The sequence below is a fragment of the Musca vetustissima genome, unplaced genomic scaffold (assembly GCF_032173495.1).
Source record: "Musca vetustissima isolate MV318-11 ecotype Yass unplaced genomic scaffold, APGP_CSIRO_Mvet_v1 utg21612, whole genome shotgun sequence".
Taxonomy (NCBI): domain Eukaryota; kingdom Metazoa; phylum Arthropoda; class Insecta; order Diptera; family Muscidae; genus Musca; species Musca vetustissima.
The window spans coordinates 42,970-115,058 of NW_026880991.1; the positions used below are offsets into that span (position 1 = coordinate 42,970).

General features: G+C 34.3%; 11 non-coding genes across 11 annotated transcripts; 1 reads left to right on the top strand and 10 right to left on the bottom strand.

Moving 5' to 3' along the window:
• Positions 1–28,390: 28,390 nt before the first annotated feature.
• Positions 28,391–28,473, bottom strand: Trnal-cag (transfer RNA leucine (anticodon CAG)). Its single transcript has one exon. It is a non-coding gene; the product is annotated as a tRNA-Leu (tRNA).
• A 257-nt stretch (positions 28,474–28,730) lies between these two features.
• Positions 28,731–28,802, top strand: Trnae-cuc (transfer RNA glutamic acid (anticodon CUC)). The gene has a single exon. It is a non-coding gene; the product is annotated as a tRNA-Glu (tRNA).
• Positions 28,803–32,015: 3,213 nt separating this feature from the next.
• On the bottom strand, positions 32,016–32,087 carry Trnae-cuc (transfer RNA glutamic acid (anticodon CUC)). The gene has a single exon. It is a non-coding gene; the product is annotated as a tRNA-Glu (tRNA).
• Positions 32,088–32,340: 253 nt separating this feature from the next.
• Positions 32,341–32,412, bottom strand: Trnae-cuc (transfer RNA glutamic acid (anticodon CUC)). The gene has a single exon. It is a non-coding gene; the product is annotated as a tRNA-Glu (tRNA).
• A 567-nt stretch (positions 32,413–32,979) lies between these two features.
• Trnae-cuc (transfer RNA glutamic acid (anticodon CUC)) lies at positions 32,980–33,051 on the bottom strand. The gene has a single exon. It is a non-coding gene; the product is annotated as a tRNA-Glu (tRNA).
• Positions 33,052–34,287: 1,236 nt separating this feature from the next.
• Trnae-cuc (transfer RNA glutamic acid (anticodon CUC)) lies at positions 34,288–34,359 on the bottom strand. The gene has a single exon. It is a non-coding gene; the product is annotated as a tRNA-Glu (tRNA).
• Positions 34,360–34,718: 359 nt separating this feature from the next.
• Positions 34,719–34,790, bottom strand: Trnae-cuc (transfer RNA glutamic acid (anticodon CUC)). Its single transcript has one exon. It is a non-coding gene; the product is annotated as a tRNA-Glu (tRNA).
• Positions 34,791–35,129: 339 nt separating this feature from the next.
• Trnae-cuc (transfer RNA glutamic acid (anticodon CUC)) lies at positions 35,130–35,201 on the bottom strand. The gene has a single exon. It is a non-coding gene; the product is annotated as a tRNA-Glu (tRNA).
• A 428-nt stretch (positions 35,202–35,629) lies between these two features.
• On the bottom strand, positions 35,630–35,701 carry Trnae-cuc (transfer RNA glutamic acid (anticodon CUC)). The gene has a single exon. It is a non-coding gene; the product is annotated as a tRNA-Glu (tRNA).
• A 397-nt stretch (positions 35,702–36,098) lies between these two features.
• Positions 36,099–36,170, bottom strand: Trnae-cuc (transfer RNA glutamic acid (anticodon CUC)). The gene has a single exon. It is a non-coding gene; the product is annotated as a tRNA-Glu (tRNA).
• A 1,834-nt stretch (positions 36,171–38,004) lies between these two features.
• On the bottom strand, positions 38,005–38,076 carry Trnae-cuc (transfer RNA glutamic acid (anticodon CUC)). The gene has a single exon. It is a non-coding gene; the product is annotated as a tRNA-Glu (tRNA).
• Positions 38,077–72,089: the final 34,013 nt, after the last annotated feature.

Sequence of the window (72,089 nt, forward strand, 5' to 3'; positions counted from 1 at the left end):
TGTAATCAGGCCTGGCCTGCAAATGTAACAAAAATTAGTAGTAGTGGAAGAAGAAGCATCGAGACATAGATGCCGCGTAGAACGGTTTCACTGAAGCGGAAAATATTTCAGTTTGTATTTTTTTCGGTGGACTTTGTTGTGTCGTTGTGGTGTTTTCTTGTTTCAAAATCTTGTCTCGTCAAACAAGCAGGCCGCTGACAATCGGGGGGTGTTCAAGTGTGACAAAAATAAATAAAAAAATCAACAACAACAACAAAACAAAAATAATAAACAAAAATGAAATCTCAGTTGAAAGTTGTTTAAAAAATTTATAGATATTTATCTGTCGTCTCTCTTTCTGGTTGTCAGAGTAAGAGATTTTTGTGTTGTTGTCATCGTTGGCGGTACACCAACAACAACAATGTTGTAATTATTACGTCTTCTTTTTGTTTCAAAGTTTGTGTGTTTTTTTTCGTTTAAGCCGTAGTAAAGCGTTTTATCCATTTCACAATCGTAAAACAAAACGTTGAAACAAAAAACAACAAAGCAATAATTTAAAGCCAAACGTGAAAAAATTCAAAATATTCCAAAATAAAAAAAATATATATATAGTGCTCACACAAGAAGAATTGTGTGTTTTTGAAGAAGAAGTGTTCAAATAAGAAATAAAAAATAAAATCATTTTTGTCTAATTTGTTATTCAAATTGAATCCAAAAATAAGTGTATAATTAAATGTGTGAATTTTGTATGTGAGTCTGTTTATTCAAGAATCTTGTCCAGAGCCGCCAACAACAGAGTCAAAAAATAAGGTAATTAAAATTCGATAACCTTTTTTCTAGATAAAACAGCTACTGTTGGAATATTAAATTTGTATAATAAAACATTAGTCGGGTTTGAACATAACACGGGGCAGCTATAAATATTTCTGGTGTAATAATAATTCAAAAATATCAACCAGTGAGCGGAGCAGTATATTGGGACGGGGCCGACCATACGATACCCTACACAACTACCACGGAACTCTAACTTTCTGCGGATTTTTATTCCGAGACTGAGCAATATTTCGTGATATTTGCACCCTCCTGCTCGATTAGAGGTCAATAGTACATATTTCTTACGTTGGCGAATATTACGTTTTCCGAATATTACTAATATTCAGTACAGCTCTTATAAGCACTTGATCAGATTCCCTTCACTACACTTAAGTCTGTTTTTACACGGTAGATTGGTTCCAGAAGAGGCCGTGTAAAAAAGGGGATTCCCCTAAATTAGTGCTATTCAGATTTGATTTGACCAGTAAAAATTGTTTGTACGCGCTAAAAGGGAATTCACTTAAATCTTTAAGCTAGTGTTCACAAACTATCGATACTATCGATGGTTTCAGACTTTTTTCTTCCATAAATATTTTTTTTTTGTGATATGAACATACATCGCAAAAATTAAATTTGACAAAAAAATTAAGTACATATAATTTCAAATCGTGCTAAATGGAATAAAATCGTGTAAAAATACTTAATTTTTTCAAATTTTCAAACCGTGTTTTATAAATTTTCAAACCGTATACAAAAAGACCGTGTAAAAACAGACTTAGGTGTATTTTAGTCGCTTTTAGATCGACCACAAAAAAACACAAAAAATTAAGTTTTCGGACCACTTCATTCCAAAATTATAATCTGTTCATGAGCGAAAATTATAGGCATTGTCCTTGACAAAACCTGGATCCTCATGGAAAATTTCAAAGCGATCAGCGCCATTTCCCGCCCTCTAGTGCGGCAATGGGTAACTAAATAATATCTGAATACATAAGCACCTGGAGGTGTATTGTTTGACATATATGCAGGATTTATTTGACATATATGCAAAGGAATTGACAATTGAAACCAACTGGGTTAAAGAAATCCGGTTAAATGTAAACGTACTATAAGAGTAATTTTCATATCCAATTACATTCGAAAATATAATTGGTAACAATTGAATACTATCAACTTCTCGGGTCTATGTCTAAACAAAAGTAAAATTTCGCGACATTAGGGTCATAATCGATCTTTAGTCTATGCACAGAACTTCATAAGTAACAATCGTGGTTTTTAAGAACAATCGTTGATTTTTAAAAAATGTTTTTAAGAAGCAATGGAGCAATAAGCGTAGATTTTTTCCAGAATATTTTGAAGGTCTATCAGAGCAATTTTAAATAATTTCTTTAAAGACTATTGTATAAATAATCGTGGATTTTTAGAAAATATGTTTAAGGACCCACAGAATAAAGATTATTTTTTACGGAATAGTACATCAATAAGCGTGGATTTTTTAAGAATATTTTTAACGACTAGTACGCGTAGATTCTAAAGCATATTTTTAAGGACTAGCGGATTACTAATAGTAGATTTTTTTTGAGTACTAGTGGATCAATAAGCGTGGTTTAAGGACCATCAGAGCAATCGATGTTTAAAGAAAATGTTTAAGAGTTAATAAGTTAATAATAATTGTGGATTTTTAAAATATATTTGTAGTGATTAATAATTTTGGATTTTTATACCCTACACAACTATGTTGTCAGGGTATTATAGCTTTGTGCAGCCCCAAGAGTTGGTAACGCCGACTAGCTGAGTCGATCTAGACATGTGTATCCGTCCGTCCGTCTGTCCATTTTAATTTGTAAACACGATATAGGCCACAGTTATGAACCAATCTTCACAACATTTTGTATGTAGGATGGGTTCTGGCCAATGAAGACCCCTATTTTTTTTGGTAAAGATCGGTTAATATTTAGGGGATGAAATGGACCAAATACTTAATTTTTGTCGGTTTTTTTAGTCGCTCCAGAGCATGCGTGTTTTCATAAAGATCGCTCAATATTTAGCGGGTCAAATGGACCCTGACTTTTGTGTGAAAAATTACAAATTTGTATTCCATATCGTATATATTTACTCCTGAAGGTCATAGACCCTAGAAGTTGATGGTATATCCAAGAGGATTGGTTGACCTTTAAATTGATACCAATTTTATTGTCGTATGTACTCGGATGTGGGAGTTACAAGTAAATATTTTCAGGTGCTTACGTATTCAAATATTATTTAATAAACCATTACCACCCTAGAGGTCGGAAATATTACGCTAAATACTTTGAAATTTTCCATGAGGATCCTGGTATGGTCAATGACAACACCTAAAATTTTCGTTGATGATTGAATTGAAGTGGACCGAAAACTTAATTTTTGTGTCGAGTCGATCTATAGGTCACAATTATAAGCCGAATATCGCAACAAAACCCACGTATATGGAAAAGTAATTAGAAGGGCTGTACTGAATATTAGTAATATTCGGAAAATATGTCAGTGTAAGGAAGAGGTGTTGTTGACCTCTAATCGGGTAAGAGGGGAATAAAAATCCGAGGATTAAAAATCCGCAGAGTAATAAAAATCCCCAGAAAATTAGAGTCCCGTGGTATTTGTGTAGGGTATCGTATGGTCGGTCCCGTCTGACGATACTGCTCCGCTCACTGGTTAATGCATATTTTTAGTTGATAATAACTGTTAATTTTTAGATTTTTTTAATTACTATAAGCGTTGATGTGTATACCCTCAGCCTTATGGCTAATGAGCTTTGGAGAACCTATTATCTTTACAAAAAATACCTTATATAAATCGAATAATAAAACCTGTGTGTAATTCTGAAGACATCCGCATTATACATCTGTCGGCAACAACGACTGGCATTTTCTTACTTGTTACGAATATTTTTGGAGATCCATAATCGTGGATTTTTAAAGACTATTTTAAGCGTGGATGTTTTAAAAATATGTTTGTGGACTTTTATATTTTTAAGGACTAGTGGCTGTAATCATTAATTTTATTTTTTTGATGAGAGTGAATTTTCATTTTTTGTTGTTGATGTTTTGAGTTTTCATTAGGTAGTAAATCTTCCTACGAAAATGTATTAATATCAATCAACAATTTAGTAGCTCCCATATAAATATTCAGAATTTTTATTTTTTGGATTATTATTAGGTGGAAAATCTTCCTACCAAGTTATATCAAGATCAGTTATATTCCCCATATAATAGTATCCCCAATTTTCGGTTTAATTTGATATTTTGAGTTCTTATTGGGTAGCAATTTTTTCTAACAAAAGTTATAAATATCGATCGATGGACTACACTCAACAATTTGCCATGGCATAATCCCCATTTAAAAGTCTCGATTAATTTTAATTACTATTTTGATCGTCCTCTTCATGGTATAGGGTATAAAATGTTCGGCCCGCCTGAGTTTAAAGTCTTTTAATTTGTTTTTAATACAGATCGTGTCAAACATAGTATACCCTCTAATATGCTGATAAATATCGATCGATGGGCTACACTCAATAATGTGCCATGACATAACCCCCATTTAAGAGTCCCGATAAATTTTAATTTCTATTTCGTCCTGTTCATGGTGTAGGATATAAAAAGTTCAGCCCGCCTGAGCTTAAAGACTTTTAACTTGTTTTTAATACAGATCGTGTCAAACATATTATACCCTCTAATATGCGGATATCGTAACCTTGGATATATGGAACAAAAATATATTATGCTGTAACAATTCTTCGTAAAATATGTTTTAAATCCACCACTATCTTTTTTTAATTAAAAAATTTTATTGATAATAGTCTTTTGCAATATTCTCTAAAAATCGACAATTATAGCTGTGATGGTCATTGAAGAAATATTCTTCAAAAATCCCCGCTCATAGCTGTGATACTTATTGGAAAAAATCAACGAATGAAGTTTATTCTATCTTTGAAAAAATATTCTTTAAAAAATCCACACTTATAGCTGTGACAGTCTTCCAAAAATTTGCTTTACTTTTGTTGATATTTTTAATTATCCACATTTATGGTTGAGATTTTACCTGGGAAAAATATTTTTCAAAGTCAACTCTTATAGCTGTGATAATTTTTGAATACATTTTTTTTAATTATTATAGCCTACCCACCAAAATATTTCCATAACAGTGAGTAAATTTGTGGTTACTCACAAAAAAAAAGCTTCGGCATCTACAAAACAGAAATAAAGAAGAAGACAACAAATTAAATGGAGGCAGTATTATCGCTGCTATAAAACAGACTGTTAAAGAAAAAAACAAAAAACAAAACTCAATATAAACAATCTCACAGATGCTGGCGGTCATTCAACAATTCTTTTTGAGAAGAAGCGAAAAAATAGTAAAATATTCATTTCTTGATCGTCGTATTTCACTATCTGTCTGTCTATTTCTTCTAATTTTGAAATCGAAAAAAAGGCTTGGCCCCAGACGCAAAAAAGACTATGCGTATTTGGCCATATGTTATGCCGGCATTCTATTTTGTACTGGTGTTTAATTATTGTTGTTGTTATAGTTGACTGCGGCCGCTGCCAACGAGCGAGCGACTTTTATTTTTTTTCTATTTTAAAATTCAATGCAAAGTCAAAGTTATTGTTGTTGTTTTTTTATTATTATTAATAGACCAATGAAGTGGCGGAGGAGGAGGAAGTGCGGAGTAGAAATAGTTCAAATACACTTAAAAACCTCTCAGACACTCAATTGTGTGTTTTTATGATACCCTACATTCAATGAATTTTGTTAATACTTAAAAAACCATAAAAATTATCCCAAAGTAATTGCCAATGAGAATTGTTTGAAATAATGTTTCAGAAGCAACGAAAAATTCAAAATACATAACCGTGGATGGAATCGCATTGGAAAACATATTCTCAACATAACGGATGCTGCGATTTGCGTTGCATATAAATTTCGTATTTAAACATTGCATTTAAAATGTTTATTTGAATATTTTATTAGGTTATCAAAAATTATATATGTTTGTTTATATCAATTACTGGCAAGTGGCTAGCCAATATTTTTGCCAATAGCCAAACAAAATTTGAAAACAATAAACTTGGAATGTAAACACATTCCCACAGACGAAGTTATACGGACGTCAATCCATGTAAAAATACTTTTGGAATTATGGGTCTTTCGATCAGTTAGTAAACTGTGAACGTTCCAAATTTATATACAAAAAAAAATGGGAAATATTTTCATTGTAGGACCTCTGGATTGTAATTTTTAGAAGCTCGCAGCTTGACACCAATCCCTGCACAATAATCTATTGTAGGTCTTATTAAAACGGATTTGAAGGGAAATGAAAGGGGTTGATAACATATAAACTTCTAAAAGTATTCGTTTTGTACAGCAACGTACACAGTATTTCATTTCGGGGGGGTCGGTAGTACAAAATTAAAAAAATCGCTTTTGCAAACATAAATTTACTGTGATTAAACCTCCTTTTGGGGGGGGGGTGTCCCCGGGCCGCCCCCCTGCGTACGTCCCTAGTTTTGTATGATTATCTCCTAAGATGTTAAACATTCGGTAGGGCTTATTGTTCGTATCACCACATGTTTTATATATTATATTTGACATTTATATCGAAATAATTTGGAAAATACATATGCGAATTTTGTGACACGAATGCAAAGAACAGTAACAAACACCAAGTACGTCCCTGGTTTTGTATGATTATCTCCTAAGATGTTAAACATTCGGTAGGGCTTATTGTTCGTATCACCACATGTTTTATGTATTATATTGACATTTATATCGAAATAATTTGGAAAATACATATGCGAATTTTGTGACACGAATGCAAAGAACAGTAACACACAGCAAGTCTTGTCTTGAGCCAACTTGTTCATCTCTCAGAATGTTTTCTACTTGCCTTTACATGTTTTGTTTTAGACCCATATACAGGTCCCGCCCTATTTTAGGTATTTTGAAGTAGCTGTAATGTTGAATTCAGTTTTCATGGAGAGTGAGAAACATCTTTGAAGAATATTTTGTTATATAGATCCATATTTTACATGATGAAGTTCCCAGCCCAGTTTTCCGACGTGTGTGTGTAATTTCCTCGATCACTGCTAGGTGATCATTAACAAGGACATAAAAATATTTTAGAAGTACAATTCATCGAAATATTCATTTCCGACCCTATAAAGTATATATATTCTTGATCAGGGTAAAATTCTAAGACGATCTAGCCATATTGTAATCATGCTATCTTCTGAAGGAATTGAGATAGGGTACATATGGTTGTCTTTTGTCTGCAGGCAGGCAGTTCGAAGATGGGATTGACATAGCTCCCATATAAGGATATCCCCAATTTTCGGTACTTTGGGGTTCTTAAGCGCTGAAATTTGGTACATTAGGTTCTTATTGGGTATTTAATTTCTCCAGTATTTTGGGGTTTTTTTCCACCGAGTTGGCTGTAAATTTAGTATTTTGTAGGCAAAATTTGAGATTTTCTTACTTTGACATGGTAGTTGATTTTGAGAAAACGGCTTGAGTTACAACTAAACTGCAAACGCATATAGCATTACGCAGTCGTACTAATAAGAAATGCGACATTGATTCTTTGATTGCATGCACCAAAAAGTTTTTTCAGTATGTAGGCAAATTTCACATTTTGTAGGCAAAATTTGAGATTTTCTTACTTTGACATGGTAGTTGATTTTGAGAAAACGGGATGAGTTACAACTAAACTGAGTTCCTAATCTCTCCACAAAAAACTATGAATATAGTTCAATTTTTCGCGTTTAGCCCTTATATAAGGCTACCCCCAATTTTCGGTTTTTTTTTTGGGTTCTTGAGCACATTTTTTATTCGAATTTTGGTATTTTGAAGTCGTATACGCTAAAAAATCCTCCTAATTATTAATATTAGCGCCCATTTTGGGGTAGTTATGTGATTTGTTTCGCGTTTTGGGTTTGATTCTAAGACTTTGTTGTAATCATTTCACCTGCTGAGGATATCGATATAACAAACTGGAACGTAAGATTCGATAATTAACTATATATGAACTATAGCCCGCCTTTAGGTCTAGCACTAGTCCCTGGGAGGTAACAGAAGCAGTGGACCGATATTCCTCATATTCGAACTTGTACTAATTTGGATGAAATAATATGATGTGCAAAATTTTTGATGAAATCCAATTTTTCTGAAACGGATTTGGTTCAAAGAAACATGGGGTCTAGAACCAATATTTCGATAGGCACATTTTCACAGTATCAAAGTGTAAACACCCTCATTAGCCATAAGGCTGAGTGTATAAATATCCATTAAAAATTACTGAAATTTGTATTTGGTGTAGATTATGCATTACATAATCGATTTGTAGAAATGTCGGTATAGGTCCACTTTTTGGTATGTTACCTATATTTTCATTCCAAGTACCTGTCAGAATACCTATGGTGGAGGGTATCCAAAGTTCGGCCCGGCCGAACATAATGCTTTTTCACTTGTTTTTTATTTCTTTAATAATATCTACGAACTAATTTTCTTAAATATGCAAAATTCTCTATTTCTTTTTCAAACCATCCGACTAAAAATCACATTACGAAGTTTCTCAAAATGAAATACAGATTTTTGCATATTTAAGAAAATTAGTTCGTATATATCATGGTGTGCAAAAATTCGCTCGCGAATGATTCAAAATATATTCTTTTCGTTTTGTGCTCATTTTACGAATGAATTTATGTCGATAAATTCTTTACCAAACGAGCATTCGCAAAAGAAGGTTCGCACACACACATAACAGACGAGTGAGAGCACACAACAACGTTCGTTCGTTTCATTTGGTGGTTGAAATTCTTTCTGACATTCTCCCACGAATGAAAACAAGCATTCCCGAATTCTCGCGAATACTCAAAACGGCAACACAAATAACAACAAACATTCGTGAACTCAATAGTTGTTGATTATTCCACACACTTTCTGCTACACACACACATTCATTCGTTGTTTCTGTGTGTGTTTATGATATTTTTGTTTGTTGTTGTTTTTAACAGTGCTCGCGAGCATTCGCGAACATTTATTCTTTGAGTTCTTCAAAAGAATGTTCTTTAGCATAGAAAGAGCGTATTATATTATCATTCTTCGCACCCTGGTCTATATCTATTCGTACTCCACTAAAATAATATCCATTATTTATGTAACATCTTTGATTTAATTTGAATATCCTCCATTGCGCCGTCGAAGTAATGACTCAGATGGCTGCTTCGATAGGAATGTTTGATCATTTAATTCCAAGCCGTTATGATAATCTGGAACTAAACTGAATAGCAGCGGGATGGGTCTAGCATGTAAGCATACTCTTGTTATTTGGCACAAAATTCGAAAATGACTAAATACGGCCTAAGAATATTGTAGAATTTAATATAGTCCGCTCTTCCTTTATTGGAGGAAATTTAAATGTTTTTTCTTTTAATTTTATTCTTAAAATTTTGTAGGAGTTAATATTTTCCAAATACATCGCAAATAGTTTGTTTATTTTCATATTAAGTGATAACGGCAGATTATATATTGAAAAAATAAATCCGTCTAACGGAAACTTTCAATCAAATAGATTACCTTGTTAATGTGATTAAATGGAATTCCGATGCCTTGCAATTTGTTGAAATTGCAATTAATTTTATTTCACTTTCAATTCTAAATATTTTCATAAGCATTGAATAATTTCCCACAAGAAGAAGAAAATTCATTGGAACGATAATTAAATTAGTAAAATTAAAATTAATTGTTTTGTTTTTCGCATTAACTTTTTTTTCTAAATATAATTAATGAAAATCACCCACCACTCCTTGTTAACGTCACATGATCAGATTTCCCCAAACACCATGAAAATTCACAATCACACAGATGTGATATGAGGTTTTGAAAACAATTTCAGAAAATTCAAGCAAAAACCATTGAACAAATCCTCCACGTTTTTTTGTGCATTTTATTATAAACAATTTGATATTGAAAACATATTCACTGGATTTGTTCCAAAACAAGTTGTGGAATTAATTGTGGCATTTTGAAATGAAATGATTGGCATGCCATCTATCCACTACAAGCAGCAACATCAGTAAAATATTCATTTATTTGGGCTGGCTAGCTGGCAGACATTTAATGATTTGTAGACTACAAAATTCTCGAATAGTTTCTCACGATACTGAGAGACATAAAAAATTAATTTATTCTTCACAAAAAAATTATTTAAATTCAATAAAAAAAATCCGTTTAATAATTAAAGCGAATTTAATGAAATTAACATATCATTTGTGTGGAAAAGAAACTATTGAAAGAGTCCATCAAATGCCAAAAATGTTTATAGAAATTGCCGTTTAAAAATTCCTATGTCTGGATGATAGAATGGTATGGAATTTTCCAGGGTGCGGAGAATGATAAAAATACACTCTTTCTCACGAATCCTCACTACGAGAATTCGAAGGTTTTTCAATTTATCGCAAATGATAGAGTTACAATGAATGAACAATCATTTGCAATCTCTCGTGAATGTTCGCATTGTACAAAAAAAACACGAACGATTTTTCGATTTCGCAGCAAGCGTCGTCGATTTGTTCGTTCGCGAATATTTGTTCTTGAAGAAAATTCTTTTGAAAAACTCAAAAAACAAATGTTCTTGAATGCTCGCGAGCACTGTTAAAAACTATCACAGACAAAAATATCATAAAAAGTAAACACACACACAACAAATGAATGTGTGAGTAGCAGAAATTGTGGTGGAATAACAAAACACATGTCCAACAACTATTGAGTTCACGAACGTTTTTTGTTATATTGTTGCTGTTTTGAGCATTCGCGAGAATTCGGGAATGTCTGTTTTCATTCGTGATAGAATGTTAGAAAGAATTTTAACCACCAAACGAAACGAACGAACGTAGTTGTGTGATCTCACTCGTTTGTTATGTGTGTGCGAACATTGTTTGGCGAATGCTCGTTTGGTAAAGAATTTATTGCCATAAATTCATTCGTAAAATGAGCACAAAACGAAAAGAATGTATTTTGAATCATTCGCGAGCGAATTTTTGCGCACCCTGGAATTTTCTTACTACAGATGAACCAGAGGAAACCAGAATAATTTCATATTATAATTGAAATTCCTATTTTATCAGAAGAGTTAGAGGGGATAAAAAAACCAAAAACCATTTTAAAGGGATATTTCTTTAGGGTAAAATAGTGGATTTTATAAGAGTATTTTTCATAGTTACACATTCATATTTTTTAAGGATAATCACCGCTATAAGAGTGGATTTTTAAAGTATTTTTAGGCTATAGGCGTTAAGTTTTTTAACAAAGTTATTTATAATGCCTTTCAAGGACATCAAAAGACCTCAAGGCGTCAAATTTTAAATAAAATTTGTTCAAAAACTTTCAAGGACCTCGAAAATTAGAAAATTTTAAATAAAAAAATTAGAAAATTATAAATAAAAAAATTCAATATCTTTCCAGGCCTAAAACAAGGATTATAAAAGATTAATTAGTTCAGGGACTATCGATGTTATATGGAAGGTGTTTTAAAGAATACTTTTTCATAGGGAATAATTTTTAAAGGACATGCCAGATTGTAGGTATGTATTTTTGAATAATATTTTTTAAGGACTATCTAGACCATCAAAGTGGATATTTAAGGAGTGTGTTTTAAATATCCGTGCCATCAGCGGTGATTTTAATAAAATATTTTTTCATGTACTATATAGGCTATATGAGTGACTTTTAAGGAATATTTTTTTTCAAGAACAGTTTTTTAAAGGGTTTTTTTAAGAAAGTGATTACATGGCTATCAGGTTTTTAATCTCAACATTTAAAAAGCGTGCATGTTTAAGGATTAATTTTTAAATGACTTGCCAGATTATAAGAGTGAATGTTTTAAGAACTTCTGGGCTATAAGCGTGGATTTTCAAGGACATGTCAGGAATCCACGGTTATAGATTATAAAGAATATTTTTGCAAGAATCGCACGAGCTATAAACGTGGATTTTTAAAGATTATTTGCTCGAAGACTACTTTTTTCAAAGTCTGGTTATAAGCGTAAATTTTAATAAATATTTTCCAAGAATTATCCAGACTATAAACTTGAATTTTTAAGGAATGTCTTTTTAAATACTATCTGGGCTATAAGCGTGGATTTTTAATGAATATTTTTCAAGAAAAGTGCATTTTTTTGGAATGTTTTTCCTCGGACTATCTAGACTGTATATTGGATTTCTAAGGAATATTTTTTCACGGTTTATCGCCATATATAACGTCTTTACCCCTTTCGATATAACATTTCAGATGGTTAGCCTTCCCTAAATATCCAAAAAATTGGGATTTTTTCCTATTACTTCTCTTGATATTAATCTCAAGTACAAAATTGCGAGTCAGTCTCTACAAGACTTCTATTTTTATACCCTTCACCACACTGTGGTACAGGGTATTATGTCTTTGTGCATATGTTTGTAACAGGCAACAGGAAACGAGATAGACACATGGTTTCTTTTGAGTATATGCATAGAATCACTTTCTGAGTCGATTTATGCATGTCCGTCCGTCCGTCTGTAGATGTTAAATTGTAAACAAAGTACAGGTCGCATTTATGATCCGATTTGGATGAAATTTGGCACAAGTCACTTATTTGGCCCAAGGACGAACCCTATTGAAATTGGGAAAAATCGGTTCAGATTTAGATATAGCTCCCACATAAAGTGTTGTCCGATTTTATGTAAATGGTACACCAAAGTCCCTATATACCTTTCGATTTGCATGAAATTTGGCAAAGCGTACTAAATTAAGTCTAGAATGATGTGTGCTAAGTTTCGTGAAAATCGGTCCAGATTTAGATAAAGCTCCCATATATATTTTCGTCCGATTTAAGGTAAATGGGGCACCAAAGCCCCTATATATCTTTCGATTTGCACGAAATTTGGCATAAGGTACTGAATTAGGTCAAGAATGACGTGTGCCAAGTTTCGAGAAAATCGGGTCAGATTTATATATAGCCCCAATATATATTTTCGTCCGATTTTAGGTAAATGGGTCTCCAAAGTCTCTATATATCTTTCGATTTGTGCGAAATTTGGCATAGGGTACTGAATTGGGTCCAGAATGATGTGTGCTAAGTTTCGTGAAAATCGTTTCAGATTTAGATATAGCTCCAATATAGATTTTCGTCCGATTTAATGTGCACTAAAGAACCAAAGATTGGCCGACCCGCACACAATTTTGGACAAAGTACTGAAGTTACTATAACCCTTCGTGTGTCATGTTTTCTTGAAATTGGTTCAGATATACATATAGTTTCTATATGTACCTTCGCCCGATTTTATGTAAATGGTGTACTAAAGACCCATAGCTAGGCCGATTGGCAAAACGTACTGAAATTAATATAAATTAATCTCGAGTATGTTTCCTTGAAATCGGTTCAGATTTAGATATAGCATAGCTTCCATATATAATTTGGACCTATTCATGTTGATTGTAAACCAAATAATCAATGGGTGCTTGATTGATATTACTTTTTAAACAGTCAATAGATAAAGATCGCATGTTTATGTTCGTTCAATTTCATGTCAATGTTCCTTCGAAAAGACGACATCTGTAAAGATAGATATGTAGAATATCCCCAAAGTGGTGAAGGGTATCATATAGTCGGCCCAGTCCGACTTTACTACTTTCTTTACTGGTTTTGACTGCTAGTTGGATGTCTTGTGACTGAGAACACTGCATCCGCATAATCTAAGTTTTCGAGCACACACCTTCTATTTGGTCTGAAGCCAGTGTGTTCATCTCTCAGATTGTTTTCTTCATGCTTTCAATTATTTTCTTTAGGATGTCTTTCTTCCTTCCAAGGTCCCCATTAGAATCCACTAAATCTCTTTGGAGTTAAAAGCTAATTGATTTAAATATTAGTGTGTTTATATAAAAATGCGAAAAAAAATAATTGTTTTAAGATGGCTTAATATACTGGTGATTATAGGAAGCGGCGACTATGATTGTCGGGAGTCGTAGACGAGATCGGTAACGATGATTTAACGGTGATCGTGAATGGTGATTGTCGGAAGTGCGCAACGATGATTTAACAGTGGTCGGGAAAGGTGATTGTCAGGAGTTTGTAACAATCTGGTGATCGGAAATGGTTAATCGGCAATGAACATCCACAACACAAAATAACAAACCGGTATAATGGTAAGCTGTGGAACAGTAATCCGAAGTCTCTACATGGAACAGTGAGCCGAATTGCGAATTATCGTATGTGCAATGAACAACCACAACTCAGCCGGTATAATGGTTCTCCTCAGTGGATGAAACTGAAATACTTATGTTTGCGCTGTAACAATGTGAATGAGAATTATATGGTAGGGTAGAAGACGCGGGACGTCGTGCGAATTCGTTGCTATGGCGGATGGAGCGATCATAGGTGTTGCTGTCTGTATGTATAAGACTTTTGTCACGTGAGTTGGAAGTAACTTCGCTGCGGTTATGTCGTCGGTTTTTTAAACTTCAGCCGGAAACGAACTTTCCCTTCCTGATTCCATCGAAATATTCTCTCCATCTTTGAATTTGTTCATCATTCATTTGTAAGTAGCCTATCATTATGATATGTTATAGCTTGGCTTCTGGTACACCTTCTACGGGGTACACTTCCAGTAGGGTAACAAAAATGATCGCTCTTGATTTTGTTCCCATATAAGCTACATTATATTATTTACAATAGCGAATTGCATAATATAATACAGTTAAATATTTACTTAATTTTTTTTCAAAGACACCACTTTGTATCGAGTGGTTGACGCATTGGTTTCAGTTTTTATTATTATTTACATAGCAATGTGAAAACGATGCACTTAAATAAAATATAAATGATAACAAACGTTTTGGCTTTGTTCTGAGGAAGTGCAGTAACGACAAAGTCAAGTGTAATTTCCTCAATTAACTTATATTATAGAAATTATTCGAAATGGCGGGATAGCTGGAGTTTCGGTTAATTGATTTCAAATAATTACCGGTCCTACTTCTTTGTGCTCCGAAATAGATTTAATTTGGCACCTCGGTTTAAACGACATCCTGACAGAAAATTTGTCATACTGGTCACCGTTTTGACATAACCGCGTCGATTTGAGTCACTGAAACATGCATCGCTCAAATATATATATAACCTGCAAAATACATCGACTACCTATCAAACTACCCATCATGCTTTCGATGAAAATTCACTTTCTCATTTAAACATACCTCGTATCTTTAAAATAATTAACCTATTGAAATTAAATTCCTGGTAATGAGACTTCTAAGATAATCAATTTCATTGTTTGTTTCTTCGATGCTTTCATTTCCGTTTTGATTTTCCCTGTTATCTTGTTCTCGCCCACAAATTTATTCAGTGCGAAAAAGTAATCTATTGAACATCTAATGAACAGAGTAAACATGCTTTACCTGGGTACCATCAGCATGGGTAAATAATTACCATACCGAAATATCGATATGATCAGGTCTAAATGTTTTCCCTTTTTTCATTGTTTTTCCTATCTTTTGGTTCTTCTTCTTCTCTTCGGCTATCTTCTAATGGCGTTGCTATGCATTATGGGGCCATTGCCATTGTAATTGCTTTTCTGACTGCCTGCCTGCCGCCCGACTAGCGTTCTTTTTATGCTTATATGTGAGCTGCGACAATTGCTAAGGGGTAGGGTACCACCAAAAGAAAAAAAAAAAAACAAAAACTATTTTTGGGCAAAAGTTAATGAACGCATTTGACACAGAATGGAGATAAAAAACCAAAAACAGACAGAGGGAAGCAAAGTGACAATATTCTCACGCATGCCTCGGATGCACGAAGTGAATGAAATATATTTTGATGTTATTCTTGTCTATCAATATCTTTCCCCAAAAACAAAATAAACAATAAATAATATTGGTTATGTGATTAACAAAAAAAAAAAAAAAAAAACGATACAAAAACAACAACAATACGACAACAAATATAAACATCAAATAGTATTATTTATGATAATAAAAAAATATATATGTATATTCGGATGTTTTTTACATATGTTTGTGACATTGCCACTGCCGATCGAACTGGGGGGAATTGGAATATTGTTTTGGTTTAGCTGTGCGAAACAGTATCCGTTGAAATTATTATGTCTTCGGAAGAAAATATATATTTACAGGATTATATTGAGATTCTCAAATACCAAATAACTTAAAAAATTTTCAACCATGACAATACATCGGAATCAACAAACCCTTTAGAAAAAAGAAGTTCATTATAGCAGGGTATCAGTGTTGACTCAGTGTTGACCAATGTAAATTGATACCTATAAAAAATATCTACAATCTATTGTCCGTTTTAATATTCCTTCCTCCATAGTATGGAGGGTATATTAATTTTGTTTTCCCGTTTGTAACTCATCGAAATATTCACTTTCGGCTCTATAAACTATATATAAATAATGGTGGGTACATAGGTTCTTCTATTGGCTTTCATTTTCATTGCAAAACATAGGTCATTAAGCTCGACTCGAAAGAGTATAAATAACTCACTTAAATTTTGGATCAGAGTAAAATTCTATGAAGATTTTGTCATGTCCGTCTGTCTGTTGTAATCACTCTAGCCTCTAAACTAATTTGCATGAGCCTCAAAAATTTTGCATAGATAAGTCTTTCGTCTGCAGGCAGGTCAAGTTTGAAGATGGGCTATTTCTGTCCGCGTTTAGGTATGGGTCCTATATAAGGGTACCCCCAATTTTCGGTATTTTGGGGTTCTTGACCGCGTTTTTCAATCGAATTCGTTGAATTCTGCATTTTGGCATCTTATGGGATACCAAATTTCTCCACTAAAAATTATTAATATATGTCTACTTTATCTGGTGCCCCCACATAACGGTACCTTTAATTTTCAGTTTTTGGGGGATTTTGACCACATTCTTCGCCCGAATTGGCTGTTATTAATTACTTTGAATTCTTATTGGGTAAAAGTATCTTCACTGTCCACGTCCACGTTTAGGCATAGCTCCCATAAAAGGGTACACCCCAATTTTCGATATTTTGGCGTTCTTGACTGCGTTTTTCAATCGAATTCATTGAAATTCTCCACTAAAAATGATAAATATGGATCCACTTTTCTGGTAGCCTCAATATAACGGTACCCCCAATTTTCATTTATTGGGGGGTTTTGACCGCATTTTTGCCCGACTTGGCTGTTATTAAGTACTTTGAGCTATTGGTGGGTGGCAAATATCTACACTCAAAATTATAAATATAGGTCAATTTTTTCGGGTGGCCCCCATATAAAGGTAACCCCAATTTTAGGGTTCTTGAGAGCGTTTTTCAACCGAACTCGCTGTAATTTGGTATTTTGTTGTCGTATCTGGTAACAAATATACCTCCCAAGAATTATTAATATTCGCCCCCTTATAGGGTTATTCCCATGTAACCCCTTTTTATACCCGTCATGTCTTTGTGCATATGTTTGTAACAGGCAAAAGGAAACGAGATAGAAACATGATTCCTTTTGAGAATATGCATAGAATCACTTTCTGAGTCGATTTACGCATGTCCGTCCGTCTGTCCCTCCGTCCATGTATTTTTGTGAACAAAGTACAGCTCGCATTTATGATCCGAATAGAATGAAATATGGCATAGGTCACTTATTTGGCCCAAGGACAAACCCTATTGAAATTGGGAAAAATCGGTTCAGATTTAGATATAGCTCCCATATATATTTTCGTCCGATTTAATGTAAATGGTGTACCAAAGTCCCTATATATCTTTCTAGAATGATGTGTGTTAAGTTTAGTGAAAATCGGTTCAGATTTAGATATAGCTCCCATATATATTTTCGTCCGACTTTATGTAAATTGTCCACCAAAGTCCCTATATATCTATCGATTTGCACGAAATTTGGCAAAGCGTAATTAATAAGGTTTAGAATGATGCGTGTTAAGTTTCCTGAAATCGGTTCAGATTTAGATATTGCTTCTATATCTGACCAAATGAAAAATTTAGTATCGATTGCAGAATGACATATTTATGGATCCAATTTCATTTTACTGGTACTTTAAAAATGCGACGTCTGTTAGGATTCATCTTTTGAATATACCCAAAGTGGTGAAGGGTATCATATAGTCTGCCCCGTCCGACTATACTACTTTCCTTACTGGTTTATATTAAAATAGTTAGCTTTGTTCCGTTTGTTGGGGTTGTCCCATATTAAAGTATTCTACCATAGTATGGAAGGTAGTCGTTACTAAAAATAGTCAGTTTTTACTCTAAAAAGTGTGGAATTCTAAGGTGTTTTAGCCATTTGTTGTAATATTGGGTTCGAAATTTACATATATCGGTTATAAATTATTCATAGCCCACATATAATGATAATCTCAAATATTCGTTTATTCCTATACTTTGTAATCAATATTGGCCCACCTTTAGGCATAGCCACATATAACTTTGCAAACGAACGTAACGCTTTTTTCACTTGTTTCGAATTTCTCCGAAGACTTCAGACAAAGAAATTGTAGTATTCCACTCAGAATTTACCTCATACGTTTCATAACCAAAACAGTCGCCAAATACCGAAGAAACAGGGACCACTAACAGTATTGCATTTTTATTTCGGACTTATACCCATAGATCCATGATTTGTTGCCTGTTAGACTTTATTAAAGTCTTTTGAAGTATCCCTATCGTATTTTGCTCAGAACTTTCTTTATTAGTAAAAAATGTGTAAACAAATGTTCTGGAACACAACCATTGTTGATAACATTTCAATGAACTAAATACTACATTTTGTTAAACCCCTCGTTGAAATCTTACATTTGATTTGGATTTCCTTGTCGTGTTAAGTTTTACTTAATTTTAAGTCATAAATTATCAAATTAAAAAAAAAAAAAAAAACAGAAAAAAACAAACCAAATGACAAACGTAGAAGTGAGAACAAGTTTTCAATTTAATTCTGTTTTTTGGTTGTCTTTTAATTCATGTTTAGCTTTTGAAAAAAAACGCACAAAATTTAAGATCAACAATTTTAATCAAAACTCAAAGAAACCAGCGCTTATATCTCAGTCGCCATGTCGTTCATGCGAGTGATTCAATTAACTATTTTAATTAACTTAATTATTTACGACTACTTTACAATTTCAAGTGGTTATATCGATGTGTTCAAAATTGTTGGACATGTTCACTTCTTGCATGATAAGCGGTAGTTGAACAGTTGTTTGGTCGGTCGATATCGTTTTTTAAATACTAGTTTGGTTTTTGGCGCCAATTAAAGTGGGTTATAATTAAATTAAAAATACATATACGCTTTGCGGTTTGTAATTAAATTTTAAAGTAATTATTAATTAGACGTTTTAAATATTAGGGAAAATTGTGTCTATAAAAGGGTCATACTAGTCTATTAGTTATGAAAAATAAAGGAATATCTTTCCCTGAAGCAGGCCAATAAAATGTTTAGTTTCGTAGAATAATAAATGTTCCAAGGGTAGTTGTATGTATGCGCAAATTCGAAGTTCTATTAAAATTAATGCGATAAAATCGACAATATTTATGTGAATTCGATGTAAAAAATATCCAATATAAAGTTTATGTTTTAAACAGACAGATTTTTTTTTGGATGGTTAAAACTTAATGTGCATAGAAGTTATCCTTGTCGGGATGTCTGAAATTTTCCTCATTCTACAGTAATTCATTTTATAGAATTGGTATGCTTGAGATGTTATAATATTTTTCTCCCAAAAACCACATATCCTCTGTAAATGATTCAAATCCGGGGATTGAGGAGGTGTTTGAATCACTTTTGGACAATTATAAAACATCCATTGTCGAATGTCCCCAATCCCAATTTTTTTGCACTATATTTCAAATTATGTTTTAGAATGTTTAAATGATACATTGTATCTATAATTTCTTCAATAAAATTGAGATATCCTTCTCCGCAGCTTCACGGTTAGAATTATGTGCTTAGAGTACACGGATTTATTCGCCCTGCACCATACCTTACATGGTACATCCGACCCAAACAAGTTAAATTTGGTTTCATCAGCAAAAATAACAGATTTCCAAAATGCTTTTTTTCGTGTTCCTGAACGAATCGGATTTTCTGTTTTTTGTAGTTTATTAATGGCTTTTTTATTTATACAAAGGAGAATATACATTTTATAAGTTTGATACGTTGGCCTATAATATCCCCAACCCAGTCGATCACGGATGCTGATGGACAGTTCGGGTATTACCTCTGCACGTTCCCTCTGCGGACACCGCAGAGTGTATATAGGGGAGAGGGGGGCACCTTTGAACAGCGCTCATAAAATCTTAGTTTAATTTTTTTCCGACCCGCTACCACATTTTTGTATATGGCAATCTTGTTCTTTATCTGCGTAAACCACTTTGGCTAGCTTTTTCAGTTGTCGACAAATTGTACATGGGTGACCATGTTTTCGCAGTGTAATGGTAAACTTTTTTTCTTTTGGTTGTAAGGGCGCAGAAAGAATTCTTTGAAAGCATTCTTTCGTTAAACAAATTTTTTGCATTGTAATAATCATTTCGAACATAACTAATGTAATTTCTTTCATATATATTTATTACAAAAAAAGTTATTATACATCTCCGTAAAATGCCACGGGTGTGGCACCTTTGAACATGCCCATTAAATTCGAGTAAAAAGCGGAGTTTTTAACTTTTGGCTTCGATTTCTCAAAAATTCTAATGGGATAATAAGACTACGAAATTAACTGTATTTTTCACCATATTAATTTTTGTTTTTATGCCATTTTATGTTTTAATAAATTTTGATCTGAATTTTTTAATTTTCGAAAATTTGTGTATATATTGTTTAATAAATAAATGCATTTCTGATATGTTTAAATAAAATACATTTATAGTTTAACATAAACACTGTAAAAAACCAAGCCGATCAAAAATGTCAAGCACCTTTGAACACTTTGACTTCCTCCCTTAAAACAGCAATAAAATATTTATATCATGCTTAAAGTATGTCATATGTACACTCATTGTAAAGGTTACATATGTACCTATTAGTTAAAATTTATAAGAAAACAAAAATTATAAAATAAAAAATTTTATGAGGCTTGAAAGAGGCCAAAGGTGCCCCCCTCTCCCCTACTAACGGGCAACATATGTTGCTCTTACTGGAATATTTGTATGTAAATGTAGCTGTACATAAAGAAGATCAATAAGTTCCCAACGATCCTTTGCGATCACTAAGAACCTCTGCTTTCACTTTTTAAAAACGTTATATTGTCAGAGAGAGAGAGAGAGTGAAAGAAAACTTTGGATTTTTTGGTCGTAGGCGGTTTTCTATGCCAGAGAAACTCTTTGTCGTTCTAATTTGTTGTATTTTATGTTTTATCTTTTTCTTTTCTTTTTATATACCATACATGTTTTTGTCCTGTGCCATTGATCTATCATATACAATGTTAAACATTCGGTTGGGTTTGTTGCGTGTATCAACACTTCTTTTTTGATATATTGCATTTGACGTTTATATCGAAATTGTTTGGAAAATACATATGCGAATTTTATAACGCAATGCAGAGGTTAGTAATAGTGCCTAAAATAATGAAATAATGGAATGAAGAACATGTCATAATCGAGTGAGGGGATAGTTGGCGGTAGTTAGCGACAGATACATCAACCGCCAAGAAAGGGGAAAGACGGATGATAACAAACATAGGCGAACAATTAGTGGAGGTTGCGATGGTGGTGGAGAAAGGAATAAAAGAGAGAGATAGAGAAAGGAATAATGAGCGCAAATAGTGGTCAAGTTGACCAAGATAGGAAAATAGTTGTGGTATCAATGAAATGTTTACATTTTTTGAAAAAAAAAAATAGTACAATTAACAATATGGAAAATTTATGAAAATATCCATTAACATTTTTTTCTTTGTGTACTGTGTACTATCTTAAATGTTGATATCCCTTGCAAATATATCTGAATGACATATTTAAAATACATTTCCCCTTCTAGTGAGGGTATGAAAACAGTTCCGTATCTCAATCCTAAACACAAACTATATATAATATAATATATCGCTGGCTTAACTCGTAAAGGCAATAAGTCCGTTTTTAACAATTTTTCAGGGGAGACAAAAAACAATCAATCTTTTTTTTTTGAATAAAATTGTTTTAAATCTGTAAATGCAATTTGCTTTTATATTGTATTTGTAATTTATTTGCGTAAAGGCAAAATGAAAAAAATAAGTATTTGCGGAGATACACGCCTTTTTGGGACTTAGAGCCTTTTCTGTTGCTAAGTTTTTCTGTTCTCATGGACTTAGGTCTTTTTCTTACAACTTGTCTCTTATTATATCCCATAATTACTGCAATAAATGTGCACTTTTATGATTTGTACATACTAATTTTATTTAAAAGCATATCGGAATCATAATTTATTGAAAATTTGAATAAAAACGAGTCGTTAAATTTGGCTGGGCCGAACTTTTTATACTCTCCACCATGAGGTGCGCAGTCGAAAACTTAAAATCGATCGGGACTTTTATATTGGTGTTATGCCATGGTAAATTAAAATGAAATATAAAACTACAGGCTATTGGAAATTTGGGCTAGGACCTTGTACATTCCGAAATCCTCAAATTGGCAGTACAGTTATATGGGGGCTATACTAAATCGCGGACAGATATCGATAATTTTTTGTAGGAAGATTCGGCACCCAATGAGAACCCAAAATATCAAATTAGAACCAATTCGACTGCAAAACGTACAAAAAAATCCCAAAATATAGAATAATGGGGGTAACGTAATATGAGGGCTGCTACGAAAATTGGTCCAATATTGGTAATTTTTGGTGGGAAGATTTTGTACCAAATGAGAGTTTCAAATATAAAATGGCAGCCAATTCGTTTGAAAAAAAACTGCCCAAACCTTCCAAAATTTCGAATAATGGGGATAAAGTTATATGAAGGGTACCTTAAAAAGTGGACCAATAGATTTGTAGCTGTTTGTTTACCTATTACAATACGTTGCACATTTAGCACCATTTCGTACACTTTTTACGAATTTTTCAAAACATTTCAGAAGCTGCATATCTACCAAATTTTAATTGCAATACAATATTCTTTTTCTTTTCTTTATAATATTTGGCCATGAACTACATTCGCATTGCAACGATTTGATTACTTTTTCTGTTTCTTGTTTTCATTCTTTTCGTAAATATTAAATAACACAAAAAATAATCAAAGTTTTGTTTACATAACTTTAAGAATGAATAACACCTTATACGGCATTTCGAAGAAAACACAAAAAAGTAATGATTATTCCGCATTTTTCAATATTTTACAAATATGGCTAAACCTAGAAACCTGCATTTACGATGACATTGAACCAATGTCCTAAATTGTAACCCACATTCATTCTTGTTATTGGCATATCGCACGTACCCAATCATGTAAATACACATACATGCTCATGTAAGTATATCATCTGTCATATGGTGACACATATCCGACATGGTGCTGGTGCTGTTGCTCGATAAACAAAAAACCCACTCCAAACATATGCACCAGTTCTCAGGCAATGGAAATCAGTTATTTTTGTTCGCAAAAGTAAATATCAGAATATATAAAAATAAGTGTTGTATTTATTTTGATATTTTTGACCTACGTTTTGTCGCCTACATAGTTGTAGATTTTGATAAGAAAAATGTTGTCCTGGCAAAATAAAAATAGTTTGTAATTAATAACTAAAAATGTGGGGAGAAGTTCGGATGAGTTGTTGTACCGAACCGAAAGGGGCAATGAACACCAATGAACTTTGTGCGAAAACATTAAATGTATTTCATTACTTTTTTTTAAATTTCTACTGAAGACTCAAAGGTGAAATATTCTATATGAAATAAAATAACAACTGGAACTACAACTAGTAATTGTGTAAATTTACACAAACTTTTAGCACATTCATGTCCTACACCAATTGTCTATTCATTGAGTAAAATAATAGTAATATTGAAAAATTTCGATATTTATATAAATCTTGAACAAAGGTATCAATTTGTGAGTCATATACAAGGGCAATTATATTATTTTTGGTCTAGGTAACATTAAGGATCCATCTGATATTTCTATCGGAAAGTTTGACATTTTTAGCATTAACGTACTCAGTGTGCTTTATAGTGTCTTCATTAATCAATTTACCATTAAAAATTGGAATGGTATATAATTTCGAAGTGGATTATCATGACAAGAATTGATCGATGAACTTACATCTGTGTATTGGGAGGAGGGACACGATTAAAATATGCAATACAGGGTTGCCCATATTCGACGGACCCATCTGGCAACGCCATAACTTTTGACAGAGATGTCACATCGCTTCATGACATACCGCGTTTGAAGCGTCAGTCCAAGCAGATTTTTACCAATACACGCCACGCGAGCGCTCTATTTGACATTTACATTCAACAGAAGAAGTCAATTGTGAAAACTCAACGTGATTTTAAAACATTAAAAATGTAAGAAGTGCGCCTTCTAAGAACACCATTAATTGTTTATACGAAAAATGTTCGACTGGTAAAGCTCTTTCTAATCCGAAGAGGCCATATAAAAGTCAACCAAGGCGATCGGCCGAGAATATCGCTGCCGTACGAACCAGTGTTGAGAGGTCCCCAAGAACATCCCAAAAACGGCGTTCTCAGCAGTTGGGCATGGCTCAGTCCACTTTACAACGGATTATTCGCATTGATTTGCATTTGTTCCCGTACAAAATTCAATTGACGCAAAGAACGTTGCCTGCGGACAAGACTCGTCGATTGGAATGGGTCCAAAGAGTCATCGAAATGGCCGAAGATGACGAGCAATTTTGGAACAAAATTATCATGTCCGATGAAGCCCATTTCACATTGAATGGGACCGTAAATAAGCAAAATTGCCGTTTCACGCAATTTTTTCTCCTGAAAATCCTCAGGAGATTCAAGAAGTGCCTCTTCATGACGAAAAAGTCACAGTTTGGTGCGGCGTTAGTGCGAAAACGGTCATTGGGCCGTTTTTCTTTCAAAATGAAAATGGCCATGCTGTTACCATCAATCAGGAGCGATATCGCGACATGATGACCGATTTTGTGATGCCAATTATTCGTCGAAAGCGTATGAGGCAGTTCTGGTTTCAACAAGATGGCGCTCCACCGCACACAAGTCGCATAAAAATCGATTTTCTGAAGAATTTGTTTCCGGGCCGTTTGATGTCGAAAAGTGGTGATTTGAACTGGCCACCGCGTTCGCCCGATTTGACGCCGCCTGACTTCTTCTTGTGGGGATATTTGAAGTCAAAGGTTTACGTTAACAAGCCAAGGAACGTAGAAGAGCTCAAGGACAACATTCGTGAAGAAATAGCCACTATTCCGGCCGAAATGTTGGCAAAAACGATGGAAAATGCAGCAAAGAGGGCACAATACGTCATCAACGCCAGAGGCGGCCATTTGAGAGATATCATATTCAAAAATTGATGTAAACAAATCTACTTGGAACAAATTAAATGATTAACATTACCAACAGGCAAATTTTTATTTTTTTCTTTGATTAAAAAAAAAACATGGGTCCGTCGAATATGGGCAACCCTGTATTGGCCGACATGCAGGAGGCAACCTTGGACATTCACCATAAATTAAAAAAGGTTTTTTTTCTTTGGATTTTTCACAATTTGACAATCTCTGAAAACAAGAGTCTCGTCCATTGGTGCTAAGATCATCATAGATAACGGCTCACGGATCTATGCATATGAATCCGAAGCAATATAGCCTGTTTCATCGGGAAATTATTCATCTGACGACTTTTCCGCTTGAACAATGTAAAACTGTCAATTCTGAGTGTTATAGTTTGAAGAAATCGAGAACATTTTCCTCCGCTCAAGTTTGAAACGTTGGATGCGTGGACGCCGTAGAATGAAACTGTTAGTTCCTCAGGGTTGAGTGATATCTACGGAACTATCTTTCCGGTAGTCCATGCCCTCCAGACGGGATCTAGAACGTTACGTATCTAGATGATTGCACGGTCGTCATGTCCTATGGTCACTCCTATCTCGCCGAGTTAACAGCCATCTTTCACGAGATAAATATGAAAATATCCGACACGAACGCTACGGCCACATTGTTCACCACATGGACTGTGGATGTGATAATGCCATTAAATATGCAGGTCGAGGGCCACACAATTCCGACCACCAACCAAACTACCCCAAAATACTGGGGGTCACATTCGACAGCATGTTCAAATCGTCCGCACAAACCACAGCTATCTGCGATAAGTTGCAAAGTAGGGACACAGTCCTCAAGTCGCTTGCAGGCAGCACTTGGGCGCGGATAAGGGAACCTTGTTGAACTCTTACAAAGCGATGCGTTAACAGTGTGGTCTGCGAATACTAGTGTTACGAAATGGGAAAGTATTCAGAACTGTCAGAAAGCCGCCGTGAGGATTGCAACAGGGTGCCTCCTCATGACACCAGTGGAACATCTTCAAGAGGATACGAGGATGCTTCCCTTACGTCAGCATAGTAATATACTTTCGTTGCAGTACATGCTCGGGTGCTTCAGGGACAATCATCGTAACGACATATGGTGAATAAGACTCCCCAGGCGTGTCTGGAAGGATCTTCATGATCATGATGAGGTTCAACGTTATAAAAGGGAGCTTCTGGATCATGTTGGCTATAGAGCAGGTCTAAATAGCATTCATACTGATGCACTTGCCGCAGCGCTGAACGAATACAGTGTGTATGCTGTCCTCGGAACTGCCCAGACAAACCATTATAGTTTTGACCCAATTACGTTCAGGAATGTGCAGTCATCTCAATTCGTATTGGGAACAGATTGGCGACCACGTGCAGAAAGTCTGCCCAGCATGTGGAACGGGCCTTCATACCGCATTGCACATATCAATTGCCCTGCCAAACCTACTCGATTTACTACAGAAGATCAGTGGTTGCAGCTGAATTTATTTAATTTGGAGACATAACCTAACTGAGTCAAACAAGAAGACCAGTATTCATATAAAACTGCTACAACATTTTTTTTTTGCCTCGAACCATAGGAGTAATTCGAAAAACTAACAAAAGAATACGAATCATTATAAATCATGACAATACGAGCTCCTCTTCATCAGATCAAACAGGCCATAAAAATTTAAAAACTTAAATCCAATATCAAGCGTACGAGTGTCCGATTTAATCACTGTATTATCTTTTTCCATGTCCGAACAATCATTCAGATACCTGACTCCTTTCATATAAAGCGTATGGAGAGTACGAGGTTATCCATATTTTTACTATATTAAATTCGAAAAAGGGGTCTATGAGGCAACTTCTCGTGGCACCTCCTCACAGATGCTTAGCTCCTTAAAAAAAAGCATATACTTTTTATAAAGCAAATTGATAATCCTGGGAGGTCTAAACTATGCAGAAAAGTCTATCCGACTGGTAAATGCATATTTTTGTTGTAGCAGCCCTATTGCTTTTACACTATGGGCTGAGGTGACAGACGTTGGCCGAGAAAGACTCGGTTCGTTTTGAATGGCATGGCAAGCTGGTAGTTGTCCATGATAACTCTCGAAAAGAGTTACCGATTTAATTCAAACCTTGAACAACATTTTATTTCTTCTGAACCTAAATCAAGTTCGAAGATTGCGAATATCAGACCACTTCTTCTAGTACCTCCCATACAAATTGCCAAAGTTTCCGATGATACAATGTTTACACAACCTAATATGTTTACTATTACCAATTCCTGCAGCTTCCTCCCCCACAAAGGATCCATATTTTTTAAATGTGTAAAATGTGTATCTAACAATGCGAATGGAGTATCCGATTTAGTAAAATCTCGGCGCATTGCAATTTCTTTGTCAAACGTAATTTGAATCCGAAAATAGGATTTATAGGACTACTTCTTGTAGTACCTCCCCAATAAAGGGTCAACATTTTGTTAAATATTTGAATATAATAGGAAACTTATTGAGTATTCGATTTGACCCCAACTTCACACAAAAGCAAGGGTTTTAAAACGTTAAAAATGTTAAACCTAGATCGATTCCGAATATATGTAAATTGAATATTTGTTTTTATCATATAATACCTAAGCCATATCCGATCCAATTACGCTATCATAATTCATTTTATTGAAAACACTTTTTCATATTGAAAAACTAATTTAAAATAGAAATATAAATTTTTATGAATAATATTCACAAATTCGCACTTATTTTGAAATTCCATTTCGGCGTCGACAAATATTATCGTTTTGTGTGTGTTTCTGTTTATTGTTTCAAATGAATATAAATAATGATTTTGTTCTATTTCGCATAGCATTTTATTTTATTTGAAATAAAACATTTCAACAATCGTGTATTTGGGTCAACAATATATTGGGGTCATTAAGCATTCATAAATACACACGCACACATTTGCCCATTTAATAATCATTAAAATATCATTTCTGTTTTGTTTTTAATGTGATAATTGCATTGATAACCCTGAAAGATGATTCTCGATTTTCTTCCATAGAACTGGAAGTAGGAAAAAAATAAAATTTTCCGCAAAAAAATTACAAAAATAAAGTTTGTCAGAAGTGGGATTTGAACCCACGCCTACAGAGTAGACTGCGACCTGAACGCAGCGCCTTAGACCACTCGGCCATCCTGACTGTTGGATGAGTGGTGGCAAATGCTTGTTATGAGTGTGTGGCAGACATTAATAATGTGTGCTTCAATGGGTTTTGTTGTTGTTGTATTTCTTGCTATAGAATTTGATTTGTGTGTACGCCAAGTTATTCTTGTTTCTATTTTTCGTACATTCTCTGTTCTATTCATGTTTGAGGGGATGTTTATTTTTAGAAAATGTTTGAGTGTGTATGGTATTCATTTGGTGTTCTTATAAGAATTTATGAATAGTGGTAAAGTATCCCGTATTGTCTAGTGGTTAGGATATCCGGCTCTCACCCGGAAGGCCCGGGTTCGATTCCCGGTACGGGAAAGCTTTTTTTGAAAATTTTTTATAAAAAAAATATTTTTTATTAATTTCTCTTTCGAGATGAGCTACATGATCGGAGTTGCAATGAAAAGGAAAGCCAGAGAGATACTATATTCCCACCATTATGCGACGAGTTTCGCCGTTGGTTAAGCGGCTCATCAGGCATATTGGGAAACGTGGCTTATAATAAAAAGATAATTAATGAAAAGGCATAGAACTCAAAAATATTTTTTATTAAATAATAATTTTTGTAGAAAATAATATGGATATTAAATAATAGGGATATTCCAATATTCCACTTCTAACAGAATGATCTCATGATTTGGTTTCTAGTTTCCATATTGAAATTACATTTGACTTAACCTATTTCATGAGAAATACCAAGATACCAACCTATAAGTCAATAGTCAATATTTATTGAAAACAATTTAAATTTTAAACCTTTTTTTGTTTGCAGCTATGCAATTTGAAATAAATTTTAAAGCCTATGATAACAAACACAAATAATATTTATTCAAACAACCCGTCAATTAATCAAAGGCAATTCCATTAAATGTTGTTTATGACAGCGCCATTAAGATAACTGCAAATAGATTTACTTAAAGGCGTAACGACAATCCGATCCGTGTAAACATTGTTGACATTTATGTGGGCAATAAATAGGCGTTTGAACACCGCATATACATAAATGTGTATGAAATTCAAATCGAGTAAATTAATTGATTGATTTGCTTATTGTCAATCAATATGTTTTTAGATAAGAACATTTTATATACTTGTTACTACTAATATTTTTTTCTATTTTTATTTCAGGTAAATATCCAAACTTTTGTAAATGTTTATTAAAAAGTAAAAAATAAAAGAAAATCAAACCAGTTGTGAACCAAATCCAGAGACTTGACAAAATATTGCTGATAATTGTACTATAATTGTGCCCCCTGGTTGATAATGCCAATTACAAGCTGCTATTAGAATACCCAGACCTCTGTAAGTATTTCAATATGATTATTCGATTTCCAAATCATGCTTTCTACGAAAACTTCGTGATTTTCGGATCCTAATTGCGGCCTGTAAAAATACTAGAACCAGTAAGAAATGTAGTAAAGGCGGAAGGGGCCGACTATATGATACCCTTCACCACTTTGGGTATATTCAACAGATGAATACTAACAGACGACGCATTTTTATAGGACCAGTAAAATGAAATTGAATCAATAAACATGTCATTCTGCAACCGATACTAAATTTTTCATTTGGTCAGATATAGAAGCTATATCTAAATCTGAAGCGATTTCAGGAAACTTAACACACATCATTCTAGACCTAATTCATTCATTCGAAAGATATATAGGGACTTTGGTGCACCATTTACAATAAATCGGACGAAAATATATATGGGAGCTATATCTAAATTTAAATCTGCACACACATTCTGGATTTTTCTGTGCCAAATTTCCCGAGATATATGACCTATGCCAAATTTCACCCAAACCGTATCATAAATGCGACCTGTACTCTGTTCACAAAAATACATGGACGGACGGACAGACGCACATACGTAAATCGACTCAGAAAGCGATTCTATGCATATTCTCAAAAGGAACCCTGTGTCTATCTCGTTTCCTTTTGCCTGTTACAAACATATGCACAAAGACATAATACCCTGTACCACAGTGTGGTGAAGGGTATAAAAACGGACAAAAATTTGTTTTTGATATAAATATTTGGCCATGGGACGGGCGAATGGACGGGCATATAGCTATATTGAGAGATGGGGATCGGTATACTAAAATTTAGGCCTATGGCCCTCACAATTTAATTTTATCCGGCTGAGGACGAAGTATCAAATGGCTATATTTCGCGATATTTGTACCCTCTTGCACGATTAAAGATAAACAGCTCCTCTTTCTTTCCCTAGCATTTTTTGTATCATGTGCATACAACAATTTAATGTAGACTGAATATTGAATGCCAAAGGCTGCATATCGACATAATTAAATCCACTCAAAATATTTCGTAATTTTGAAAAACCCTCTGGAACCATAAGTGATGATTATTTCGCCATTGATGAGATACGAGTCCCCAAATAGCCAAAATAAAGGTATTTCGAAAACTTTGAGGTTTCGTTGAGACGTGTTTGAATTGTGCCTAAATTTTGGAAATCTTAATTCGTAAATGTAAACATATTACAGTTATGATTTAGTTCCTCTATTTAGAACACTTCCCCAGAGAATTGCAATGTCAGATACGTCGTTCAAGGGATTTAGAGATGCTGATATATAGGGCATGAATTATATATATTTATATTTTATATATATTATATGACAGCGCTCATAAAATCTTGGTTTAATATTTTTCCGACCCGCAACCACATTTTTGTATATGGAAATCTTGTTCTCTATATGCGTAAACCACTTTTGCTTGCTTTTTCAGTTGTCACACAAAATTGTGCATGGGTGACCATGTTTTCTCAGTGTAATTGTAATCTTTTATTCATTTGGTTGTTAGGGCGCAGGAAGAATTCTGTGATAGTTTTCTTTCGTCACACAAATTTTTTGCATTCCAACAATCATTTCAAACATAACTAATGTAATTTCTTTCATATATATTTATTACAAAAATAGTTATTTTAAATTTCCGTAAAATGCCATGGGTGGGGCACCTTTGAACATGCCCATTAAACCCGAGTAAAAAAAGGAGTTTTTAATTTTTGGCTTCGATTTCTCAAAATTTCAAATGGGCTAATATGATTACAAAATTAACAGTATTTTTCACCATATTAATTTTTGTTTTTAAGTCATTTTATATTTTAATAACTTTTGATCTAAATTTTTTAAATTTTGAAAATTTTTTATATATTTTTTAATGAATTAATGCATTTCTGATATGTATGAATAAAATACATACATATTTGAACATAAACACTGTAAAAAACCATGTCGTTCAAAAATGCCAACTCCTGTTCAAAGGTGCCCCCCTGGAAAAATTACTTTTGAACACTACACAGTTCGTCCATTAAAACAGTAATAAAATATATTTATCAAGCTTATAGTATGTCATATGTATATTCATTTTAAAGGTTACATATGTACCTATTAGTTAAAATTTATAAGAAACCAAAAATTATAAAATAAAAAATGTTATAAGGCTTGAAAGCAAAAAGTGTTCAAAGGTGCCCCCCTCTCCCCTATTTATATTTTTTTTTTTCAAAATATTTTCCCGTACCGGGAATCGAACCCGGGCCTTCCGGGTGAGAGCCGGATATCCTAACCACTAGACAATACGGGATAAGAACTGTAGATGTGTCAAAAATTATTTATACCACACAAAATTAAAATAAAAATTGCATATTCATAAAAACATATATGATCTTTTCCCGTACCCTAACCGCTAGACAATACGGAATAAAAAAAACAATAATCGATGTACAGTCTAATTCGCTTATAACCACGGACAAGGAACCGGCGACATTTTTTGACCCCCCTCCCTCTCCTACTCCTGATTCTAATTTTTGCTACTTATTTATGATTTTGCAAAAACTTTCCCGTACCGGGAATCGAACCCGGGCCTTCCGGGTGAGAGCCGGATATCCTAACCACTAGACAATACGGGATACTTAACATGTGGGGCAAAATCTGTTTAAATTTGATAAAATTAGTGAATAGAAAGAAATAAGGAAATTTTAATACATAAATAAAATATATTTTCACGTATTCGGATGAGTCCCATATATTCGAAGTAATAGAAAATAGCGAATTTTTTTACGAAAGTAGTCGCTGAGATCCCATGGAAAAATTACTTTTCAGACACCTACACAGTTCTCCACAAATCAACTTATATTTATTCATATCGATATTGTGTGCATATTTCTCGTGGTCTTTAACAAATATTTTTAGGACTTTTATTATATAGTATTCCCTCGATTTACGTCTTTATTGAGACTGAAAAATGGGGACGTAAATCGACATTTTTCATAGCTGATGCAGAAACTTCGTCTCTGATTTTTTTCATATATTTTGCTCTGCCTGCATGATACCATATCAAGATTGTTTTCTAAAACAATTGTTTAATAACCTAGCAGTGATCCAAGCTTTGTAATACATAGGCGCTGTCACATACTTAAATTGACGTTTTCAATTTCAAACGATTCTTTATATATTTTTAAAAATTGGCAAAAACTTTCCCGTACCGGGAATCGAACCCGGGCCTTCCGGGTGAGAGCCGGATATCCTAACCACTAGACAATACGGGATACTTATTATGGTTCTGAAATTTTGTACTTCCGCATCTGATTTACTAAACAGATGCAAGGAAGAGGCTATATATAGAGAGACTTAGGACCACAATCGTTTTCATTGAAAAAAGTTTAAATTTTTTTGGAGTCAATGAAATATCCCTTCAATTCTTCCTAATATAGGGGAGACTGGGGCACCTTCGGCATCGGGGCACCTTCGGCAATCGCGTTTTGGATATGAAGCTCTCACCGTACATCACTAGTTTCCATACATATGTATCGAATATCGAAATAAATAACTGACACAAAGTTTGAAAATTCTAGCTAATAAGCTTATTTAGATATATGGGTTTTTGTATTTTTATAGATGTTTCTGTAATATTTCAATTCCATTTCGTAAGTATTTCGTGTATAAAACTTTTTAAATTTTTAAGACAATATTATTAAAAAGTGGTTAACTACGACGTGTATTATTATAGAAATATTTAAAAATATAATGTTTTTACAAAACTGATCGAAAAAATGAAAAAAAACTATAAAAAGTACATTCGGGGTACATTCGGCATTTTAAAGTGGGGCACATTCGGCCATATACAGATTGTGCAATATTGTTTCCTTAAAATGTTTTTGAGTTTGTCTTTAAAACTAATCCTTTAATATGGCTCGAAATTGCATATATAAGATCAAACGTGCTTGTATTGACGAAAATGCGATAGAAAACCCCTATTTCTGATAGTGTGTGCGAACTTGAGATGTAAACGTCCGCCGCTAGAAAATAAAGTCCTATAATTCAAACATTGTGTGGCGTATTAAAGCCAAATAGAGCCTTTAGAGGATCAGAATTTCAACCAGACTGATAGCGATGACAATTACCCGGCTATGACTATGGTGCCGAATGTGCCCCATCAAATGCCGAAGCTACCCCGGGTTGGGGCACATTCGGCGAATTTGACTTTTTTACAAAACTGTAAAATTTTTTAACTAATACTATTTTTTTATATCTTTTTGGTACTATTTTTATAATTAAGTGTCCGAGGACAATAATCAGCCATAAAGTTGTTATATATGTTGAATAAGTACTGAGATATAGTGCCGAAGGTGCCCCAGTCTCCCCTACTATCAATTACATGCAACAATGACATAAATGTTTGAAGGATTAGGATATGTGTAGTAGCAATCAGGATAACAATAACACAGAACAGCCATTAGCAAATCTATTTTGAATTTCAATAATATTCATAATTTTAAAAAATTTTCCCGTACCGGGAATCGAACCCGGGCCTTCCGGGTGAGAGCCGGATATCCTAACCACTAGACAATACGGGATAAAAATCTCATAGACGCTGACATTAATATAAACTATTTAATATTAAAAAATATATATCACGAATGAATTAAAGTAGTAGAATCAAATATCGTAAATATTACGGACAAAGTTTCTAGATCCTAATTTCAATTTAAAATCAAAATAGGAAATAAATTCTGAACAAATCCAAGCCACTACAAGTATAGTTCAATTATTCTAGGCAGAAATCAGGAGTGCGATACACATTAAATGCGTACTGATTTCTTACATTCATTTTTATAAACATTTTTTTTCAGGTCCGAGTCTATATATTATCTTATATATATTTCAGAAAATCTCCAATAGAACTTTTAATATCATTCAAGGTTTTACAAAAACTTTCCCGTACCGGGAATCGAACCCGGGCCTTCCGGGTGAGAGCCGGATATCCTAACCACTAGACAATACGGGATAAAAATCATATGGACGCTAACATTAATATAAACGAATAAACCTAAAACAAAATATACCCGGGATGAACTGTAGAAGTAGAATAAGATATCGTAACCACTGGGAATTTTTTAGAATCAAAATAGAAAAGATAAATAAATTCTAAAATAAATCAAGAGTTCAATTATTCATGGGTCATAGAGGGATACATGAGGGCGTGATACATTGAATACTAGTTTCTTGCTATATATGTACAAGATATATTCATTCGGCGGGTCCATGGACATTTACAATTTCTATTTACTAATATTTTAGAAAATTTCCAATACATTTTTAGATCCCTTATCAATTTACAAAAACTTTCCCGTACCGGGAATCGAACCCGGGCCTTCCGGGTGAGAGCCGGATATCCTAACCACTAGACAATACGGGATAAAGACTTAGAAGTTACTAATGTTAATATAATTTATAATTTTTTATGAAATGTAAAATTATATTTTCTCCATTGGAAAACTGCTTTTACTATTAATTAATTACAAACCACTGGTATATAGATTTAGATATTTGTACCATACTTTCCCTCTGTGCTCGGAAGGTAACTGAGAAACTTCTGCACGAAATAAGTTAAAAAAATAAAACTAAGAGGACGAGTTTATAAAAACGGGAACCAGTTCCCACGTATGAGCAACTATCCCCCCCTCCTAATGCCCACAATTTATATAATTTTTCTTTTACCGATATTTTGGAAATTGTTCAAGAAGCTCACCAGCCCACACAAATTGTAGCTGCATTACCTGAGTGAGTGTGTGTACCTCTTCAGTCGGATATATATTTAAATTTATTCATAATTTTACAAAAACTTTCCCGTACCGGGAATCGAACCCGGGCCTTCCGGGTGAGAGCCGGATATCCTAACCACTAGACAATACGGGATAAGGATTCAGAGGTATGAACAGTAATTTAAACTATAAATTTTGAGATAATAAATCACTTTTTCTTTTAAAATACAGGATTATTTGGTGAAAATCGATTATCCTAACCACTAGACAATACGGAATAAAATGTAAATGTTTTATCAATTATACTCCAAATAATCTCTCAAATATTTATGAAAATCGATTATCCTAACCACTAGACAATACGGAATAAAATGTAAACGTTTTATAAATTATACTCCAAATGATCTCTCAAATATATCCTGAAAAATTTTTTTTACGAAATCCATTTTTACTAAAATTTAAAGCATGTTTTGGTGCAGCATTTGTAAAATACTCCCCTATTGATCGAAGAACCATCCTAAACATTTGTCAAATTTGGATTGAAAAAAGATTTCCCGTACCGGGAATCGAACCCGGGCCTTCCGGGTGAGAGCCGGATATCCTAACCACTAGACAATACGGGATAATTAACACACGTGGCAAAATTAATTTAAGTGTTTATTTGTATTTTAAAAATGTAATAAATTTTCAAACTATTCTGGAGTCTGTAAAAGCCGCATCAATTAGACATGTATTATTCCTCTAAAAGTTCTCGCTATAGTTCTTCTATGAAATTAGTGATGGTCAGTAGGAAGTCACCAGACAATAGAAGGGCTTTTAAATGTATTCAGTTCATATACGTTTTGAACCCAGAATACCTGTAAAATGTCTTCTATCTACAGAAGTCCTGGTCTTTTGTTTGTAGGAGTCTATAATTGGCTTTTCTGTAGGTATCTCCTGCCTAAGAATATCCACAATAGGTCTTCGTATATAAATTCTAAATCAAACCGAAATCAAGAGTTCAATTATTCATGGGTCATAGGAGGAACCATGAGAGTATGATACATTGAATACTAGTTTCCTTAACCTTAACAAACATATTTTTTTGGTCAATCTCTATTTAGGGTCAAGCTGAGGGTCCGTAATTAATTTCTCTTTATTTTATTGTTTTAGAAAGAAATACATCTTAGAATACCTTAGAATGTCAATATGAGATCTTCAACCTATAGTAGTCCACAAATAGAAGATCTGTAAATTCATGTTGTCTATATAGATCAAACAAATATATGGTTTGTTCCAGTACTTTTTTAATAGTAAATCTAGTAAAAGGGAAACATTTCAAAATTGCTCTCAGAGTACAAAATAATTTGAAAAGTTCGGGAACGCAAATCTAGTAAATATGCCAAAATTAGATGGCAATACTTCAAAATCAACATAATAGCCAATCAGCAATCAGGCATTCCTGTTTACCATTTTTACTCGGCCAAATTTCTCGAGTAAGAAGTTTACAAAGAGAAAGCCATTTTGTTTTGTGCTCTCTTAAATTTGATTCAATGTTTTACCAGTTTTGTTGGTTGAGGAACGGTTTTCGAGTAAAAAGTTGCAAAACATGTAAAATGAATAGATTCTTTTAGGTTCTGGAACGGAACTATATTGTGTATTTAAGTCCTTCGTGAAGGTCTTCTTCATTTAGATGATTTCGAAATGACGATGATAGTTTCACATCGGTGCAAACGTCAATAGATAAAATTTTGGCATTTGGTTGTCCGAAATCCAACAATTCATATTATGTCTCCTTCAATGTGTGCCTGGTTCGGCTTATGGTCCAGTGGAGTCATTGAACCTTATTTTTTCGAAAAATGTCGCTTGATCGTAAGTTACGGTGAATTGATTGTGGTATAGAGAGATGATTAATGATTTTTATTGTCGAAGTTTGATGTGTACACCTGCTTTTACACGGTCTTTTTGTACACGGTTTTGAAAATTGAAAGTTTTTTTTTTTAAAACTGAGTATTTTTAATTTTTTTCACGATTTTTTTTTCATTTAGCACGATTTGAAATTTTATGTACTTAATTTTTTTTTGTCAAATTTAATTTTGCGAAGTATGTTCATATCACAAAAAAGTATTTATGAAAGAAAAAATCTGAAACCATCGATAGTTTGCGAACACTAGCTTAAAGATTTAAGTGAATTCCCCTTTAGCGCGTACAAACAATTTTTAGTGGTCAAAGCAAATGTGAATAGCACTAATTTAGGGGAATTCCCTTTTTTACACGGTTTTTTTTACACAGCTTCTTCTGGAACCCATCTGCCGTGTAAAAACAGACTTAGGTGTATTATGAAATAAATATTGTTTTGAATATCAATATAAAATCTCATTTTTTTGCAGTTAAATGCCGAATTTTCTTTGGAGACACGAAAAAAGCGTCCTTCTGCAATAAAACGGCGTCCAGTATTTTGTTATTCAAAATATTTATTTCCCGTACCGGGAATCGAACCCGGGCCTTCCGGGTGAGAGCCGGATATCCTAACCACTAGACAATACGGGATTGTTGCCGCTTTTCCATCAATGTGTGGTATCCAACTTCATATCCACACAACATAATTTGATTTCATGGAGCTACCACAAAATGTGGAGCTGTCTTGTTTTTCCATTATATAAATAGTCTTGTTTTTCCATTATATAAATAAATAGCACCATACCACACCGCACAACGAAACTGCAAACCTTAAGTGATCATGAAAAGCACTCATATTAAGAAAAATACAAGCAACGAAAACAAATTGACAAAAAAATACCTGTGGCATATAAGGTAATTCATGAAACCACTATCAGATTGGCAGTCGTAAATCAATTGTATAAAAAATACTAAAAAACAACAACAACGAAATTTGCCACGTAAAACTCCCACACACGAAAAAAAATGCGGTATTGATTCTTTTTTGTTGCTAATGGGGGGATATTCCATTTGATTTTGATGGAAAGTCGCAATTTGGCTAGAATGAAAAGTTCTCTCGAACTGAACAACTTATGCATATATGGATGGAACAAATGAAAATAATAGATTTTCAGTATATGACCGATAACAGAAATGTTGGGTCAAGACCTCTTTAATATATAGGGTTAATATTAAAAAAAATCTTCAGACTAGTCGAATTATGAACTTGAAGACTTTGGACCAAACCGAAGGTGGTACACGCTTTATTGTAGTCTGAAGATTTGTTAATATTAACCTTATATATTTAAGAGGTCTTGACCCAACATTCCAGTTATCGATGAAATGTACGGGTACTGAAAATCTATTATTTTCATTTGTTCCATCCATATTTAAGTTGTTCAGTTCGAGATTTTAGATCAAGATCTTAGACTTTCTCTTCAGGCTCCTCCTTTTAGACCTGTTTATAGTAAATTTCGTGAATCCTTTCAGGCACCATGGAATTGCCCCTCAGTCGTGTGCATTCTGTTGTGACCACTGTCCGATTTAATGAATGACTTTTCTGACATTTCTTATATTATCCACATCATCATCGCCAACATTTTTATTTTTTTTATTGTTTTTGTTTTTAATGCATCGAAATTACTGCCAAGTTCATTGAGTCGATGAATAATACCACTTCGAGCGAAAAAACAAAAAAAAAAAAAACAAAATACTGACTATGTTTTTTTATTTTGTTGGGCATTTAATTTTACATCATCACCACCTTTCATACGAATAACAAAACTGCGGCGATTTTCTTTTGTCTTCCATTTACTCTGTTGTCGGTTGGTTCCCTCAGAAAAAAAAATTAATGAACATCAAGTTAACACACCTCACTTCAGATACCGGCAAAAATGGGAAACAAATCACTGAAATGCAACAGCATCGTTTCGTGTCATTCATGGCCATGGCGTTTTGGCCAGATAAACGACGACGATGACAATACGTTGCCGGTTTTTGTTCGTTCGGTTGATGATTAAATCTTTTTTGGCCGTCAGAATATCGCAGACATCGTTCATAGCCAAATGTGGCAAATTAAACAATTGAACTTTTTGTTGTTTTAATTTTCCATATTAGGAAAAATGGGTCAAAATTGCAGATCTAAGAAACATTTTTTCTGGGTATTCATTGGAGACAAAAAAAGACCTTGAGTATTGGGACTTTGGTATACCTACTATACAGTGCGAGTTCAGAGGCTCAAAACAGATCCATTTTCGCCATCCAAAACATGGAATAATGGTTCATCTGTCGTAAAGTCCTAACATGGCACCCAATGACTTTATTCTATAAACTCATATCAAGAAAATAATGCGTTGTCAACGTTTCTTGGACGCCAGAAGATGCTTTTGGAACTTTCAAAAACTATTCTTCGGAGGTGCCTCAATCGGAAGGATTTAACTGAATTGAGCTCATGAAATAGTCAATAAATTATGCTAAATTATACATTGAAAATAAGATCCTCTGATCTTCTATATAAGAAGATTCCTTGTTCTTCCATTGAATAAGTCTCTCTGGATCCAATGATATTCTATAGAAGAAACCCGTTCGTTTTCTGTGAAGAACCCTTTGATCTTCTGTAGATGAAGAACCTTTAGTTTTCTACAGAAAAATACTATCTGATCTGCCATTTAATAAGACTTCCTTGCCTTCAATAGTATAAAATGGGCCCATCTGGACCCATTGTTTTTCTATGGAAGGAAATTGTTTTTCTATGGTTTGAGTGCATAGAAAATGTATAAATCAGGCTAGGACAGATTTTGAAATTGTTATTGAAAATTATTGTTATTGTTATTGTGGTCAAAAATAGGCGATTTAAAAAAAAATAGAATTCAAAGTTCCGCCATTTTGTCAATCCTAGTTCATACGAGAGCCTGACATGTACTCTTTCTAACACACTTGGAATTTCCGGATTCCGATGTTCCAGTGAGGAGTTATCATGCCCATTCAAATATATATGCAATGTTGTGTTCCATTAATAGATGTCCCAATGGTCGCCTAAAGAAACCAACCCTTTACTCTGCTACAGAAGATTATCTATGTTTGTTAAAAAGGGGGACTAAAAAGTGCTAAAAAACGAACATTTCTGGACATCTGAAGAGGACTCTAGACTCTTTTTAGAAGCAAAAATAATCCTAAGGGGTCTCTATAAAAGACTGGATGTTCTGGCCCTCTAATGAAGTTGACCATACTCGTATAGTCTTCCCTAGAAGACCCCTTGGATAGTTTTAAATGGTGGTCTTCTATAGAAGAAGACTTTGGTCCTCCAATGAAGCCGATCCTCTAATCATCTACATAAGACCATCTGGGCAACAGGGGCTAATGAATTGTTGCTTTCTTTAGAAGATGACACTCTGGTCCTCTAATGAAGCCGATGCCTTACTTTTCTGACCCTCTGGGTACATTAAAAAGAGGGGATAATGGACTTGAGACCTTCCATAGAAGATAACACTCTGGTTTATTCGCGAAGTTTTCTGTGTTTCTATAGAAGACTTGTTGCTTTTGATCGAGAAACAGTCTCGCTGGTCTATCGTAGAAGCATACACTCTGGTCTTTCGAAAAAAAACGCTCCTCTTTTAATAGAATCCACAGGGTCCTTATTAGAAGACCTTCTGATCTCCTAAAGAAACCGACCTCTTGGAATTTTTAATAGAATGACTCTTATTGTTCTCTGAAAATACCTTGTGGTCTATTCATGATTTTCAAGTTTTTAAATAATAATTCTCTTCTTCCTTTATAAATATTAATTTGATCTGATTTTATTTAAAAATATACAAATAATAATACTTATTTTTAATTCTCATTACAGATGTGACACACATTTTCAAATGAACAATAATAAAATAACTGACCTGGGTAAATGTGTTACAAACGATTCTACATATTATTGAACAGATTTTACATCGATTGTAAGCAGAATAAAAAAATCGATAGCACCACCTAAGAAATTATATAAATAATATATATAAAAACAACAATAACAACACCCTATGTACGTGCCGCGCAAAACGTGTTTGCTAAATAACAACAAATCAAGAGAATCGTCAACAAAAATTATTTTTAAAAATCTATCTCAAAAGAATCTCTCAAAAATTAAGCAAGAGAATTCTTAATTATCTGCGCTCCGAGAGGACGAAACGAAATAATGAACTCTTCACATTTAATTAGCAACCCTCAACTGGGTAATCATCATCCTCATCATCACCACCAGCAACAACATCATCATTATCTTCACAACCACACACAACAACAACAGCAGCAACCGCAACAACAATCATACACCTCAAAAATGCCGGCGACCACAAACAACAACATCAACAACCAAATTCCCCATAATTACAACAATAATAATCATGAACAACAGCAGCACCATACCGGTCTCGTGAATTCCAATCAAACATGTATGACGACACAACAGCAAACAATGAGTTCGAGTTCGAACACCATCAACAGCAGTCCAACCACACACACCACCACCGCACAGGCCACACAACAAAATAATAAATTTGCGCCTGCACGTAGGCTAGCTGCCCGTCAGACTTTACGTTTGGCCATACCCAAACAACAGGGTGACCTGTCGTATGCAAATAACACGGTTGGTGGTGGTGGTGGCATTTCACAATTTCGTCATTCGTCGCCATCGCAACTGCCACCGGCTCCCATATTGAAACGTAACACAACGGGAGCCAGCACCACGCCACAAGTAATGTCACATGTGCCATCACCTGCCTCCGTCTCCTCAAATACGTATTCTCAAATACCCAAGTCAGCTTCACCACTGGAATCAAATAATTTGCCTAATGCCAATAGCTGCACTGTGACCACGGCCACACCTTCCACTGCCAACAGCGGGCAATTTTTACGAGTACGAAATCCCAGCATAACTTTGAATTCGACGGATTTGTGCAACACCAACAACAACGATTTCTTTGCATTTGCCAAGGATATGTCGTCGCCAGCTGTAGGAGGTAAGTTTTGAAAAAAAAAAAATAAATTCATATTCTACATTTTTTATACCATTGGCCCAGATATGGCTAAAGAGGTATCATCGAAATATCGGTTTTAGTTTACTTGGACCCCAAATGCTTTTACCACAATTTGGTGTCGATTTCAAATAATATCCGACCACCTGCCCGTCGGTCTAATTGTTGCGCACAATAGCTCTGGAAGAGGGTAACCGATTTCATCTGAACTTAGCATTTCGTAATATTTCTTGGCGGGCAAGGTAACTGTAAAACTATTAATCCAATCGGTTCTAAATTTTAATACGTTATTCTGGACCTATGTACATAGCTTTCGTACGAACTAAGACAAATCCAATTGGTCAAGATCTTTCCTATTTTCCAGCTTGGTTTTTGCTCGAAAATAGCTGATTCTACAAAAAATAATTTTCCGCCATTTTGCTAATTTTCGAGCGATGTCAATAATCCTTGTTCATATCAGAGCGAGATAGGTACTTTTTCTAATTTAAATTCTGCACAAATCATGTTCGAAATGGAAAATATTGGTTGACTTCTTTTGTACCTCCCCCCACAAGACATTTAATTATTATTTTATTAGCAGTTTTCCTTGAGTCCCCGATCAACACCTAAATTTAGTTTCAATATTTCTTTCTTTCTTTTAGACCATTCACCAATATTTGCAGAAATCGCCTCATCCATGTCACCATCGACCAGCTCGGCATCGCCATCAAACCATTTGAATCGTCTCTTCAATTTAAGCCCGTCAACATTGCGCAGCTATGGAAATGTAAGTAAAATATTTTTGGTATTTAGCTATTAAATTAGCTCGGATTGCGGGTTAATACAGATTAAATATCGTCTTCAAGCGAAATAAACACTCTGGTCCACCTTAGAAGCGGATAATATGTTTTTATTAAAAGAAAAAACACCCTAGTCTCTCAAAGAAGAACACCTCTTATTCTTAAATACACCTTATTTAATAGTTTTATATTAGAAGACCCTCTGGTCTCCTATAGAAACCGACCCTTTGATTTTCTATAGAAGATACTCTTTAAAAAAGGAATGAAAAGAGCTGTTTTAGAAGAAGGCGTTATGTTTTTTTTTAAGAAGTATACTCTCTAGTCTTCCCTAAAAACAAACAAAATCTAAAGGAACCTCTATAGAAGACTTAAGACTTCTTTCTTTATGACACTGGAGGGTTGTCTTCTAAATCTTTAGTATTTTATATACACAACAATTAAAATCTCTTTGGCATTCTTTGGACAAGATCCTCTCGTCTCTCAAGAGAAGAACACCTCATATTCTTCTATATGAATAACATCTGGCCTTACGTTGTGGTTTGGTTTTAATTTTGTTCGACAAATACACTATCTGGTCTACCTTAGAAGCTGGTGCTGTGATTTCCTTTCGAAAGAACATATTCTCATTTAAGGGGACCCTCCCATTCTCGGGGTCAAAATTGTTTTTGATTTAATTCGAATCTACACTAATTCAAGAATGTCCCTACAAAATTTCAAGTGAAAATCTCAAGAACCCTTGAATATATAGCCGATTTATTGTGTCAGCATCAAGTGAAGGCTAAAGGGCTTCTCAAACTTTAAACGCGTTTACTCTTTTGCGAATGACGGGAACGATAACTCAGAAACTAATAATCCAATCGGTTCCAAATTTTGACACGTTTCTCTGGGGGTGTAAGCTCTCGTATGAACTTTGATAAAGCCAATCGGTGAAGAACTTCCTTATTTTTTCACTTAGTTTGTGGTAAAAAATAGGCGATTTTCCAAAAAAAAAAAAAAAAAAAAAAAAAAATTCAAAGTTCCGCCATCAAAAGGACATTTCTTTGATCACAAAAAACAACAACAACAAAATTTTTTTGTAAATTATTTTTCTTCTCTTTTAAATCTTCAATTATATATGTGCAAAGTTACAAACCTTAACAAGCATTGGTATTCATTTACCAGCCCATTTAAAATCTTAAAAATAAAAAATCGAGGATGGGCGGGGTTCCCTTAATAGAGTCCACATAGATTTTATTAGAAGATTCTATGATCTCCTAATGAAACCAACCCTTTTAGTCTCCTACAGAAGACCTTCTGGGTTCTTTTAAAAAGTGGACGAAAAAGGCTGTAAAAGAAATATTTGTGGGTTTCTTAAAAAAATAACTATGTTTTTTTTTGAAAATAAGACTCCCTGGTTTTCGTTAGAACAAAGAGGCACCAAAGGGTACTCAAATAAGGGGGCTGGTTTAAGAAGCAGACTATCTAGTCTTGTTTAGAAGTAGACACTATGGGTTTCTTTCGAAACCCATAGTGTCTATATATACAGTGGTGGTCACAGAATTAAAACATTTACTGTGGTAAACATTTTTTGATCAGCCCTCGATTCGTTTGAAGTATTTTTGAATTTTTTTTAATTCAGAACACTTTGATATACTGCACTTAAGAGATTTAGTGTGAAAATAGAAAATGATTGCATGCAATTTTTCCATTAATAACGATTTTTATGAAAATACATCGACTTTGAAGTGGCCATATAATTAAAACATTGTGTGATTTTTTACTTTACTGCATTTTTTTGAAAATATTTTTAAAAAAAGCTCTTTAATTTAGTTAAATTATGTAAACTGAACACTGATAGAATCATTTACAGATACAAATTTCTGAAAAAAAAATTGTAAAATCTATCAAAATTGCCAAAAATGTGTACAGTACACCTAACATTCAGAAAACACCCTTATTATAGAAAATAGTAAAGTACAAAATCACACAATGTTTTAATTATATGGCCACTTCAAAGTCGATGTATTTTCATAAAAACCTATATTTATGGAAAAATTGCATGCAATCATTTTCTATTTTCGCGCTAAATCTCTTAAGTGCAGTATATCGAAGTGTTCTGAATTAAAAAATTTTGAAAAATACTTCAAACGAATCGAGGGCAGATCAAAAAAATGTTTATCACAGTAAATGTTTTAATTCTGTGACCACCACTGTATATATATTATATATATATTATTTTTCTATACAAAATAAGAGACATTTTTATTGTGAGGCTCGGATTAAGGCTTAATCCGTATTAAAATTTATTGACCCTGTGTAAAAAGTCATTGACTCCGGCTTATGGTCCAATCCGGATTAATAGTCAGTGACCCCGTAAAAAAGGTAATTGACCTCGGTTTAAATGTCATTGATCTTGGCCTATGTGAGTAAACAACAATCCTATATGGTTCGAATGTTTGCCTACAAGCGAAAAAGGCTCTCTGGCCTACGTTAGAAGCAGACACTCTGACTTTCTTTCGAAAAAAACCCTCCTCTTAATAGAATCCAAAGGATCCATATAAGATCATTAAAGATACCATATTTTAAGTCTTCTTTAGAAGACGATTCAGTTCTTTTAAAAAAGATCGAAAAGAAGGACTGAAAAGGAACATTTCTGTGCCTCTATAGAAGAAGTATATTTTCTGAAAAAAAGACTCTTTTGTCTTCCTTAAATGCAAGACCGAAGGACCCAAAAATTACCCTTCAGGAGACGAAAAGAAGAAATCCCTTCTCCTAATAAAGCCGATTTCTACTAGAATAAAATATACATTTTCGTAAGAAACCCTTTTGACATTCTCTCTCTCTCTCTTTTGACAAAAACAAATGTATTATCCCAAGAAAAAACAAGACGTTTGGGTATGAACGGTTTTTTGTATAGAAGCAATAGCTTCTGGGGAGAATATCCCAACAAAAAACTAAGGGAACTGATGAGGATCAGTGGCGTGATCCGAAACTATAGTCTTCCCTGTCTTACCCCTCGGCAAACAATGCCATACATTCTCCACTAATAAATAGTTGTTTTTTATAAAAACAACAAACTGGGATTCAGCCTGACTATTTTGCAAAAACAAAATACAAATGGTATCCCAAATAAACCGCCAACACTACTAAAAAACAATACCATTCATTAGTCGGGTGTGTTTTGTTTTGGTATCGTCCTATGTCTATCTTGGTGGTTTTGCAACCGGCTGATTGTCTACCGTTTCTCTTGTTTACAATCACGGTCTCTCCACTCACTCGTTTTGGCTAGTTTTTCATTCCATTGTTTCTGCTTTGATATTATAAAATTCTCATATGTATTTTCCAAACTATTTTGATATAACAAATAAGCGATGATACGAGCAACAAGCTTAACCGAAAGTTTAACATTGTATTAGATTATTATAATGATGCAAAACAAGAACAAGAAGTAAAAATCCCCACAAGATAAAAAAGAAAATATTAGTTTGGGGAAAAATAAATCCAGTAAATGGTTTAAAACAGTTATGGTCGATTTTTAGCTCCTGTAGATTTTACGACATTTCTTCGATAATATCGACATTTTCGACGACCGGCCCTACCTGTGCTAGGGTCATCTTTAACATCAACAATTCTTGAACGGAAAATTGCACATAATTTGCTGTTACAGTATCGGAACCATAACCAGCATTTACAATTTTAGCCGCTTGGCTTTGATTTTCGCCTTTTGTCAAAGAAAAACTGTAAAATGTACCGAATTGTAACTTTGTTCACTTCCAGTTTTAACACTCACAACTGAATGCACCAAAAAAAAAAAAAAAAAAAAAAAAAAAAAAAAACAACAACAACAAAGTATTTATACCCTACACAACTATGTTGTCAGGGTATTATAGCTTTGTGCAGCCCCAAAAGTTTGTAACGCCGCGAAACATTGGCCCTAGACCCACCCTTAAGTATATCGATCGTCATATCTCGACTGGCTGAGTCGATCTAGACATGTGTGTCCGTCCGTCTGTCCATTATAATTTGTAAACACGATACAGGCCACAGTTATGGACCAATATTCACGAAATTTTGCATGTAGGATGGGTTCTGGCCAATGAAGACCCCTATTGTTTTTGGAAAAGATCGGTTAATATTTAGGGGATGAAATGGACCAAAAACTTTATTTTTGTTGGGTTTCCTGGCCGCTGCAGAGGCCGCAATTATGGCCCAAACAAGGCGAATTTTTGCATGGAGAAGGGGATCGGGCCAAAGAATTAGCATGCCTGTTTTGGTAAAGAAATGGACCTTAACTTTTGTGTGAAAAATGACAAAATGTGTATTCTGCAACGTATATATTTACCACTGAAGGACATATACCTGAGAAGTAGATAGTATATCCAAGAGGAATGGTTGACATTTAAATTGATACCAATTATATTGTCGTAGGTACTCGGATGCGGGAGTTACACTTAACAAGTAATTAGAGGGGCTGTACTGATTATAAGTAACATTTGCTGACTTCTAGCCAGTCAAAAGTGTGGAAATATCGCGAAATATTGTCCAATCTCAAAATATAGAACCACAGAAAGCTAGATTTTCATGGAAGTTGTGTAGGGTATCGTATGGTCGGCCCCGTCCGACTATACTGCTCCGCTCACTGGTTTTTTTTACTGCGAAATGTCACCCTTCCAACGAGCATACATCTAAAATTGTTTGATCGATACTTTACGAGAAATCTATCAGTACAGCCATCTGTCAAAAAATAATGGATTTCTTTTTCCCCAACCTAATATAAAATCAAAATAGATAAATTAAAACGACAAATAGTTTCTGTGTCATAGAAAACTGCCTCCACACAACTCCAAAGTTGCCTCTCTCTCTCACACCTTTTTGACAAGAAACCAGTATTTAAAGTTTTATGAAGTGCATTCATAAAATGCAGAAATCCGAGCGTTGCCAACACTTTCCGAGGACTCTCTCTCTCTCCCTTTTTGACAAGAAACCAGTATTTAAAGTTTTAAAGTTTTTGACAAGAAACCAGTATTTAAAGTTTTATGAAGTGCATTCATAAAATGCAGAAATCCGAGCGTTGCCAACACTTTCCGAGGACTATTCATATAATATTTCCTCTCGGATATATACTGAGGTATACCATTTCTAATATAGCTGCAATATAGTGGTGTCAACCGGATTTCCATTCCATGGTTAAGGGTATTAATCCAAGTTCAAGTTTTTATTCTCATTCTTTTTATGAGTCTTCATTCTTCTTTGATGCTTTGACATATCAACAGAAATATTTTTATTTTTGTATATATCGAATAATCATTAGTCGTGATTCACCAGTTCTATTCAAAAACGGAGGTCATGACTTTTAACTGCTAGAATATTGACCCACGTCCTCCCCCCTCATTCCGAAACACCCCTTTTTCTTAACGTTATCGTTTGTTTATACATAGATTGGGTAAAGGAGATTGTGGTGGAGAGGGAAAGTCGAAGTTTATTGATTAAGAAATGAATACCATTGGGATTAAAACTATGAAAAAAATGCTAAAAAAATAATTCGGCTTATGGACAAGTCAAAAAGAGAGAATAAATAAATACAAAGTTCGTAATTTTTTTCTGCAGACAATATTTGCTTGTATCAAGCACAATCCAGTTAACACCTTTTGCGGGTGAGGGGAACAGTAGTGACATACACGAATAACGTATAACATGCAAATTCCTAATGATCATTAAAACAGGGAGAAGGAAAACAAAAAACAAAATTCCTTTTTTACTGAAAATACAAAACAAATACAATGACCATTTTGAAGGCAAATGGCTAGTTATAGACAATTTAAGTTACCAAATATACAAAATATAACTTGACGACACTCCTTACCACAAACCATAACCCATTATTTTGTGGTGGAATCATTTCAAAACATTCCCCCTTGTCACTGGAATTTGTTAAGAAGTTTTTTTTTCATAGTTTTCGCCGTTTCAGTTCTATACACCTTTCCGTTGGTTATTTCTCAATTTCTAGCCATTTGCTTGGCTGGCTGCTATTCTTGTTAATAACAAAAAATAGCTTTGGCCATGCCTATTAGTCAAGTTATAGTATTTATTTATGACCAAGTTGTGGAGACATTAAATTCGTAACTAACGCACGTCTATAGAAAAAAACCTCTGCGATGAAAATCAATATGAAACTACCACGACGAATATGAATCAATGATAAAAAAAACTGGGTAAACAAGAAATCACGGATTTATGAATATTTCGACCAACCTGCCAAGTTGTGTCCACTTAATTAGAATATGAAAACAGTGGTTGAATTAGCTAAAAAAAGATATTGGTCAATTGAATTAATTTGGAATGCCAGTCGATCCATTTGTGTATTTGACTGACTGGTGTACATTATAACTCTCAATACTAACTTTCGTAATATTCCTTTCAAACTTCTTGGTACCACCCGTACCCATTGATCAGAAATTTTTGGAGAAATGAATTTATTTTCTCGTGCGAACATAGTATCAGATTTGATCCATAGGTATCGCGAACATATTTTTCCTAAAAAATTACCGATGGAAGTCCGTTTTTTGACATAGTCCCAAAATAAATAACCTACTAGCAGACAATGTACTTCGTCGGGAACTACATATGCTGACTACGTATGAAGTTCCCGGCATTTTTACTATGGAAAGTTAAAAAAAATCGGCCTAGCCCATATTAACGACGTTTTTATTTGTTTTTAGCAAACAAAGTTCAAGTCTCAAGATAGAACCCATCGGTCTACTCAAAATTTTGAAAACTTGAAAGTTCCAAATTTGGGCTGTACGTCGGACTACCTATCAATTTCAATGTCGATGTGTGACAACTCGTACTGTCGTGGTCCAAAATGAATTCCTCCTTAGACTTCAAGCAATCAAATAGTGACGTGCCACTCAAAATTGACGGTCCGACGTTCCTTAAGTGGGAAAATCGCCACAGATCTGTCGAACAGTGTTTCTTCCACGAACAACATTTCTTTGAATTTTGTTCGTTTACGAAGACTCAAAGGGACGATTGTTGTGACTTTTTATACCCTACACAACTTAAATTTTGTCTGTTTTTCTGGTCGCTTTAGAGGCTTCAATTATGACCCGAACATCACGAAATTTTACACATAGAGAAGGTTTTGTCCGTACAATAAGCATATTTCCAAACTTTTGTGTGAAAAATTACAAAAGTTATATTCTTGAAGGTTGATTCCATAAAGGAAGGTTGCTCCTTGAAGGAAATAGACCCAGTAGTTAATATTACATCCAAGAAGAATGGATGTATGTATGTACTCGGATGGGGGAGGTTTATTAGCTTGGGGGAAAAGAAATCCATTATTTTTTATGAACTATTTGGGCCAAATATGAACCGTTTCGTTGTATGATTTGTTGCCATTTTAAAGGTAACATCATAATGTCTCCTCCATAGAAGTCCTGCTCTATATTGGCAAAAACTTGGATACCAAATTTTTATCATTACAGAAATTTTGCAATGCAAGAAAAATATGTTAGTCGCTTGGTGCCAAGTCCGGACTGTATGGCGGATGCATTAAAACTTTCCAACCAAGCTCCCGAAGTTTCTGGCGAGTCACTGTAGATGTGTTTGGTCTAGCGTCTGGTCTGTTGGCCAATTCTGGTCAATTGCTATTTTTAAACGGTCCAGGCGGATATGCGCCCATCAGCGCACCAGCACCGAAGTGCTGTACCAATTGGAGAGCATACAGAAGGCATACTCTCCCCCTTGGTGAGGGGTGAATCCAGTTGTTGACAGTAGAGATAAGAATTTTTTGGAAGCAACTCATAATAAATAATCTCCTTCCAGTCCCACCAAATAAATATCTACCTCAGGATTAGAAAGGGCAAATATCGTGAAATATTGCCAGGGCTCAGAATAGTTGTGTATCATATGGTCGGCCTCGTCCAACTATACTGCTCCGCTCACTGGTTTTTATTTATTTATTTATTTTTATTTAACAATTTATTTGCATTCTATTTTTTAATTAAATATTATTTCTGTTTCGGCTTTCATTAGAAAACATTATTAGGGTAGGGTATTTAAACGGAACGATCTTAGCTTACGTGTTTGTTGTTGCTGCTTATATTCACTTGACTTTTGAATACCTTGTCACTGTTAGAACTGCTCGGGTGGGTGTGATGTAAACGGTAGAAACGTGTCTAAATGAATGAATGGGTTTTTTTATAAAAGTGTCGGTGTAATCGACACTTGTCTTTTTTTAATATGGGACGTATATTCTATTTGTAACTGTTCAAAATAATTATAGAGTTTAATATTCTACGATGGAGGATATTAAGAGAAAACCCTAGGTCCTAAGCATACAAAGTTTAGTTAACACAACAATTCAAGCCACACGATCCTTGAAATATATGAAAATGATCTGGAAAATCATTTCGATTGATGAGTCCAATTTCCAACTGGGCGGTGAGGTCAACAATAAATATTGTCACATCTGGAATGAGAAAAATCCATGGTTTATTGATGAGAAGCCTCTCTACCCTCAATATCTGTCTGTTTGGCGCGCTTCATGTTCGGGAGAGTTCATTGAAACTCCGTATTTTTGAAAATAAGTTTTGGATCAGATATTTCATTATTTTTGGAGTTTAAGGGTACTGATCAGGACCACGATTATTTTTCTAGCCGTATTTTCAAACTGAAGTGGCTGTGTTGTATCATTCCGGTGTCTTGAAGGGTGACAGATATCTATGCAGACAATTCTCAATAAAGGTAGATATTTTAATAAGTCCCATATAAAGGTTCTTGGTTGTTTCAACAATTATTTGCACAGAGTTTTCGATATAGGCCCATATTTTGACGTAGCACCCATATAAAGTTCTCGACATATTTTTCAATGTTGTCAGGGTATTAAAGCGTTGTGCATCCCCAAGAGTTTGTAACGCTGTGAAATATTGGCCCTAGACCCACCTTAATGTATACCGATCGTCATATCTCGACTAGCTCAGTCGATTTAGACGTGTGTGTCCGTCCGTCTGTCGATACAGGCCACAGTTATGTACCAATCTTCACGAAATTTTACATGTAGGATGAGTTCTGGCAAATGAAGAACACTATTGTGTTTGGTAAAGATCGGTTAATATTTAGGGGATGATACAATTATGGTCCGAACAACGCGAAATTTTACATGGAGAAGGGCATCGGTCGGCCTGTTTTGATTAAGTTCGGTCATTATTTAGTGTCAAATGGACCGTGGCTTTTGTTTGAAAAATTACAAAATTTGTATTCTATGGCGTACATATTTACTACTGAAGGACATCGAACCGAGATGTCCTTTCCCTTAAATTGATTCTAATGTAGATACATTTCCTCCGACTCCTTTCCTTACAGAATTTTCGTGTTTGAAACCTTTAAATGTCTTCACAATGTAGGGTGTACAAAATTCGATCCAAAGGGCGTTTTGCATGGATTTCACTTGTTTTCATCTACAATTTGCTATTAATAATTCTGTATGGCAATTGTGTCATAAACTTTTTGTTTGTTTGTTTGCTTTTATGTCAATAGGGAGAATATTAAAATACAAAACAAAAATAAAAAAGAATCGATCGTCCCAGAGAGCGAATGAGCACCGAACTGAGAGTAACTGTTATCCACCATTCATTAATATTCAATGTAATGGATATTTTTGTATGGAATACTCTATTACAAATACTATTACCATTAGCAACACCCATACATTTGCATACATATGTAATTACTATGAGTGTATGTATATTTATTACGCATGTTTGTGTCTTCATTAGTAGCAGAAAACATTTACTTTGATCTTTTAACATTTGTTTTTTGAATTAAAAACAAAAATCAACAGCAAATTGAAATTAAATATTATTTTTTTGTTGTTTAATAGTAAACAAATACATATTATGTTGTTGTTTCGGTTTTTGTGCTTCTGTCAAAGACCCCCCAAATTTGTGAAATATTAAACAACCGACAGTGATGATATTGAAAATCAAATAAACAAAATGAAACCAGACCAAAACGAAACCAAACTAAACGAATTTTCTATCTATAGATGAATTGCTTGCTGTTCTTAAGAAGACATGACCAAAATAATGAAAAAAATAAATAAATTTTATTTATGGCCAAAAAACCAGCAACAACTACAACAACTGTATAACATATTCATTAAAAGCGCCAACAACAAGAATCTAACCACTGTCAGTCAACACATATGTACAGTATTGAATTAAACAAATTATTTTCACTACTACGGCACAGTGGTGGGAGACTAGATATAGAGATAAACCCACTGAAGGTATGATCGCTCGGTAGGCAAACGGAGTCAGTAATATATATATTTTTTTATTATTTTTTAATTACGAAATTGAATGTAAAGCGAAATAGATAGGAAGGTACATATTTAATGTAAATATTAAATGAAAATAAAAATGACATTATATTAGATCGGTCGAGTCGAAATTTTTAGATGGAAAAATCGTTAAAAACCTGTAATCACCCAGTGGGGTTAATTGGGTGGAGGGGTTTCACCAACAGGTGAACATTCAAAATAAATAATATTATTTTCTGACTTTTATATGGGGGTTATTTTATTGTAAATTTCTTTTAGAATGATTTGACACTGTAGCGAATACGATTAAAAATGCCGAATAATGGTGGTTACCTTTATGTGGGGGAATATGCCGAAGTTTGAATCAAAATTCTCAAATATTCCAATATTCTCAAATTTGAGTCAATATTCTCAAATATTCCCAAAATTTCGCAATTTATTAGTACCGTAATGTTGGGGTTTCCTAAAATTTGAACCATTATTAACCAGTAAGGGAAGTAGTAAAGTCGGCCCGTCCGACTGGCCCTTTACGACTTTTGCTATATTCAAGAAATACATCCTTACAGGCATTGAATTTTTGAAGGACCATTGACATGAAGTTCGACTAAGTTAAATATGTGATCTGTGTCTATATGTGAACCGACTTAACCCAACGATCAATAACCGGGTACATTGGTATAAAGAATATATATTCTTAATCAACGTAAAATTCTATGACGATTTATGCAGGTCCGTCTTTCTGTTGTAATCACTCTAGCGTCTAATCGAATTGAGATAAAACGCCAAAATTTTGCATAAAGTTGTCTCTTGTTTGCAGGTCCGAAGATGAGCTTTATCGGTCCACGTACTAAATGTCTTCATTAAAAAATATTAATATCGGTCCACTTTTTCGGTTAGCCCCCATATAACGGTTAACCCATACCCATTTCGATACTTTACGCGTTATGTTGTGCCAATCGAACACACTTTATATCTTGGTGAACCATTTGCGAAAAGTCGGACGAACATATATATGGGAGCTATATCTAAATCTGAACCGATTTCTATTCTAACTTCGGTACGTTGTGCAAAATTTCATGCCAATCGGCCTAAATTTGACTCTTTGGTGTACTATTTGCTAAAAATCGGACGAACATATATATATGGGATCTATATATAAATCTGAACCGATTTCAATAAAACGTGGCACACGTTAGTCTATCCTAACTTCGGTACGTTGTGCCAATCCGCTTAAATTGGAATCTTTGGTGCACCATTTGCTTAAAATCGGACGATAATATATATGGGAGCTATATCTAAATCTGAACCGATTTCAATAAAACTTGGCACACGTTAGTCTATCCTAACTTCAATATGTTGTGCAAAATTTCGAGACAATCGGCCTAAATTTGACTCTTTGATGCACCATTTGCAAAAAAGCGGGATAAGTCTGAAACGATAACAATAAAACTTGGCACACATTAGTCTATCATAACTTGATAAAAAATTTGCAAAATTTCGTGCCAATCCGCTTAAATTTGACTCTTGGGTGTACTATTTGCTAAAAATCGGACGATAATATATATGGGAGCTATATCTAAATCTGAACCGATTTTTCCCATTTTCAATAGGGTTCGTCCCTGGGCCAAATAAATGATCTGTGCCAAATTTCATCTCATTCGGATAAAAGCGATCTGCACTTTGTTTACAATTTAGAAGAAGAAATGTGTGGTCATAGATTGTAGTCGTCAGAAGATAAATTTCAAGGGTTTTGGAGGTGTATCATAAATTATTCGAAAATCGGGATCTGTGTTCTTATAGTGTCATCCAAGAAGATTTTTTTAATGGCACTCACGTTGGAACATTCACTTATGACTTCGGTCCGTTCGCATAATTTTATAAAACTAATTAGTTGCAAAGTTTTGAACATGTTGTTGAAACACCGACTCCATCTTCGTACCTGATCTAGGCTTGGTAATGATAATAGATTGTTAAAAATTTGGTTCAAATCGCCTAATGTAGGTTTTTTAAATATTGAAAATGTTAACCATATGTTTGGGAGGTACCAGAAGGAGAGGGCTTGATCTAGGCTTGGTAAAAATAATAGGTTGTACCAAGTTTGGTTCCAATCGGATAGACCGTCCGCATGATATTATTAAATTAATTTTTTACATAATTTAAATTGAACTTAACTAAGTTTGGAAGAAATTTACGTTGTTCAAAGTTTGGATGAAATCGAGAGTTATCGTGCGCACAAACCGGTCAGACAGACATACCGGCATTTGTAAATCGACTCCAAATTGTCTGAAATGAGGTCTTAAGCCAACATTTCGATGCGCCCCTCATTATCCCTGAGGGTATAATAAGGAAGGCCTTGGCGGATTTCATTTGTCTTACAATACAACATATTTGGAATGGATTTTTAATTTTCGAGTAATCTTGCCCGCCATTCGTAAAAACACTGTTTCGAGAAAAATACGCTCAAATTTTGAGAGGCAATATTGCCGTCACTTGTGTTTGATACATTAAATCGGATTTATCTTAAACAAGTGAAAAAGCGTTAAGTTCGGCCGGGCCGAACTTTGGATACCCTCCACGATAGATATACTGACAGGTACTATAAATGAAAATATAGGGAACATACCAAAAAGTGGACCTATGCCGACATTTCTAAAAAGGGATTATGTAAACCATAATAAACCAGTAAGGAATGTAGTAAAGTCGGACTGGGCCGGTATATTCTACATATGTATCCTCACAGACGTCTCCTTTTGGAAGGTACTTTGAAATGAAATTGAACGAACATAAATCTAACCCGATTTTCTCGAAATTTAACATACGAGCTATGGTAGGGACAGATTTCCATCTCTAAGGTACGAAAATCCCCATAAACACCCAATGTAAATATAAATACAGAAAAAACACAACATCTCTGTAAATACTCTTGTCATGACTGAACAAATATATAAAGAGGTTGTTAAAAATACAACTTACAAAACATTGAATTATAGTAACTACAGTACATTGTACAAAATTGTGTGCCGGTCGGCCTTTGTGTCTTTAGTGCACAATTTACATTAAATCGAACAAAACTATATATGGGAGCTATATCTAAATCTGAACCGATTTTCTAGAAATTTTATACACATCATTCTAGGCTCAATCCAGTACGCTATGCCAAATTTCGTGCAAATCTGAAGATATATAGGGACTTTGGCATATTATTTACCTAAAATCGGGCGAAACTATATATGGGAGCTATATCTAAATCTGAACCGATTTTTACGAAACTTAGCACAAGTCATTCTAGACTTAATTCAGTACGATATTCCAAAATTCGTGCAAATCGAATGATTTTCAGGGACTTTGGTGCACCATTTACCTAAAACCGGGCGAAACTATATATGGGAGCTATATTTAAATCTGAACCGATTGTCAGGAAATTTTACACACATCATTCTAGACAGAATCCTGTACACTATGCCAAATTTCGTAAAAAGCGGAAGATATATAGGGATTTTGGCATGCCATTTACCTAAAATCGGGCAAAACTATATATGGGAGGTGTATCTAAATCTGAACCGATTTTCAAGAAATTTTACACACATCATTCTAGACTCAATCCAATACTCTATGCCAAATTTCGTGCAAATCTCAAGATATATAGGGGCTTTGGCATGTTATTTACCTAAAATCGGGCGAAACTATATATGGGAGCTATATATAAATCTGAACCGATTTTCACGAAACTTAGCACACGTCGTTCTAGACTTAATTCAATACGCTATGCCACAATTCGTGCAAATCAAATTATTTTCAGGGACTTTGATGCACCATTTACCTAAAATCGGGCGAAACTATATATATGAGCTATATCTAAATCTGAACCGATTTCAATAGGGTTCGTCCTTGGGCCAAGTAAGTGAACTTTGCCAAATTTCATCCAAATCGGATCATAAATGCGACCTGTACTTTGTTAACAAAAATACATGGACGGACGGACGGACAGACATGCGTATATCGACTTAGAAAGTCGATTTGCATATTCTCAAAAGGAACCATGGGTCTATCTCGATTCCTTTTGCCTGTTACAAACATATGCACAAAGACATAATACCCTGTACCACAGTGTGGTGAAGGGTATAAAAATAGGGGTATAACATCATCTAAAATGTTATAGAACATTATATAGGCGCCATCGTCCGATTTCTTTTTTTTTTAATTCTTCTAATGTATTGTGGTGTCAATGAGGTCCATCCAATGTGCCCAAATCAATAGAAACATGAAAAATTAAAATCGAATATTCTCACAATACGGAACACTGTGTCCCAACTGGGAGGTAGCACATGCATAATTATTGTTCATATAAATGTAATTGTAGTGGTTTATTGAAGGTTGTCGTTGTATGGACTGGGGTAAATGGATGAACGGATGGATGACTGAATGAATGAATAAATCGTTCAGTGGATGGATGTATGGGTGCTATGGACGCGACGTATCCGCCACATTCATTACCGCAACACCACTGTGCCACTGTGTAAAATAAATGGTTAGAATTTTATTTACTTTTTTCGCCTGTCTGTTTTTTCGTCGTCGTTGTTGTTGTCTTCTTCTCTTTGGTGCTATTTGTTGTTGTTTATTTACTTTTTAACATTTCAAACATTTAAGTTCTGATGGATAATTTTTTTTTGGTCGTGGCTTTTTTCGTTTTTTTTTTTTGTTTTGTTTGAAAAGCTTGTTGGGTTGGGTGTAGAGTGTGGCGGTATGCGTGCTTCTGCTGCTGGGGCTGTTGTTGTTAGTTAACCAGTCAGTTGCATAAGTGTGAGTAGTGGTGGCGGTGGTATCCGCCGAGAGACATAACGTGACTGTGAGTGAGTTATTTAGCCGTCTTCCAAGAACGCCATATTCAGTATGTGACGAATTGAGAGTCGTGCCGGTAGTAAGTTATAGTTTTTGTTTTGGGTTTTCGAAAAAAAGAAATGAAAATAAATAATTAAATGTCTTAAAAATCCGCCACAAAATTTTTCTTTAAACAACATTAAAAATAACGAAAAAAAAAAAAAAATATTCGAGAAAAATAATTGTAAATAATAGCAGCGGGAGTGCGTGAGTGTTTATGATTCGAATTAAAAGAAGAAGAAAAAAATACTACATTGTTCATTTTCTTTAAAACGCAATTCTAGTGGCCATAACAGGAAAACAAAAAATAAAAAAAATTAAAGTTCAAGGATACCATTAGCCCACCTTAATGAAATGTGAAATTTTTGCCCCCAAAAGAAAATTTATTACATTCTGCCCCTCCTCCTCCTCTTCTCCGCGTTGTGTTGCTTTGAAGTTTCACCCATTGTTTGTGAAAATTCTGGCATAACCTTGAATTAAATTAAAGAAGAATACAAAATTTTATTATAATTTTTTCGTTATTATTATGGGCAATCGTGTCAGTACGTTGTGGTGTAAGAAAACAAATTTGCCCATTGCCCCCCACAGTTGCGATACACAAAGTACCAATAAAACCGGTGAGAAAAGTTCCGAAACGAAAACGCGTTCCGATTCGCCCAGACGTGCCTCGAAACGTAGATTTCTGCAGCGTCGCCTTTCACTCACAAATTGGATAACACGTGAGAGCGCCACACGACAACCCCAAGAACCCGTTGAAATTCATCGCGCCGTTAGTACCTTACCGAGACGTTTGAAATTGAATAGAGAAGAGCAGGAGAAACGCGAAAAATCCGAAGCGTCGGAATCAAAACAAACGGAAAGTGAACAAATATCACCAAAACCGTCTGAAGTTGTGCAGGTCGTGGAAACTCCCCGCGAAGAAGAAAAAGAAACGAATCCGAATTCCATAGATGTGGTGGATGCTCCGCCACCATCATCAATATCTTTGGCACCGGATACCATTAAGTTGTTGACATCTACCCGCACGGATTTATTAACTCGCGAAAAACGTACCCTGAATATCTCCTCCTCGCACATCTCGAGAATGAAGATTAATTCGGATTTAAATATAAGCAGTACATTGGCAACCCCCACAGCCAATGGTGGCAAGGTAAGCTTGAGTTATTTTTAAAAAATTTAGTCGTTAAGGTGCTTTGTTAGTTAAATCAACACCCCCTACCCCAAGTGGTACCTGTTTACTGGCTTTGTTTTGTTTGTTTACATTTTTAATTATGACGTTTGGCTGTGTTTACCGATCTTGACGACTGTGACGTTATGGTAGTCATCGTTGCCATTTGTTTTAAATAATTAAAGTTTTTTATTTTGTTACTTCCCTCTGCTACAAGGTAGAGGAGGGTATATTCCGTTCGACATTTGGTTTGTAACACCTCGAAGTATTCACCGGAGATCACATAAAGTTTCAATATTCCAACTCTAGCGATATGTTCGTCACGGGTAGAGATCGCACAGTTAAAGAAAAATGAATTTTGCACAGATATTGCTACTACTTCTCGTACGTTTGATATATTACACTGTGCGAAAAAATCGAAGTTATAATCTGGGTGGTGGAAAATTTCTATTGGGGATAAAATACCTTGGTGAGTATAAGAAAACTCCCAAAAAGAACCGGATATTCAAATCGTAAAACCGATAATAGTCCGATTCAATAAATTTAGTACGTTTGTTTACTAGCATATATAGGGTATTAAAACCGGTTTTATTACAAAAATATATCCGGTGCAAAATTTTAGAAAATCGGTTATTTTTTCCTCGAAATTTATCGATCTAGATATCTGTGTCGTCCGTCCGTCTGTTCATTGAAATTTGTAAAAAGTTATGGACCAACCTTCACGAAATTTTGCATGTAGGATAGGTTCTGCCCAATGAAGATCCCTATTGTTAATATTTAGGGGATGAAATGGACGAAATTCTTATTTTTGTCTAGGTCGCATTTATGACCCAAACATCTCGAATTTTTACATGGAGAAGGGGATCGGGTCATATGGGCCGTCTGCGTAACATGGGGAAAATTTATGGAAAACGATATATAGCGAAATTGATACACGCTATTCGGTACGCCGCGTTGTTAAAAATATAATCTATACGTGGGAGCTATAACTAAATCTGAACCGATTTTCACGAAGATTGACACACATATTTCTAGACTTAATTCAGTACGCTATGCCACATTTTGTACAAATCGAATGATATATATGGGGACCTTGGTGCACCTTTTCATAAAATCGGAACCGATTTTCCCGAAACTCACCACTCATCGTTCTAGACTTAATGCTGTACGATATGCCAAATTTCGTGCAAATCGAATCATATAAAGGTACTTTGGTGCACTATTTACCTAAAATCGGATATATAAATGGGAGCTATATCTAAATCTGAACCGATTTTCAAAAAATTCAACACACATCGTTCTAGACTTATTTCGTTCAAATCGAAGTATATATAGAGACATTGGTACACCATTTACCTTAAATCGGACGAAAATATATATGGGAGCTATATCCGAATCTGAACCGATTTTCAGGAAACTTGACACACATCATTCTAGACCTAATTCCTTACGCTGTGCCAAATTTCGTGCAAATCGAAAGATATATAGGGACATTGGTACACCATTTACATTAAATCGGACGAAAATATATATGGGAGCTATATCCAAATCTGAACCGATTTTCAGGAAACTTGACACACGTCATTCTAGTCCTAATTCAATACGCTGTACCGAATTCCGTGCAAATTGAAAGATATATAGGGAAAATTTACATTAAATCGGACGAAAATATTTATGGGAGCTATATCCAAATCGGAACCGATTTTCAGGAAACCTGACACACATTATTCTAGATCTAATTCATTACGCTGTACCAAATTCCGTGCAAATCGATAGATATATAGGGACCGTTTACATTAAATCGGACGAAAATATATATGGTAGATATATCTAAATCTGAACCGATTTTTCCCAATTTCAATAGGGTTCGTCCTTGGGCCGAATAAGTGACCTATGCCAAATTTCATCCAATTCGGATTATAAATGCGACATGTACTTTGTTTACAATTTAACATAGACAGACGGACGGACATGCGTAAATCGACTCAGAAAGTGATTCTATGCATATTCTCAAAAGGAACCATGTGTATATCTCGTATAATACCCTGTACCACAGAGTGGTAATACCCTGTACCACAGAGTGGTGAAAGGTATATACAGCTATCATTTTCGGTATGTTCAAGGTCCCAGCGCATTCTGAGTGTATATAGTTTGGTATTTAATTTTCCCCTGGTATAGCCGCAATATAAAATTCCCCATCGATTTTAGATATTTGAATATCCATCTCATTGAGGAGGGTACAAAAAGTTCGATCCAACCGAACCTAACAATGTTTTTACTTGTTTTTCGTTTTATTTGTTTTTATTTTTTTCCAACTTTTTTTTACTTTATTTGATTACGATACCACCACTCGGTTTGTCATCTTCATTATGACAATGAGTATCATTATTGATTTCTTTTATGACTACTTAATGAATTTTTTTCCTGCTGCTGCCAATGTGATTTAATGATATCATTTTATTAACATGTATTGTTTTGTTTTCGTTTTGTTGTTGCTGTTGATTTGAAACATTTATTAAAATAAATCTTTTCAAAAAATATTTTCGGAATTTAAATTCCAAAAACAGACAACAAAAAATATTAATTAATTATTTTAGATTATGAAGATATTAACGAAATATCACGACAGGCGTGCAAAGTAGAAGGTAAACTGGTGTTGATGGGAGAGTCGCTACAAAAAAAAAAAAAAATAAATAATAGTAGAATTGGGAGGAGTATTTATTAGCTGAGTAAATATTTTTAAATGATAAAAAAAACGACAAATTGCTTTGTAGTCTCCAACGTGAGAAATATTATTTTGGGAGGGCTATATCTAAATATGGATGTAATTTAAGGGAGGTTCACTGGAACATCGGAATCCAAAAATTCCAACGGTGTTAGAAAGAGTACATGTCTGGCTCTCGTATGAACTAGGATTATTGACTTCGCCCTAAAATTAACAAAATGGTGGACCCTTGAAAAAATATTTTTGGAAAATCTCCGATTTTTTACCAAAACCCAAGTTAAAAAATAAGGAAGATCTTCACCGATTGGCTTTATCCTAGTTCATACGTTAGCTATACACTAACAGAGAAACGTGTAAAAATTTGAAATCGATTGGGTTATTAGTTTTTGAGTTATCGTGCCCGCCATTCGCAAAAAAATGTTTAGAGAAAAACGCGTTTAAAGTTTGAGAAGCCCTTCAGCCGTCACTTGATGCTGACACAATAAATCGGATATATCTTCAAGAGTTGTTGAGATTTTCATTTGAAATTTTTTAGCGACATTCTTTAATTAGTGTAGATTCGTATTATATCAACAAAATTTTTGACCCCGAGAATGGGGGGGGTCCCCTTAAATAAATTTCGAGATTTTCTAGCCCCTGAGAAAAATGTTCAATGCTCCAAAAGTATTCAGGTCTTAGTTTAGCCTTCGCCAAAATTTTTTTTCTCGCGTTGATATGCTTTAAAGAGATAATTTAGTTTCAAACATTGGTTCTTTAACGTTAAGGCCAACTGCAAATTATATGCATTTTAATTCTATGGTCACCTCTTATGACCATATGCTACAGTTCGAGTTTTCATCTTTATACATTATGTGAGGATCATTGAATATATCCATTGATGTCGAGTATCCACAATTTATAATTCTTGAGCATACATTTTGATATTCATGCCCCTATACCATATAAATGATCGAATCGATAATATATTTATTTTGGTTTCAATTCACTTCAATTTTGTTTCTGTTTTGTTGTATTTTTCCTTCATGACGAGTTCTCAGAACCGTTCGAATAAACAGAACACAAGTGTTTTTGGTTTGTTTTTTTTTGAGACTATCACCGTTGAATGACAAGACGCTTCGACTTTCAATACAATACTATAAACAAAAAAAAAAAAAAAGGAAGAAAAAAAACATAACGATGTGCAAAAATGAAATTGAATTAAATTTAAAATTTCAATTCAATTTTCGCACATATTTTTTATTTTTTATAAGGAAGAAAAAAAGATTGAATATATTTTATTTGTCCTTCAGTAGCAAAAATGAAACTCAAAACGGACATCGGACATCGATTTTTTTTTTCTTTAAAGTTCCAATCTAAAATATTATAAGCGACAATTGTGTATGTGTATGGTATTTGGAGATCCAAAAATCTCTTCTTGAGAGGTTTAATTTACGATTGGAAGGAAGATATTTTATCACAAAATTAATCTGCAATAGCTGCAAAGAATGAGATGACGAATTTGTCCTTCTATGTTCTTATTAGGGGGTTTTGTACTCATAACGCATTTTTCACACAGTGTTGTCGAATTATTTTTGCACTCGGATTGCAACATCTGCAAACACTCCTCTTGGATATACTATCGACTTCTCGGGTCTATGCCCATCAGGGGTAAATATATTTGCAATAGAATACAAATTTTGTAATTTTTTACAAAAAATTCAGGGTCAATTTGACCCGCTAAATATTGACCGATCATTATGAAAACATTCATGTTTATTCTTTTGTCCGATCCCCTTCTCCATGTAAAAATTTGCGATGTTTGTCGAGATATGACGAGCAGTATACTTAAAGGTGGGTCTAGGACCAATATTTCGCGGCGGTACAAACTCTTGGTGCTGCACAAAGCTATAAAACCCTGAAACACGTCGCAAAAAATATTTGTAGGGGAGAGGGGGGCACCTTTGAACACTTTTTTCTTTCAAGCCTTACAAAATTTGTTAGCATGTTTGAACGACATGGTTTTTTACAGTGTTTATGTTCAAATATGTATGTATTTTATTCATACATATCCGAAATGCATTTATTCATTAAAAAAATATAAAAAATGTTCGAAATTTAAAAAAATTTAGATTAAAATTTATTAAAACATAAAATGACTTAAAAACAAAAATTAATATGGTGAAAAATACAGTTAATTTCGTAATCTTATTAGCCCATTTGAAATTTTGAGAAATTGAAGCCAAAAATTGAAAACTCCGTTTTTTACTGGAGTTTAATAGGCATGTTCAAAGGTGCCCCACCCATGGCATTTTACGGAAATTTATGATAACTTTTTTTTGTAATAAATATATTACATTAGTTATGTTTGAAATGATTGTTGGAAAGCAAAAAATTTGTTTGACAAAAGAAAACTATCACAGAATTCTTCCTGCGCCCTTACAACCAAATGAATAAAAGTTTACAATGGCACTGCGAAAACATGGTCACCCATGCACAATTTGTCGACAACTTAAAAAGCAAACCAAAGTGGTTTACGCAGATAGAGAACAAGATTGCCATATACAAAAATGTGGTTGCGGGTCGGAAAAATTTTAAACCAAGATTTTATGAGCGCTGTTCAAAGGTGCCCCACGTTCAAAGGTGCCCCCCTCTCCCCTATATAGTTTTTTCGTATATGGGGACTATGTTATGCTATATTGTTGCCAAAAGATTTATGGGTCCCCTAAAGAAAGCGGGCATAAATCCTTATTATGATAGACGATTTTTTAAATGCATTCTTTAGAAGACATTCTGTAGACATTTTATAGAAGAAATACATTTTACAGGTCTGGAAAACTTTATAGAGGAGATGCATTAACAGAAGACCCCTTAGTAGTTTTATACCATCCACCATAGGGTGGAGTTCCGTTTGCAACACCTCGAAATAACAATCAAAGAACCCATTGAGAATAAAATTCTATGTCCGTGTAGCCATGTCCAATATTAGGAATTTGGGGATGTTGGACCCTTTCTTCATCCTAATGGACTGTAATTTGGTATGTTGGCAACCTCCCTACTAAGATTATTAATATTGACTCATGTTTGAATGTGGCCCCCATATAAGTGTAACCCCACTCAGTATTCGGTGAATTGGGGATGTTGGATGCGACTTTCATTCGAATTGGCTGTAAGTATATATTTTAGTTTGTTATTGGGTGCCAAATTTCAGAACCAAAAATTATCAATGTTGGTCCCCGTTTTTGTATAGGGGGGCGAATATGACAGTAAAGCCACTATTCGTATTTGAAGAATTGCTGACATCTGAGTGCCGGTTGTTTAGTATTAAATTTTCTCCTAAAAACCCAATCGACTTAGATATTTTAAATCACCAACTCATAGTGAAGGGTATAAAAAGTTACATCCGACCGAACTTAACGGTGTGTTTACTTGTTATATTAGGTTGGGGAAAAAGAAATCCATTATTTTTATATGAACTATAGGACTTATTCATATTCTTTCGTGTCGAGCTTAATGATCGAAATTTTGCAATGAAAAGGAAAGCCAGGAGCAGAACTTACGTACCCACCATTATGCGACTTAAATTACTTTCAAATGATCACTGCCCTTACAAGACAAAATTCAAGTAACAATAATTAATTTAGCTGAGCACGGCTAGGGCTCGAAGTTCGGTCCTCAGAGAAACACACAAATGTTGCCAGACCACTTCACGTTCTGAGCCATCAACACACTTCCAAAACGATTGCGCAAAAACATGTGTATACCATGTAGGTGTGTGGATTAATTATCCATCGCTACAACAAAAATATGCTTTGAAAAGGACTGTTTCTAGAATGAAGACAAATGTCGAATCTTGACAAATTTGTCTTTAGTTTCGCATCAGGACGGAATGAATACAAGTTATGAACATAGGTCCTAATAGTACATCCATTATATATTGTTCAGTTGTATCGTTAACATCTTATAAAATCAATTATATTTAAAATTTAATTTTCACTATTAACCCTTTGGCGACCCTCCGGAATATACAATTGGTTTGCGACTTCGCTGAGGTAATTTACAATTTATCTTCACACACGACAAATTAAATGGTCTCGACTCGAAACCAATCAATAAACCCATGAAAAATGTCGTTATTATCACAATTTGGAGAATACATCATGGAGTGAAGTTTCATATCTTTCGGTAATGCTGACCAAAACTATTTTTTTTAATTCTTAAAAAATGCTATTCGGCCATTGACCCATAATTGGTTTAAGAAAATGCATTCCAATTATTTAACCACAAGATCCAAGTGGCCATACATCATCTATGGCTAATTAAAACAATTAGTAATCATGTCAGTGATGTTTACATGCATTGTTTGTAGAGATATGTGTGTGTGTGTGTTTGTTTGGTTTGCGGTATCATATACGGCAGCAGCATCACCATAACTAGCATCGTCATTATTCTCGATTGGATGCGGATGAACACTCATTGACGTCACGCTCCGTGTTTTCGTTTGCATTCAGTTTCAATTATATCGAATTGAATCAAACATACATACTATATATAGTTCACACCACTTTCTTAATGAAAATAATTCACACATTAATTACACAATCTGGATACCGAGACATACAGACACACACGATGTGGTTTTTGCTATCCGAGCAAATTCAGGCGAAACCTGACTTGGTGAATCACCAAGATTCCGAGCCGAAGAAAACTGAAATGAAATGGAAACTAGTGAATGAATCAAATCATTGTAACGTATGACAGTTTCTTGAATGGAGGTTTGTTTTTTGTTGTTGCTGTTTTTGTGGTGGTTTAGTGATGAGTGAATGAATTCCATGTGTTTGGTCAGTGTGGAGATCCATAGTAAACATGCCCCCAATGAATGAATGCATGTCTGATGAAGCATGAAGGAGAGGGTGAAGGGAAAACAAGTATATTAAATGTCTGTTTTTGATTTAGTCCACTTCAAGAGGTTTGAAACTCTATCTTCTTGCCTCTACTACTTTGGCCAATGGAATGTGGGAGAATGCTATGGTTTTTTTTATTCGCCCTAGGCATTACTTCTTCCTTTTTTGTAAAGACATTTTGTGGCATGAATCACCATATCCACGATCACTGATGGTTTTCAATTAGAAATTTTCAATGGTTGACTTCTTTGTTTTGCTTCTGGAAGCAATACCTTCTTCGATGTTATGGTTTGCTCGGGTATGGGTATGGTGTTGTGTTGCTTTGTTATCATTCTCCCCCCAAAAAGATACCACAAGACATGCCATGAACTTTGAAGTTGTTTTTTTTTTTTGAGTTGCCTTTCCATTTAGACATCACTCCAGTGATAAAGATAGCACAAACATTCCAGCTGCATACAAACGAACATACTTTCATTGGTTATATGTGGAGCTATGATTTAAGACTTTGGAATGTTTTCGTTCGATCGTTCATTCGATTTTTTTTTTGTTGGTATCAATTTCTATTGAAAGATAAATTCTTGTTTTTGGAGTTGTATTTTTTATTGAAAATTAGGGGCAGCCATGAGTGAGGCAAATGTTGCGTGAGGCTTCAAATGTTGCATGGATAAAATTTAGATCGCAAGTATAAAAACATCACCTCATCGTCTTGATGAATTTTTGTCTATAACGGACCCGGGGAACTTTTAGAACAACTCTAGTTTAGTAAAAACGACCAGATTTTTCTGAAATTTTTTCCAGAGGTAAATATTTTTACCCCATTTTTTTTTTGGGGGGGACGTACCCGGTTACCCGGTTATTTGACCCGGAGATTCGGGTACGGGTACACGGTTATATCCGGTTCTACGGATCCAGTTAATATGAAATGGGTATCATTTTAAAGGTTATACAAATACCTTACCATTGAGTGGTAATATGATCTCAAACCGGAGATACAGCAAAAAAACTTGGTTTTGGTCCCCGATTTTTTTGACTCTAAAGTCGAACTTTCGTCCATTATAGTCCCTCTCCAATCCTCATTCAAATGATAGACCACAATTTTCCCTTTCCAAAATGGTGCGATATGTGGCTGTATCTGTTGTGGATCAAAAGATATGGGTCTTAGAACCCTATAAAAACCCGTACCCGAACTTCCGGGTCAAATAACCGGGTAACCGGGGACGTCCCCCAAGAAAAAAAGATATAGCCATAAAAATACCTACCTGTAGAAAATTTTTTTCTACAAAAAACCATATCAGGGAACTGAGGAAATTGTTTTCTACAGAAAAAGTCAGATCAGGGACCTGATATATTTTTTCCTATAAAAAAGTCAGCGTAGGGACCTGAGCTGACGTGCATTCTTTTCTATAGAAAAAAGTCAGCTCAGGGATCTGACGTGTATTTTTTTCTATAGAAAAAAAGTCAGCTCAGGGACCTGACGTGAATTTTTTTCTATAGAAAAATACATCAGCTCAGGGACCTGACGTGAATTTTTTTCTATAGAAAAAAAAAGTCAGCTCAGGGACCTGACGTGAATTTTTTTCTATAGAAAAAAAAAATCAGCTCAGGGACCTGACGTGAATTTTTTTCTATAGAAAAAAAAGTCAGCTCAGGGACCTGACGTGAATTTTTTTCTATAGAAAGAAACTCAGATCAGGGACCTGACGTGAATTTTTTTCTATAGGAAAAAAGTCAGCTCAGGGACCTGACGTGAATTTTTTTTCTACAGAAAAAAAGTCAGCTCAGGGACCTGACGTGAATTTTTTTCTATAGAAAAAAAGTCAGCTCAGGGACCTGACGTGAATTTTTTTCTGTAGAAAAAAAGTCAGCTCAGGGGCCTGACGTGAATTTTTTTTCTATAGAAAAAAAGTCAGCTCAGGGACCAGACGTGAATTTTTTTCTATAGAAAAAAAGTCAGCTCAGGGACCTGACGTGAATTTTTTTCTATAGAAATAAAGTCAGCTCAGGGACCTGACGTGAATTTTTTTCTATGGAAAAAAAGTCAGCTCAGGACCTGACGTGAATTTTTTTCTATAGAAAAAAAGTCAGCTCAGGGACCTGACGTGAATTTTTTTCTATAGAAAAAATGTCAGCTCAGGGACCTGACGTGATTTTTTTTCTGTAGAAAAAAAGTCAGCTCAGGGACCTGACGTGAATTTTTTTCTGTAGAAAAAAAGTCAGCTCAGGGGCCTGACGTGAATTTTTTTTCTATAGAAAAAACTTACTTCAGGGACCTGACGTGAATTTTTTTCTGTAGAAAAAAAGTCAGCTCAGGGACCTGACGTGAATTTTTTTCTGTAGAAAAAAAGTCAGCTCAGGGGCCTGACGTGAATTTTTTTTCTATAGAAAAAACTTACTTCAGGGACCTGACGTGAATTTTTTTCTATAGAAAAAACTTACCTCAGGGGCCTGACGTGAATTTTTTTATAGAAAAAACGACACCTCAGGGACCTGACGTGTATTTTTTCTATAGAAAAAACCTACCTGACGTGATTTTTTTTCTATAAAAAAAAGGTCAGCTCAGTGACCTGACGTGAATTTTTTTTTCCATAGAAAAAAGGGTCAGCTCTGGGACCTGATGTGCATTTTTTTCTATAGAAAAAAATCTCTTGGGCCTGACATAATTTTTTTTCTATAGAAAAAAATATTACATTAAAGAACTGACGTAAATTTTTTATAAAGAAAAATGTTACCTCAGGGACCTGATGTAATTTTTTTCTTTAGAAAAAGTCACCTTAGAGACCAATGCAATTTTTTCGTTGCCCTCTTTTTATGAAATTAGATTTCCCATCCCTGATGTCATCAACATGTTGCTAAACTCCCATTCGAATAATTTCCATTCTAGAATAGAAACAGAAAACATCAACGTCTCGTGCAGCTGTATCTGATAGATACATTGAACGAAAGAACATCAAATATTATCTCAGATACTAGTTATTATCCAAAAAGGAAACCCCCACACACATACGCACACACCGCGGCCATAACACAGAGAGCCAAATGAGCCAATTTAACGAAACCGAAACAGAATGAAAAATAAATATTGTTGTGTATGGTTAGTAAGTAGTGATCACGTTCCAACTCACGCCTTTTTCAACACTCCGAGACACACACACGAACATGCATACACTCACATAAGTGTGATGGGGTCCCCCAGCAAATGTTTGGTTGTTCAATCTGCTGCTCACTGATGGCTGAGTGACTGCCACTTTAGTCTCACTTTGAGCATACAACGAAACGGATCGTGCAACTTGACACAACGCGTGTGTGCCTAGTGTAAAAGTCAAACGTCAGAAAAAAAGCCAAACAGAGATTCCAAGAAAACATAAACAAAACCAAAAAAAAAAGTAAAAATAATAATAACCGAAGAAAAAAGAAATCCACAAAATAACCAAATAAAAGAAAGAACCAAAACAAAGCAAAGTGAAGTGTATCGCACGAAGTGTTTAATGGGTTTAATGTTTGCGTGAGTGTTTGGCATTTGTTATGGTGTGAGTGGGTTTTTTTGTGTGAGCATCTATGAAACAAAAAAATAAGATTTTATAACAACAAAAATAAGAAAAATTAAAATTTAAGATCAAAAAATCTTTACGACAGCAGAATAAAATAAAAAATTGATACCAAAGAATTGGATGGAATAAGAAATGTGAATGGCAAATTTAAAGCTGAAAAAATCGAAAGAGAAAAATAGTTTATCAGCAAAATAATTATAATGATGTTATTGTTATTTTATGTATGAAGAAGTGATTTTTTAAAAGAAGAAGAAATACAAATATGAAAATGAAAAACAAAAAATAAAAAAATCACATCCATTGCAAACGCACATAAGTGGCAAGTGTTGATTGTAGTTTCCCCAAGTTACATCCAACACAACATTGTTGGGGATTTTGTATTTCTATGCCTCTTGATCTTTGTACCATATCTGTAATGATATACACAATTTTTATTTCGAATATTCAAGAAGAAAAAAAAAAACAAAAACAAACTAAAAAATATACCATTTATGTGTACACAATGTGTGCTGTAGTGCTATATAGAAAAATTGCATGTAAATTTTTGTGCAAAAATTTAAAAAAAAAAATTGAAAACGAAAATAATTTAGTGAAATATGTTTATGTGTTGAGAATGTGTATGCCAAGTTTTTTTTTTTTTTTGATGTTGTTTTTTCTTCTTATATATAAATAGTGCATTTTTAATGTGTATTCATATGTATATGAGTTGGATACCAAAACAAAACAGGAATTCTACATAATTCTTAAATATATATATTAATTTTTTATGATCGAATATTTAAATCAATGTTTGTGTTATAAAAATAATTAAAAGATTTAAAAATACATATTTGGAATTTTTCCAAAATTATGTATGTCAATTTAATATGCGATTAAATAATTTTATGCACTGAAAGAAAAAAAATATGAGAAGAAGGGAATAGAAAGAAATCAGCTTATGGACCTGAGAAAAAAGTCAATCCAGGGACCTGACGATTTTGTCTTATAGAAAAAAAGTCAGTTCAAGGGACATGTCGTAATATTTTTTCTATAGAAGGAATGTCAGATCAGGGACTATAGAAAAAAGCCGGCTCAGGGGCCTGACTCACCTCAGTTACCTTAGGGACCTGAGAAAAATTTTCTATAGAAAAAAACTACTGGAGGTGACGTAAGGAACAACTCAGGGACGTAAGGAATTTTTTTCTATAGAAAAAACTCACCTCAGGGACGTGAGGATTATTTTTATAGAAAAAAAAATCACCCCGCCCCGGAGCCTGGGGAATGTTTTTTTCTATAGAAAAAACTCACCTTAGGGACCTGAGGATTTTTTTTTCTATAAAAAAAACT